Below are 54,772 nucleotides of genomic sequence, written 5' to 3' on the forward strand. Positions count from 1 at the left end.
AGTTCTTTGGTTGAAACCCCAGTAATAAAAGACAGATTAACAAGAGAAAAACAAAAAGAGGTTTATTAACATGTATACCTCGTGTATACCTAGAGAAAATAGAAAAATACCTAGAGATACCCAGAAAAAAATTAGCAACTCCCTGAGGTGGCTTAGAACTCAGGCTTAAATACCACCTTAATAAGGAAAGGGGATGGAAGATGAAGGCCTCTTGGGGTAGAGTAAAAGGTTTTTAGGAAAGATGAACGGGCCCTTAGGAGAACAGTTTGGAGATTTGACAATTTGACAAAACTTGTCAGGGTGTGGCGTCCACTTCCACTCTTGAAACTCCCAGGGAGGGGACTTAACGGCAATTGAGCTTCTTTTGGAGGGTCTGTCTTTAGAAATGTAAGGGAGTTCGGAGAAATCTTCTCCCCACATTTACTGTTTTTCAAGTGCCAACAGCTCAAAATAACCAAAACAGCAAAGCAGCATCTGTGGAGTGGCATGTCCTGTACTCCTACATACATATTTTGGGGCGTATTCTGCTATCCTCCCCTAGAATGCAAAGCCCATGACTGCAGAGAATTTATTTTGTGCCATGAGCAAGCCCGGCATATACTAGGTAGTCAGTGTTAAACGTTTACCTTTCCTATAATGTATACCCATATTCCTTGTATAATTAGAACTTTAATTTCAAAAGACTAAAATCCCGGATTACTGAAATTCTTAGGTATAAACTCAGCATCCAAAAGAAAACAAAAAAAAATGTGTGCAAGGAGCGTAAATGCCCTTGGATGGCTAACGCGGAGCACGGGCGCCAGCTGCTTATCCAGGGCTCCCAAGTTTCTCCCGCCGACACTAACAACTAACAACACTAGCACGTTCCGAAGCACCAGCTACAAGCGCTCGGACAGGCCTGCGGACAGGACGAGTGGGAAACCTGGGGCCCCAGGTGGCGTGATGCAGCCCGAAGTGCGGAACCGCGCCCAACAGGAACGGCCTGGCCAGGGTGCGGGAGCGGGCGCTGGGCACTCCCGCCCGCGTCTCTATGGTAGGAGCGGAAAAACCGGAAGTAGCCGCGAGAGGGGCGGGGCAGGGGCGGGGCCTCCGGCACCTCCTCCGCTGGGAGTCGAGGAGAGATGGCGGCCGCCGACGGCGTCGGGGAGGCTGCGCAGGGCGGGGAGCCAGGTCAGCCGGAGCCGCCGCCGCCCCAGCCGCATCCCCCGCCGCCCCAGCTGCCGCAAGAAGAGGCGGCGGCGTCCCCTATGGACGACGGGTTCCTGAGCCTGGACTCGCCCACCTATGTCCTGTACAGGTAACGCACACGGTATGGTCGCGGCGCGGGAGACCCTCCCCCGCGCGCGGCGCTGCACGGGGCGCGGCTGCGGCAGAAGCTCGCGCGTCCTCGCCGTCCGGCAGCCGGGAGCGGCGGGGTGGGGCCCGCGCTGTCACCGCTCTGGGCGGTGGAGTTTCCGGGCCCCACAGCGCTGGCCTGCTATAGTCCGAATGCCAAAGGGCTTGGGTGCAGTCGGACCGCAAAGAAGGTCCAGATTGGCTCACTTAAGAAACGGGGCTTCCCGTGGTTTGTTCTGCGGAAACGGAGAGAGCTAGCTTAAGATCTCTGGGGACCGGGACGTTTTCATTAGGCGTTTTCTTTCAGTGTTTTTAGCGCCCAGCGTCAGCCAGGCACCGAGTTAGGCTGTAAGGATGAGACTATGAGGATTCAACTCCGTTACGCATCCCCTCGTCGCCTCGCGCTTAGTGCAAGCCATGTGCAGTGTCGGGTACTGCTGTAACTTTCTCGCCTTTCCTCCCCATCTTTGCCACCACCCAGTCCCGTCCCCGTTAGTTCTTTGCTTTCTATTGGTCATGCTGGTTCCCCAGCTGCATTTTGAACCTGCAGAGACGACTGAGAAGTCCTTACTTTTCTCATGTCTTACTTTTTCTTCTATAGTTCTAGGTAAACCCATTAGATGGCTGGTTTGCGTAGGTTGTTTATGAATTGAGTGAAAGCCACTATGCAGATTTCGTTCTTGGAGTTTACAGTGTTGGTGATTTCAGTTGGTTGAGGTGGCCCCGTAGCCCTCAGACCTCCTCTCTGAACTGTGAAATACTCCGCTTCTTCCCTTGACTGTGTCCGATTTCCCTGTGTCTAAAGGACAGCGGTACCATTCTCATGCCACTCCCCATCTAGGTCTCACACCTCGGGTAATTGTTTCCCCTGGATTTCTCCTTGTATAATGGGCACAATTTTAGGATTTGTCTAGATACCACAGAATTTTTGCTGTCAATAGCTGATGAGTACAGAGAACTGAAAAATGGGTAATAGGGAAAGAATGTAAGTAAAAGAGTGGTTAACGAAAATTTGGTCACACTGAGCAGTTTACACAGCAGTGTCTATAGGCACCCAGTGTTGCCACTGTAATTTATTTTAGCATTGATAATGAGTAGTATTCATTGAATACTTACTATATACATTTATTATATGCTACATTTATAACATATAGCATATATATTTAAGCATACAGTAATACTATATAGTACATTTAGTGTATTTCCTGTATAATATTGTATATGCTAACTGTGTGTGTTAGGGTATATATAGTATAATAGTGTATATATAGTATAATACTATGTATTATATGCTTACTATTATGCATATTTTAAGAGCTTAACATATTATCTCACTTAAACCTCCAAGTAGCCTTCTAAGGTTGGTTGGTAATAGTATCATCTCCATTTTATAAATGAAGAAATTGAGGCCCAGAGAGGTTAAGTAACTTCCTCAGGGTCACACAGCTAGTTAAGTGGTAGAGCCAGTGTTCCACAGATTCCAGACTCTACTGACCACCTGGACCACCTTTCAGTGTACAGTAAAATGATAGTGATTACTTTTACTTTTAAATATCACTTCTACTTATTCAGAGTATTCAAATAAAAATTGTTATTCAAATTTTTTTAAACTATTGACTGATTCCAAAGAGCCTTATTAGACCAATGAATTAGATTGATTTCTAATTTAAAACTATTATGTACTTGCTAGAAAAACCTGCTTTTGCATTTATGTAAAAACTTTAAATTTGAAAGCTATTGATTTATTAACTTTAATTGGAAAATTATTCATTTTATTTTTCTTAAAAGTTTAATATGTAAAACAAAGTGGCAACACTTGGTCCTGAAGAATCCAACCATAGTTACATTATTTGTAAGTTAAAGTGTAATTGTTGCCTTTTTAAAAAAACATCAGATTTCTTTTTTTCCTTACAGGCTTGAATATAATCACTGAAAAATATATGTATTTTCAGGGACAGAGCAGAATGGGCTGATATAGATCCAGTGCCGCAGAATGATGGCCCCAATCCAGTGGTCCAGATCATTTATAGTGAAAAATGTAAGTTTATTTTTTATTAGGGAAAGGTCTGTAAGTCAAACTTAGTAGCAAAGTTGAAATTCACAACTATGTGACTAGATAGATGACAGATTTTTGTCTAATAAAGATCTAAATGACTTAAGCTAATCTTGTGGGGTTTTGTAATTTATTTTCATGATTAAAAGTTTCATTTTGTCCAAAGAGTGGACGTATTTTAAGTTTAAATAATGAATGTTACATTATAATACATCGTAACCACTGTGTGATTGTGCTTTTCATTTAGTGTTTAATCTGCACATGAGATACAACAGAAATGATTTACTGTTTTATTTAGAATAAACTTTGGTTGTTGAAACATGAGCATTTTGAAATATATTTTAGCTGTGAAATGTTAGGCACAGCTGGAATATATTACTGATAGTGAGTGGATTATTTTCTTTGACAAAGTATTCTTTCATAATGAATGTGAAATGCTTTGTAAATTGAAGGCCATACAAATGTTAATTGATAGTTGTTCTTCTAGGAAAGGGTAAACAAAATGGAATGCTAGTTTTGTAGTTTTATGTAGTTTTATGTAGTTTTATGTATATATATATTTCTTTCAGTTAAGGCTCTGTTATCCAAGATCATTCCTCTTTTACAAAAAGCGATTATTATTTTTTCTGATTATGAGATAATGTCAAGAATGTAAAGAAAGTGGGCTTCCCTGGTGACACAGTGGTTGAGAGTCCGCCTGCCGATGCAGGAGACACGGGTTCGTGCCCCGGTCCGGGAAGATCCCACATGCCGTGGAGCAGCTGGGCCCGTGAGCCATGGCCGCTGAGCCTGCACATCTGGAGCCTGTGCTCCGCAACAGGAGAGGCCGCAACAGTGAGAGGCCCACGTACTGCAAAAATTAAATTAATTAATTTAAAAAAATATATATATATATCATATTGCAAACCACAAAGGAAAAGAGAGAAATAATGACCCATTGATCAAAAATTGATAAATGATTATATCAGAATTTTAAATTTGTGCAACAGAAGACACCATGAATAAGTTAAAAAGCAAACAGCAGTGTGGGAGAAGATGTATAAACAGAGGATCGATATTCAGAACCTTATAAGGAATTCCTATGAAAGGTTAAAGAAACAGGGAAACTAATCAAAAAATAGACAAAGGGTACGAACTTGTAGTTCATAGAAGAAAAAATTTTGTTAGCCATTAAATAGGGGGAAAATCCATTATCATTAGGAATGAAAGATAATTTTAAACTGTTTTATGATATTAGATATTGAGACATACGAACAGATCCATGCTTTTCAGATGGTAGTTTTCATATGTTTAGCCATTTTAGAAAGCAGTTTTGCATGTATATTTAGTAAAACTAGAAAATGCTCATATCTTACAACTTTGAAGTGCTGCTTCGCATGATACATTCTGGGTTCATTCTGGCTTATGGCATCAGACGACATGTACTAGGAGGCTGAGAGCACAGACTTCAGAGCCAGACCATCTAGTTCAGATTCTAACTGCACCACTTTACTGACTCTGTAACCTTGGACAAGTTATTTAACCTCTCATTATCTCTGTCTCCTCCTGTGTAAAATGAGGACGATAGTAGTAACTACTTTATAGGGTGAGAGAGTTATACACGTGAAATAAGAGAACAGTGGCTGACTTACAGTAAGCACAGTGTGTGATAGCTGTCACAATTCACAGCATTTTTTGAAAGAACAAAATATTGGAAACCAGCTATATATTTGTGTTTTGGAGAATAGATAAATGTATCGTTGTCATACAGTTGTGTGCTATATAACCAATAAGAGGATCTAGATCTGTTATAATAGGGACAGATCGCAGAAACAGTGTTGAGTGGAAAAGAGGCACATAAGTTTTAGACACTTTGAGTATGACAGTATATTAAATTTGTAATTTTTAATTAAAAGGCTTTTAATATCAAAAAATCTAATGAATATAAAATTCTATTTATATAATCCCAAATTTATTGATGACCCTAAATTATATAGGTTCATATAGCCCTAAGACTGAGTATCCTAGTCCCACTTATAGAAATCTGTTCTGCAAAAAAATAGCATTGGCATGTAAATTATGCCAGGCCCACTGTATGGAAAAGTGAAACAAGAATGATGTAGATGTGTATACACAGGCATGGAAGGACATATCACTGAGGGGGAAATGCCAAAATGAAAAGCGGAATGAAAATGTTATGCCAACTTCATTAAAAAACAAGAGCAAGATTACATTTATTTGCTTAGAAAAATGTCTGGAGAGACATATCAAGTGGTAACAGCCATTACCACTGATACAGATCCACTGCACTGGGGAGTAGCACTGGAGTACGGGAAACTTCGTGTACTTTTATATTGTTTGCAGGGTTTACAAAGAGCATGTATTTATTTATTTTCTTTTTTTTTTAATACCCAAAAGAGTTTTATTTTAAACATTTACCAAATTTAACTTGTGCTAACTTCTGATACATAGACATATGTATCTACATAACTGTATATACATGTGTACATAAATACATATGTAATTCACATCTATGGTAATATTTTGAGCTTTACCTATGAAATTAATTTCAGTTTGGGTCAAATATTTCATCTTTTGCAAGAAACCTAACTTGTTCATGAAAATCTTGAATCCATCCGAGGTAAGGACTAGAATCCCGGGTAGGACTGGGATATGGGAGTGGGGTGGTCAGACATGCCACTAGCCCATACAGGGTGTGTTGGTGAAAATTTGAAAAAGGAGCCACATCGTCTGGGCAGACATGGCCATGCACCAATAAACTCGGCTTGGTGAGTAGGGCAGGATTTCAGCTCCCATTCCCTGCCTCAGCTGGATGCCTTGCACTGGGTGCAACCTGCATGTAGGTGGCAGTCCTAGAGGGATGGCTCAGTGGCGGTGCAAGCAGAAGATGGTGATCTGGCCACCCTTGTACAGCTCCATTCCTCGCTAGACTGATTTAATTTGTCTGGAGGAGTTTGGTCGGGTAGGGATCTTTTCTTCTCACCACTTCTGATGATTTAGCTGAAGAAGGAGATCTCCCCGATGGAAGAAGTCCATTTTTCAGGTTCAAGTGTGCAGATGGCCATGCAGCCTCCAAGTGGGCTTTCGTGGTTTAATCTTAGGAAATAGCCCAATGTTGATTCTTGAGTCCTAAAAAAAATATGCTGTTGATCTGGTTGTAGATGAGCTTTGCAATTTCCCTTTTCTCTCAGTGCCTCAGCTCGGCCGCCTCATGCCAGCGGTCGTACGGAGGGGCTGCGTGAGGAGAGAGGAGTGGGCGGGGAGCCACCAGGCTGCTCCCCAGTCCCAAGCGGGCTGGCTGGGGGACCAGGGCCATGCACACCCCCACCCGGATGGCGCAGCCAAGCGGGCGCGTGGTGTTCCGCGCCCTCCAGGCTGACTCCCAGAACATGTATTTCTTTTTAATTAAAAATATTTGGGAGGACTTCCCTGGTGGTGCAGTGGTTAAGAATCCACCTTGCCAATGCAGGGGACATGGGTTCAAGCCCTGATCTGGGAAGATCACACATGCCACGGAGCAACTAAGCCTGTGCGCCACAACTACTGAGCCCGCGCTCTAAAGCCCGCGAGCCACAACTACGGAAGCCCGTGTGCCCTAGGGCCCATGCTCTGCAACAAGAGAAGCCACCGCAGTGAGAAGTCTGCGCACCACAACGAACAATAGGCCCTGCTCACCGCAACTAGAGAAAGCCCACACGCCCCAACAGAGACTCAGTGCAGCCAAAAAAAAATATTTTTTAAAGTAACACATGCTCATTGAAGAAAAATTTGAAGATGTTAACATCAAAAGAAGAGTCTAATCATCGAGAACTAACCACTGTTAACATTTGGTGTATAGCCTTCCACTCCTCGGAAAATATGTTTCCACAGAGTTAGGTTTATACTATGTATGTGTACATGTGTGAATATAAAATAATGTGTTTATACATTGTATATAGAGTTAACATGTTATAAGCATTTTGTTACACATTTTAAAGTATTTGGGAGCTTGGTTCTTAATGACCACATAATATTGCATAGTTTTTTTACCATTTATATTGTTTCTAAATTTTACTCTGGTATAAATTAAATTCAGCATTCTAAAGGTAGTATTTAAGAGTAGATGACCTTTGTATGTTCAGAAGGAGCTATAATTATTCATGCTCTCCTCTGATAATTTCATTTTTGGGGTTGTAGTTTAACGAAACCATATACATACCCATGTGTGCTTGCATGCACACACATAAATACATATGTGTGTATTGTGTATTTAATTTTTTTAATTTTTTAATGAAAAGTCATTGGATGCTTAAAGTAGTGATTTTTATAAAACAAAATTGAAAACCAGTAGTAGCAGAATGGTTAGGCAAATCAGGATAGATTGACATTGTATTCATGCATATTGACCTACTAAAAGTTTGGGAACCCTGTCAGTAACTGGAAAATTATATGCTATAAGAAAAATAGCAGGACTTTCCTGGTGGTCCAGTGATTAAGAATCCATCTTCCGATGCAGGGGATGCAGGTTCGATCCCTGGTCAGGGAACATACCCACGTGCCACGGGGCAACTAAGCCCATGCGGCACAGCTACTGAGCCCGTGCTCCACAACTGCCGAGCCCTTGCACTCTGGAGCCCACACGCCACAACTACTGAGCCCGCACGTTCTGGAGCCTAGGTGCCACAACTAGAGAGCCTGCGCACTGCAACTACTGAGCCCATGCGCTCTGGAGACCACACACCACAGTTAGAGGCTCACGTGCCACAACGAAGAGCCCGTGCACTGCAACAAAAGATCCCGCATGCAGCAGTGAAGATCCCACATGCCGCAACTAAGACCTGACACAGCCAAATACATAATAAATAAATAAAAAATTAAAAAAAATAGCATAGCATGTCCACATAAATTTTTTTTTTTTTTTTTTCGGTATGCGGGCCTCTCACTGTTGTGGCCTCCCCCGTTGCGGAGCACAGGCTCCGGACGCGCAGGCTCCGGACGCGCAGGCTCAGCGGCCATGGCTCACGGGCCCAGCCGCTCCGCGGCATATGGGATCCTCCCAGACCGGGGCGCGAACCCATATCCCCTGCATCGGCAGGCGGACTCTCAACCACTGCACCACCAGGGAGGCCCCACATAAATTTTTAATTGTGGAAAAAGAAGTAATGAGGAGTATTTAACACCTGGATTTTTTTACTAGTCTGTTTAGGACCTTAGTCTGTTCTCTGCGTTAATCTGTGTTGTGGTGTGAAGGCATTTCAGCTGCAGTGAAAGGAGCATTGTGATTAGCAGTGTGTGCTTTGGTGTCAGACTAGATTGGGGTTTAACTTGTGTCTCCAAAGGACACTGGGCCATGTGAACTTGTTAATCTCTCTTAAATCTGTTTCTCTTGTGGAAATGAGAGTAAAATAGGTTAATATTTGTAAAGGTCTATGTTCCTTCAGTTAAGCGATTGGCAAAGATCAGAGGTTTTGATACTCTGTCAGTGAGGATGTGGAAAAAAATCGGTGTATTCATACATTCTTGGAGGGACTATATATTGAACAGACCTTTCCTGAGAGGTTAATGCTCTCACTGCTGACTGTCTGTCAGCATCAACAGTGCACATAACCTTGATCCAGTAATTCCACTTGTAGGAATTCATCCTTCAGATGTACTGAATTTGCACGTGTGTGCAGAAATATACCATGATAGGACAGCGAAAGAATGAAAACAATTTAAACATTCATTTATAGGGGACGAGTTAGGTATAATTAGAGTGCCCATACAACGAAATGCTGTGCAGCTGTTTGAAAAATGTAGTAAACTTTGTCACGGGGAATGTGGTTGAAAATTATGTCATCTCATCTTGTTCCTCAAACTCGTATGTTCATAAATAAACATATATTTTTAACTAAACGAATAGCTGCTGCTCTGCACCTTACGTTTTTCACTCAACAGCCTGTCTTAGCAGCTGTTCCATTTCAGTACACAACAGAACAGTCTCGTTACTAATAGCTGCATAGGATTTTGTTGTATGGGTGTACCATGATGGACTTAACCCGTTCTTTACTCATGGAAATTTCAGTTGTTTCCAGTCTTCATTTCTTTATTTCTTATGTAAATTTCCTTGGATGCTTTGGGCACATACAAGAGTATGTTTGTAAGAAAACTTACTGGAACTGGAATTCTTAGGGCAATGAGTAGTCAGTTATTTATTTATTTATTTATTTATTTATTTATTAAAGAAACACTTTATTTTTGGCTGCATTGAGTCTTTGTTGCTGCGCGTGGGCTTTCTCTAGTTGTGGCAAGCGGGGGCTACTCTTCGTTGCGGTTCGCGGGCTTCCCATTGCAGTGGCTTCTCATGGTGTAGCACGGGCTCTAGGCCTGTGGGCTTCAGTAAGTTGTGGCTCACGGGCTCAGTAGTTGTTGCTCGCGGGCTCTAGGCGTGCAGGCTTCAGTAGTGGCACGTGGGCTCTAGAGCTCAGGCTCAGTAGTTGTGGCGCACAGGCTTAATTGCTCCGCGGCATGTGGGATCTTCCCAGACCAGGGCTCAAACCTGTGTCCCCTGCATTGGCAGGTGGATTCTTAACCACTGCACCACCAGAGAAGTCCCCAGTTTTAAATTTTTAATAGATATTGCCAAGTGGTTTTCCATAGAGATATTTACTAGTTTATACGACCTTGAGTAATGTATGAGTGAAAAAAGCAAGGCCCAGGACATTAGAGTGGGATGTGATCTCATTTGTATTAAAAAAAAAAAAAAAAAAAAGGGAGGATGGAATTAGAACATATACTTCTATGTGCATAGGATATATTTGGAAGGATACACTAGAATCACTCCACAGTTGCTTCTGGGGAGAAGGACTGGGAATTTAGTGGAATGGAAACTTAACATAAACCTTTTTGTACTGTTTGAGTTTTCTATCATTGTGTATATTACTTTTTCAGTTAAAAAAAAACTGATCAAAATAAAATGTGAGAAAAACAGCTAAGTGAATATAGTTGGATATATGCACTCTTAATTTTTCTTTAATGCATAAGGTCTCTGGGGGATCTGGAGTCTGGCATCAACCCCTGTATATGCATCCTGGCTGTGACACAAGTTTTGAGGGTGGTAGTCATAGTCATTGGATTTTCTTTCTTTTGCTTATTGTTATAAATCGTATACGTACAATAAAGTATCTCCCTCACAGAGTAAAACAACACTTTGTACTATAGTGGTTGTTTTAAACAAGAAAGACCATCCTAATGCAGTTGTGTCCTCTGTTTCTAGTTCAGGATGTTTATGATTATTTCCGGGCTGTCCTGCAGCGTGACGAGAGAAGTGAACGAGCTTTTAAACTAACCAGAGATGCTATCGAGTTAAATGCAGCCAATTACACAGTGTGGTAAGTAAGACACATTGTTAATATTCCCTGTCTGAATGTCGCAGGTTTTAGTTCGGATGACTTCTTTCTTAACGTTAATTTTTATCAAAATAACAATTCACATGTGAGCTTAAAAGTCAGAGGCTGAATGAAAAATAGCAATCTCTGCTCTATTCCTTCTCACTACAGAGTCCCACTCCCCGGAGGCAACAATTCCTAGGTGTTTTTTCTTAAAATCACCTCTATATTCTAAATCATATGCTTGATTATTTGTGATTTTTTCATTTTAGACATTACTCCTTCTATGGAAAATAGAGTTCAGTCTCCTATACTGTCTCCATCACAGTAATCAGTTCACGGTTCATGCGGACCCACATTTCATCATATATTTACATTTCCTTTAACAGATTGGCTTTTTTATTTAGTTTTGTTCTCTTTTTACCAGCAAGTTAACTGTCTCCCAGACTCTCTGCTCATGTAGAATGTCTCGTTACTGTTGAGCACAGCAGGTAACCCTTCAGTTCCTTCCTTTCTTCTCCAAGGACTTGGGCACCGGGTGTCTGGTCCATAGCTCTTTCCTGTGTTGGGTCCCTGTTTCCTAGATCCCACATCTTTCTCTTTCCTGCTTTACTCTCATTTTATAGACCAGATCCTTGAATAGAAGAAAACTCTTAGAAGGCTGTGATGGAAATTGTTACTGAGGTTTCATAAATTTAAAAGTGTCTTCAGTCTCTTCGAGCTTTAGTGATAGAATTCTAGATTGGAAATCAGTCTCCGTTAGATTTTTAAAACTGTTTTTCTGTTTCTTTCAGCCTCTATTGAGAAGATTCCCATTCCTTCGTTTTAACCTTTTCTTTAGCTTTGGGAATTTTTTTTTTTATGTTCTTTTGATAATGTCTTCTCTCTTTCCTCTGTTGACTGTCTCTGGAATGCCTTTTAGTTGCATGTTGTACTTCTGAGGTTGTCTTTTCTTACTCTCATCCGTTTTTATTTACTTTTGAGATTTCTTCAACTTTATCTTCTAACTCTTCTATCTGCACTCATTTTTTTTTTTTTTTTTTTTTCTTTTTGCGGTATGCGGGCCTCTCACTGTTGTGGCCTCTCCCGTTGCGGAGCACAGGCTCCGGATGCGCAGGCCCAGCGGCCATGGCTCACGGGCCCAGCCGCTCCGCGGCATATGGGATCCTCCCAGACCGGGGCACGAACCCGTATCCCCTGCATCGGCAGGCGGACTCTCAACCACTGCGCCACCAGGGAGGCCCATGCACTCATTTTTAATTTACAAGAGCTCTTTTTATCTTCTCTGAGTATTCTTTTTTAATAGCATCTTGTTTATTTCACGGATGGGATATGTTTTCATTTTTTCTATTTGTTTTGCTCTCTTTAATGTAAACATTTTTCTCAAATGAATGGTAATTCTTGGCTCTCCTTTCATACTTACAGTGGAAGCAGGAAAAACCTGATTTGGCATCTCTGCATGTTGCAGGACTTGTCACCTAGAGGGCTTTACCATGAAGCTAGTGTGGAGGCATGGCTGTTTTGTTTGACGTCTTCATATGTCAGTATTTCCGGGTCTTTTCTCTTGACTACTTTGTTTCTCTGAAGAAGAGCTGTCTGAGGAGTACATTTGGCTGCCACAGTTCTGGGGGTCAATTCTGGCAGGGGAAGACAGGGGTGGGGGCCATCTCAGTTATTCAGTGTATCAGCATTTTAAATTTCCATGTTTCCAGCCTTTACCTCACCCTGCCTTCTGCTGTGTCTGGTATTTCTTTCTGCTTTGGATTTTTCCAGAAAATAAAGCCACTTGTCTGCTGCCCAGGCTTTTTAGGAAAACCCTAGTCCTCCTTCTCCTGCGTGTTTTCTTTACTTTCACAAAACACACTTCACTTCTGGCGCTTCTAGTCACCGAATGTGTGTGGGATTTTTCCCCTACCAAGCAGTTCCCTGTGACACCACCTGGGTGTCCTACAGTTTAACTCAATTCTAACACTGTCTACCTGCAGGTAACGTCAGACCCCACGGGTTAAGGGCTTGGTCCCACAAGCCTGCCCCACCCCAATGCCAGTCGCACATCCTGTGCTTCTGACTGGTGGGCCATAAATCAGAGGTTCCACGATCCCCTTCTTGGGTTCAACTGATTTGCTAGAGCAGCTCACAGAACTCAGGGAAACACTTATGTTTACCAGTTTATTAAATGATATGATAAAACACACAGATGCGCAGCCAGATGAAAAGGTGCATAGGGTGACATCTGGGAGGGTCCCAAGCACTGGAGCTTCCGTTCCTGTGGGGTTGAGGTGCATCGCCCTCCTGGTACATGGATGTGTTCACCCACCTGGAAGCTCTCCAAATCCCCTACTGTTGGGATTTAATGGTGGCTTCCTCGCATGGACATGATCGATTATTAACTCCATTTCCAGCCCTTCTCCCCTGTCTGGAAGATGGGAGGTGGAGCTGAACATTCCAAGTTTCTAATCAAGGCTTGGTCTTTCTGGTGACCATGAGCCATCCAGGAGCCCAACCAGAATCACCTCAGTAGAAGAGATACCCGAGTGCTCTTATCACTCAGGAATTTACAACGGTTTTAGGAGCTCTGTGTGAGGAAAAAAAAAAAAAGAGACAGACACACACACACACACACACACCCAGGTTGGGAGATGTCACCTCTCTGCTCAGGGTTGGGGGAAGGATCTTGGCTGCTGAGGACTCTTTCTACATTTTAAAATGTTTTCAGCCCCACCCTTGACTTCCAGTTTTGGAAATACCTGATACATCTCACTTCTGAACCTTTCTTCCTCACTTGACAGGTGTTTAGCACTTTCTGGTTTTCTAAGTCAGTCAAAACGATCAGCTTACCATTTTCCATCATTTTGTTGACTCCTTCCAATTGCTGTGGTATCCCCTCATCCTTGTGGATTTATACCCTTTTTATTTCTTTACTGTCATTTTAGTAGGATTATCTAGAGCTGTTAGTGTGATCTTCCATCACTTTATGTCTCTAATATGCACATTTTTAGCTTGTAAGAAATTCCTGACTGTACACAGATCAGAGCAACTTAGAATGCATTTAAAATTTCCTAAGTTTATTTGCTGTTTTCTTAAAAACAGTATACCTGAACTTACCCATATGAACCAGGCTGCCTGTATGTGTATGTGCTCTGTGAAGCCTCATTTTCTTTAAGCTAATTATAATAGAGAAATACTATCATTTCCTCTATTTAGCATTTCATTTTAAGAGATAACTTTTAAAGTAGTTTTTTTGGGGGGCGGAGTCAAGATGGCGGTGTGGGAAGACACAAGAGTTGGTGTCTCCCCACAACTAGGGTGCTTGACAGACACTGGTGGGGGACCTCGAAGCCCAAGGAGACGGGAGGAAACCCCAAGTGAACCGGTAGGACATGGGGGGACTGAGCAGGGAGGAGAAGTGGAGGCCAGACAGGACCGGCGCCCCTGAGGGGTGGCTTAGAGGGGAGGGGTTCCTATGCCTGGAGGGACCCTCGGGGGCTCGGATCGGAGTGGGGAGAGTGCCCAGCATTTGCCCTACTCGCTGGAGCCTGGGAAGCCTGCTGGGCTCCCAGGCCGGGTGCCCTGCCCTCCAAAGCCCCGTCCAGGATGCGTGGGTCCTGGAGGCATGGGAGGGAGGCCAGGGGAGAGGAGGAGAGGCAGCAGGAGGGGCCCTCCAGGACGGGAGGAGCAGAAGAGGAGCAGAGGGCGTTTGCCCTGCCCACTTGGGCCCAGGAAGCCAGCTGGGCTCCCAGGCCGGGTCCCCCATCCTCTACCAGAGGCAGACCTGGGCCCCTTCTGCTCTATTGAGCCTAAGCCCCACCCCCCCACACACACACCCCAGGGCCTTTTCCAGCCATGTGAGTCCTAAGCATAGACCCCGCCCACTACCCAAACCTCGCCCTTGCTTAGGCCCCGCCCTCCACAGCCAAGACCTTTTCTACCTTTTTTTTTTTTTCCTTCTGCTCTTGTTTTTTTTTTTTCCCTTCTGCTCTTGTTTACTATTGTGATTCTGTTTTACCTTACGGTTGTTTCATGTATATTTTTATTTTTATATTCTTTCTAACATATCTGTTAGTTTCCTAGTCTAATTTTATTTTTTACTCTTTCTTCTTCTTCTTCTTCTTATTTTTTTTTTTTTGCTGCTCTGTGCAGCTTGCAAAATCTTGGCACATGAGCCAGGGGTAGGACCGAAGCTCCTGCGGTAGGAGTTCCGAGTCTGAACCACTGGACTAACAGAGCACCTCAGACCCCAGGGAATATTCATCGCAGTGAGGTCTCCCAGAGGTCCTCATCTCGGCACCAAGACCCAGCCCTACCCAACAGCCAACAAACTCCAGTGTTGGACGCCTCAGGCCAAACAACAAGTAAGACAGGAACACAATCCCACCCATCCAAAAAAAAAAAAAATGAGACTGCAAAATATATGTCACAGATGAAGGGGCAAGGTAAAAACATACAAGACCAAATAAATGAAGAGAAAATGGGCAATCTACCTGAAAAAGAATTCACAGTAATGATAGTAAAGATGATTCAGACTCTCGGAAATAAAATGGAGGCACTGATTGAGAAAATACAAGAAATGTTTAACAAAGATCTAGAAAAACTAAAGAACAAACAGAGATGAACAACACAACTGAAATGAAAAATACACTAGAAGGAATCAATAACAGAGTAACTGTGGCAGAAGAACGAATAAGTGAGCTGGAAGATAAAATGGTCGAAATAACTGCCGAGGAACAGAATAAAGAAAAAAGAATGAAAAGAATAGAAGACAATCTCAGATAGCTCTGGGACAACACTAAACGCACCAACATTCAAATTATAGGGGTCCCAGAAGAAGAAGAGAAAAAGAAGGGGTCTGAGAAAATATTTGAAGAGATTATAGTGGAAAACTTCCCTAACGTGGGAAAGGAAAGTCACCTAAGTCCAGGAAGCACAGAGAGTCCCATACAGGATAAACCCTAGGAGAAACACACCAAGACATACTAAAACTAACCAAAATTAAATACAAAGAAAAAATATTAAAAGCAGCAAGGGAAAAACAAAAAATAACATACAATGGAATCCCCAAAACGTTAACAGCTTTTTTTTCAGCACAGACTCTGCAAGCCAGAAGGGAGTGGCAAGGTATACTTGAAGTAATGAAAGACAAAAACCTACAACCAAGACTGGTCTGCCCAGCAATGATCTTATTCAGGTTTGATGGAGAAATTAAAAGCTTTTCAGACAAGCAAAAGCTAAGAGAATTCAGCACCACTAAACCAGCTTTACAATAAATGCTAAAGAAACTTATCTAGGCGGGAAACACAAGAGAAGAAAAAGACCTACAAAAACAAACCCAAAACAATTAAGAAAATGGTAATAGGAATATACATATCGATAATAACCTTGAATGTAAATGGATTAAATGCCCCAACCAAAAGACACAGACTGGCTGAATAGATACAAAAACAAGATCCATATATATGCTGTCTACAAGAGATGCACTTCAGATGTAGGGACACATACAGGCGGAAAGTGAGGGAATGGAAAAACATACTGCATGCAAATGGAAATCAAAAGAAAGCTGCAGTAACAATACTCGTATCAGATAAAATAGACTTGAAAATAAAGACTGTTACAAGAGATAAGGAAGGACACTACATGATGATCAAGGGGTCAATCCAAGAAGAAGATATAACAATTATAAATGTTTATGCACCCAACATAGGAGCACCTCAATACATAAGGCAAATGCTAACAACCAGGAAAGGAGAAATCGACAGTAACACAATAATAGTAGGGGACTTTAACAACCCACTTACCCAATGGACAGATCATCCAAACAGAAAATAAACACAAGCTTTAAATGACACAATAGACCAGATAGATTTAATTGATATTTATAGAACATTCCACCCAAAAGTGGCAGAATACACTTTTTTTCAGGTGCACACAGAACATTCTCCAGGATAGGTCACATCATGGGTCACAAATCAAGCCTCGGAAAATTTAAGAAAATTGAAATCATATCAAGCATATTTTCTGACCACAATGCTATGAGATTGGAAATCAGTTATAGGAAAAAGACTAAAAAACACAAATACATGGAGGCTAAACAGTGCACTACTAAATAACAAAGAGATCACTGAAGAAATCAAAGAAGAAATAAAAAAATACATAGAAACAAATGACAACAGAAACACAACCGAAAATCTATGGGATGCAGCAAAAACAGTTCTAAGAGGGAAGTTTATAGCAATTCAATCTCACCTCAAGAAACAAGAAAAGTCTCAAACAATCTAACCCTACACCTAAAGGAAGTAGAGAAAGAAGAACAAAGAAAACCCAAAGTCAGTAGAAGGAAAGAAATCATAAATATCAGAGCAGAAATAAATGAAATAGGACGAAGAAAACAATAGCAAAGATCAATAAAACTAAAAGCTAGTTCTTTGAGAAAATAAACAAAATTGATAAACCTTTAGCCAGACTCATCAAAAAAAAAAGGGAGGGTATGCAAATCAATAAAATTAGAAATGAAGAAGAAGAAATCACAACTGACACCACAGAAATACAAAGGATTATAAGAGACTACTACAAACAACTATATGCCAGAAAAATGGACAACCATGAAGAAATGGACAAATTCTTGGAAAGGTACAATTTTCCAAGACAGAACTAGGAAGAATTAGAAAATATAAACAGACCTATCATAAGTAATGAAATTCAAACTAATTAAAAGTCTTCCAACAAACAAAAGTCCAGGGCCAGATGGCTTCACAGGTGAATTCTATCAAACATTTAGAGAAGAGCTAACACCCATCCTTCTCAAACTCTTCCAAAAAATTACAGAGGGAGGAACACTCGCAAATTCATTCTACGAAGCCACCATCACCCTGATACGAAAACCAGAAAAAGATATCACACAAAAAATTATAGACCAATATCACTGATGAACATAGCTACAAAGATCCTCAACAAAATACTTAACAAACAGGATCCAACAACATATTAAAAGGATCATACACCATGATCTAGTGGGGTTTATCCCAGGGATGCAAGGATTCTTCAGTATATGCAAATCAATCAATGTGATACACCATATTAACAAATTACAGAATAAAAAGCATATGATCATCTCAATCGATGCAGAAAAAGCTTTTGACAAAATTCAACACCCATTTATAAAAACTCTCCAGAAAATGGGCAAACCCATTTTCTGGAAATAATCCCATTTACCATTGCAACAAAAAGAATAAAATACCTAGGAATAAACCTACCTAAGGGGGCAAAATACTTCTACTCAGAAAACTATAAAGCACTGATGAAAGAAATCAAAGATGATGTAAACAGATGGAGAAATATGCCATGTTCTTGGATTGGAAGAATCAATATTGTGAAAATGGCTATACTACCCAAGGCAATCTACAGATTCAGTGCAATCCCTATCAAACTATCAATGTCATTCTTCAGAGAATTAGTGCAAAAATTTTTACAATTTGTATGGAAACACAAAAGACCCGGAATAGCCGAAGCAATCTTGAGAAAGAAAATCAGAGCTGTAAGAATCAGGCTCCCCGACTTCAAACTATACTACAAAGCTAGAGTAATCAAGACAATATGGTACTGGCACAAAAACAGAAATATAGGTCAGTGGAACAGGATAGAAAGCCCAGAGATAAACCCATGCACTTGTAGTCAACCTAATCTATGACAAAGGAGGCAAGAACATACAATGAAGAAAAGACAGCCTCTTCAATAAGTGGTGCTGTGAAAACTGGACAGCTATATGTAAAAGAATGAAATCAGAACACTCCCTAACACCAAACACAAAAATAAACTCAAAATGGATTAAAGACCTAAATGTAAGACCAGACACTATAAAACTCTTAGAGGAAAACATAGGAAAAACACTCTTTGACATAAAACACAGCAAGATCTTTTTTGTCCCACCCCCTAGAGTAATGAAGATAAAAATAAACAAATGGGACCTAATTAAAGTTAAAAGCTTTTGCACAGCAAAGGAAATCTAATCAAGATGAAAAGACAACCCTCAGAATGGGAGAAAATATTTGCAAGTGAAACAATGAACAAAGGATTAATCTACAAAATATCAAACAGCTCATGGAGCTCAATATCGAAAAACAAACAACCCAATTAAAAACTGCGTGGAAGACTTAAATAGACATTTCACCAAAGAAGACATACAGATGGCCAAGAGGCATATGAAAAGATGCTTAACATCACTAATTATTAGCAAAGTGCAAATCAAAACTACAGTGAGGTATCACCTCACACCAGTCAGAATGGCTATTAACAAAAAATCTAGAAACAGTAAATGCTGGAAAGGGTGTGGTGAAAGGGAATCCTCTTGCACTGTTGGTGGGAAGGTAAATTGATACAACCACTATGGAGAACAGTATAGAAGTTCCTTAAAAAACTAAAAATAGAACTACCATATGATCCAGCAATCCCACTATTGGGCATATACCCTGAGAAAACCATTATTCAGAAAGAGACATGTAACACAGTGTTCATTGCAGCACTATTTAGAATAGCCAGGACATGGAAGCAACCTAAATGTTCATCAACAGATGAATGGATAAAGATGTGGCACATATATACAATGGAATAGTACTCAGCCATAAAAAGAAACGAAATTAAGTTATTTGTAGTGAGGTGGATGGATCTAGAGTCTGTCATACAAAGTGAAGTAAGTCAAAGAGAAAAACAAATACCGTATGCTAATACATATATATGGAATAAAAAAAATGGTACTGCTGAACCTAGTGGCAGGGCAGGAATAAAATCGTAAACATAGAAATGGACTTGAGGACACGGGGTGGTCGGGAAACTGGGGCAAAGTGAGAGTAGCATCGACATGTACACTACCAAATGTAAAATAGATAGCTAGTGGGAAGCAGCCGCATAGCACAGGGAGATCAGCTTGGTGCTTTGTGACCACCTAGAGGGGTGGGATGGGGAGGGTGGGAGGGAGGCTCACGAAGGAGGGGATATAAGGATATATGTATACATATGGCTGATTCGCTTTGTTATACTGCAGAAACGAACACAGTATTGTGAAGCAATTATGCTCCAATAAAGATGTATTAAAAATTATTTTTAAGTTTTTTGTCTCATTATGTATTGAGTTGGAATATTTTGAAATTTTGAAGTAAAAATAGACTAGAACTAATCATGTCTTTAGGGAAAAGGTTTTTTAATGATTTGACTTCACCTGTGAAGAAATTAAAGAGAAACTTGTTTCATTTATAAGTAGCATTTTTATGGTGGTTCTAAAAGTAAAATATATGATAATGTTTGTAATGAAATTAATTTATTATATGAGTAATGTATCTAAATGAACAGGTTATACCATATGGGGAAAGAGATGTTTTTGATTCTTGTGTAATAGAACACTAGTAACCAGAGTATTACCTGGAAATAATCATTTGTTGGTTGTCTTTTCTTCTGTCTCACATTTGCTGCCTTTCACTATTTTGCTTCAAAATGCTTGATTCTTCCATTTATCAGATAGTTGTATGAGTTTGGACAACCACAAGCAGTTAAGTTGCTAAATGATTGGTTATATAGAATACCTACCAAAAATGTGTCTATGTTGCTGTCTTGTGACCTCATTTGATACTGTGGCTGGGCAATTTATGTGGAGTAATGAGACTTTGGATGCTTGATGTTTGCTGTAGGCATTTTCGGAGAGTTCTCTTAAAGTCACTCCAAAAGGATCTACATGAGGAAATGAACTACATCACGGCAATAATTGAGGAACAGCCCAAAAACTATCAAGTTTGGTAAGATGAAAATAGGAAGGAAATAAGTCACTATGCTAATAGTACCTGCCAATGGGTGACAAAGCCATAGGGAATTGTTTGTTTCTTTATAATTACAGTGCTTGCATTGGAGCTAATGTCACCAGTCTTAACAGTGTTGTTGGGAGTAACTGAGGTAACTTTATGTTTAGTGCTTGAAGTGGTGCTTGACCCATAGTTAACACTCAAATGTTTGCTGCCGTAATTATTTCAGACTTCGATATTAGCACGTGATAGTACTAGAGTCAAGAAAATATGAGTGAAAAATCTGAAAAAATGTTTCTATTCAGTGTGTTATAAAATGACTCTCTGGTGTTTCATCTTTTATTCATTTGTTTATTAAAAATTTTTTATTGGGCTTCCCTGGTGGCGCAGTGGTTGAGAGTCCGCCTGCCGATGCAGGGGACACAGGTTTGTACCCTGGTCCGGGAAGATCCCACATGCCACGGAGCGGCTGGGCCCGTGAGCCATGGCTGCTGAGCCTGCGCGTCTGGAGCCTGTGGTCCACAACGGGAGAGGCCACAACAGTGAGAGGCCCACGAACCCCCCCCAAAAAAATTTTTATTGATGTTGGGGGTACAAAGATGAATGAGACACCTTCTAAAGGGAAAAAGCAAATAATAAAACCAGTCATTTTACAGAGCAGTGTGAAGAATATAATGGTAGGGTTTTTTACAGTGTGTATTTGTTCTAAAAATTAAGCCCCTAACTTAGCTTAGACAAGAGGATGGGGGAGCAGGACAAGGTGGGGGAAAAGAGAACTTATGGAACAGGAGGACAGAGAACAAATAGGAAAGAAAGAAAGAGTCCGGACAGTGCCCAGCATTCAGTGAGCCCCCCATGAATGGTAGAGACTGTGGTGATGGAGGTGGCGGTCAAGGAGGAGGAGGAGGAGGAGACGAGGTGGCGTTGCCGTGGTCGTGGTGAAGGAGAAGCAGCAGTGTGGTGTCCGTCAAGAGCTGTCTCCACTTCTGTGCCACTGACTGCCTGCTCTTCATGCAGGGCTTGCCTCCATTTGATGTTTGATGTTTTTCCAGTGTAATGACTGGCACACACACCACCCTGTCTTTATGCCTGAGATTTAAGGATGATTTCTGAGAAGAAAGACTGCTGAGGCAAAGAGAATATTCTGGGGAGAAGAGACATGAAAGAGCTTGGTGCACTCCGGGAACTGCATGTAATTCATGTGATTAGAGTACATTTGGGGGCCCTAGGACGAGATCATAAAGGGCCTTATGAACATTGGTAAGGGTTTGGGGATTGATCTTAGCTACAGTGGAGAGCTCCTGACATTTTAATTAAGGAAGTAGTATGATTAGATTTGCGTCTTAGGAGCTTTACCCTGACAGCAGGGTGGAGGATAGCGGAACAGGCTCACAGTTCTGGCGGGCCATGGTAGTGCGGGAGCCAGAGGAGAGTGTGGTAGGGTATGGGAGAAAGAAGGGTAGATGTGAGAGAGGTTTTGGAGGCAGAAGCAACAGGCTTTGAAGTTAAACTTATCAAGGGAGTGACAGAGAAGAATGATGTCTATATTTTTGGCTTGACCATTGGGTGAATGGTGGTGCTGACCACTTGGGGAATTTTGGGAAACAAAGCAGCACATTTTGGGGAAAGAAGGGCGGATTCAGTACTAGACAAGTAGAATTTGATGTGCTTATGGAAAACCTGTGTAAGGGTGTCCAGTTGTCCAGTAAGTGACTGAAAAATGCTTCTCTGGAGAGGCCGTCACAGCTCTGGATGAGGACGCTCAGGGAGAATTAGAGAAGGTTGGGGAGAGAACACTGGTGAGCATCAGCGTCTGAGAGGCAGAGAGGTGGTCCAGGACGACTGAGGAGGGAAACCAGAAGCCAGCGTCCTCAGAAACCAAGAGAAGGGAGAGCTTCAGGGAGAAAGGGGTGGGTGGCAGTATCAGCTACTGCTGAGAGGTCGAGGGGAGCGGGGGCTAGAGCTGACCCGTGGGATTATTAAGTGGGCGCTTGCCAGTGACTGGTCTGGGCACGAGCAGTCCTCCCACCAGGGGCGGGGCGGGGCAGGGCAGGGGTGGGAAGAGGAAATGAGCCCCGGAGCAGGGCTTGAATCGCTGTTGAGAAAGAAGATGGAGCAAGCAGCTGGTCACGGCTGTGTCTTTGGGTTTTGTTTTTCCAACGTGGCAAAGACTTCATGGTGTGGGGAGAATTACTAGAAAGAGAGAAGGTGAGAATTCTGGAGAAAAGGGGGCTAGAGTAAGGGCTTGCTTGGAGTTGGGAAGAGATCCAACACGTAGGTTAGCCTTAGGAGAAGGAACAGCTCCCCAGCTGTGGACACATGTGGAGAGTGAACTGCTCTCTGGCCCAGTTGGCTAATAATCATCTGCATGATCAAATACGGTCGTTAAGGAGTACAAACCATAAGTAGATACTTAATTTTCAAAGAATTAGAACATAATAGATCTGACAGTGAGTAACTGGCAAAGCATGGAAGTGCTAGCTGTTGTGGATTTCCATTTGTAGACTTTTAAACAACTACCTCTGTAGCTTCTTTCTTTGTAAGTGTATGATGGTTGCATTCCTGAGAAATTGCCTTATGAAAGAGTTGTTTTAGTGACAAAAGTGATTAGCTACAGAGTTTCAGTCCCTCATTTAAAAGACATCGACCCTTCGGAATTAAGGTGCTTTTACATAAATATTTGGAGGTTATAGCTCCAGAAGGGAGTTCCCTGGTGGTCTAGTGGTTAGGATTCGGCACTTCCACTGCCGTGGCCCAGGTTCAATACCTGGTCGGGGAACTGAGATCCCACAAGCTGTGTGTTGCGGCCAAAAAAAAAAAAAAAGTCCAGAAAAGTACTTGAAGAGATACATAAACTATGTACCATTTTATCTTAAAAACAAATCCAGACATCACAAGTATTCTCAGCATTTGATTACATCTAGTTTTTGCTGAAGAGAAGTAGCTTCCTTTTCTGGACACTGCAGATTCTGTCATTAACACATTGTCACCTATCGTTTTGAAAAAAAAATACAAAGACACCCAGAGCGGGCTTCCCTGGTGGCTCAGTGGATAAGAATCCACCTGCCAATGCAGGAGACATGGGTTCGAGCCCTGCTCCGGGAAGATCCCACATGCCGCGGAGCAGCTAAGCCTGTGCACCACAGCTGCTGAACCTGCGCTCTAGAGCCTGCATGCCACAACTACTGAGCCCACGTGCTGCAACTACTGAAGCCCACATGCCTAGAGCCCGTGCTCCGCAACAAGAGAAGCCACTGCAATGAGAAGCCCGCGCACTGCGATGAAGAGTAGCCCCCACTTGCCGCCACTAGAGAAAGCCCATGTGCAGCAATGAAGACCCAACACAGCCAAAAATAAAATTTTAAAAATTTAAAAAGAAAAAAAGAAACCCAGAGCAGCTGCTGTTGGAAACTTAGCAGTTTTTAATTACGGTACATTTTAAATTGCCCACTCCACTAGTTGCTATTGTAACTAGTATAGTACAAGTAATGCAAATCCTGTATGCCAGGTCACTTTTTATTAAATTCACTATGAAAATTTACGCTGTAAGATCAAACCCCTGTATTTAATTTAATACTCTTTAAATCATAGAACATCAGAGAGAGCCTCTTACTATTTTGTTCTGAGAAGTCATTTTGACACACTGGAGGACCTAATTCTTAAGTTTTTCCTGAATTATAGAATTTACCAGTAACCTGGAAAAATAAATTATTACTGTGCTCACTGACTTGGAAGACTTATTAAATTATTTGGAAACCGTTCCCTCTAGGATCTTCCTCTTGGTAGTATCTTGCCTTCTTAATATTCTCTAAGATGAATTTTTAGATTTTCCATGCATGTAGAATAGGTCACCCATTAAGCATTAAATCTTTCCCCTTTCCCCCATCATCCCTGCTCACTTTTAGTGTAATGAATACTAATGGGTTTTTTTAAAAAACAGTTTCACTGGGCTTCCCTGGTGGCGCAGTAGTTGAGAGTCCGCCTGCCGATGCAGGGGACATGGGTTCGTGCCCCGGTCCGGGAAGATCCCACGTGCCGCGGAGCGGCTGGGCCCGTGAGCCATGGCCGCTGAGCCTGCGCGTCCAGAGCCTGCGCTCCGCAACGGGAGAGGCCACAACAGTGAGAGGCCCGCGTACCGCAAAAAAAAAAAAAACAAAAAACAAAAAAAAACAGCTTCACTGAGATATAATTCACATATCATGCTATTTACCCATCTAAGGGGTATATATGTGCAGCCATCACCACAGTGAATTTTAGAACATTTTCACTAATAGATTTTTTATAAATATTGCAGCTAAAGAAAATTATAAAAATAGAACCCAATAGAGAACTCTTAGAAGTATTTTCCTGGTACAGAAACTCCTCTTTGGCAAGTAGCTATGACAAGTTGCAAGTTTGTCAAGAGAAGAAGTGAATTCCATTCTGCCCACAAACTGGTAGAATAAGAAGTTGCTTGAATGGTGGCACTTAGGACTTAAGGAAAGCTGGCAGCATGCTGATAACCAGAGGGGCTTCCATACTTCATAAAATAGTATCACATTTCCCATAATCTCATTGTGACATCTGGGCATGTTGAAAAATTCTTTCACAGGGTATTGTGGTTGTCAAGAGATAACTGTACTTTCAGATTTAGCTTGAGATAAACCTTCTTTAAGCTCTTATTATCCGGTTTCATTTTACGTGCAAATCACTGTTTTATGTTTCTCAGCTGTTACTTAGTGTTCTGAAATTTTTTCTCTTAGTGTTTATTCTGTAGTACCTTTTCTTTCTAGTAGAGTCTTGAGAATTAGAGATAAATTGCTGTTTCTTGAGTGTCCCTCCACATCACCTAACCCATGCAGCAGATACTTTCATTTTGGGGTAAAATTAACACGAAACTTCTTCTCTCGACTTTAGGCATCATAGGCGAGTGCTAGTGGAATGGCTGAGAGACCCATCTCAGGAGCTTGAGTTTATTGCTGATATTCTTAATCAGGATGCAAAGAATTATCACGCCTGGCAACATCGACAATGGGTTATTCAGGTATTGCCTTTCTTGTGTTTTACAGATTTTTATTTTTTTAACTGAATTAAATAATTTAATTACTATTAAATTGTAGTATACTTAAACTGAAACACATGTATAGATCATTACAAACAATATATAATGATTAAGAATTATTCAGATACTTAATTAAATCTGACATCCTTCATATTGGTTAACCTTTATAATCTCTTTGGATATGTTGGTGAGTAACTCACATTAAAGAAGAATAATAGTGACTTTTAAAATACTTTTTGGATTGAATTTGTGTCACGTATTTGCTAGCAAATTGAATAGAAAAAGTAGTTGTAAATTTTTAATACAGCTGTGTTATTTTAATTAACAAGGACATATATTACATATTAAGGTTTTACATGCATAAACTTTGAAATATGATTTTACAGTAACTGTTGTATATTTTATTTCTGCCCACTTGTTAAAATTTTATGCTAAGTCCTGAATAGAAGAAAACAGTTATGGGACTTCCCTGGCAGTCCACTGGTTAAGATTTCGCCTTACAATGCAGGGGGTGCAAGTTCGATCCTGTTCAGGGAGCTAAGATCCCCCATACCTTGGGGCCAAAAATCAAAACATAAAACAGAAGCAATATTGTAACAAATTCAGTGACGACTTTTAAAAATTGGTCCACATCAAAAAAATCTTTAAAAAAAAAAAGAAAAGAAAATAGTTATAACTCCCACTCTGGGCATTTTTATTTATTCCAGCAAACAATTGTAGTGTTGTGTCCAGTGAATTTTTTCCAGGAATTGCTACTTTCTGAACTGTTCATTATACCAAGAGTATTTCACCAAAAAATTTATTGCTTAAAAATTTAAACTTTTCCAAATTTGATTAAAGGAATACATTTTGTAAAGACATTTAGTATTTTTATTTTTTTATGAAATTCTAGTTTTTTGCTAGTATCAAATAAGCAATATATCTCCATTAGCTTTTTCATAGTTAATGTCCCCAACTTTTGCAGCATTTGTACATTTTGACCTTTTATTCCTTTTTCAAATTGTCTTTGTTGGTTCTCTCCATAATTTTTTAAATTAAAACAGCTTTGTAATGTAAAAATTTATATCTAAATCCAATTGTATATTTATCTACATGTATTTTAGCATTTTTGAATACTTCCCTTTTACTTAATATATGTAATAATGTCAAATCACATCAAATTAATATACAGTAGTACAGTTAATCATTGTCTTATTACTGAGTTTGGTTTTTTTATTCCACATTTTTACCGTAAACAATGCATAAGCATTTAGTTAGATATACTTTCTTTTTTTTTTCTTTTGATTTAATTCTTTAGTTCTTGGGTCAAAGTTAAAACACGCTGCTTGGTATCTAAATTGTTTTCCACAAGATGCTACTGAATGACAGCCACTCTGGGTGCTCACCATCACTTCCTAATTTTTCCTTCCTCATCGCCATTCCTCTGTCTTTGATGACTTTTCTTTCCCTGCCATTTCCTTGACCTTCAGCATCCCTCTCCTCCAAATATGTGATGAGTCCATGTCTTCAGTTCTACCTGCTTAGCTTTGCTGAAGTTTTATTTATTTATTTTTGTTGTTAATAAATGATAGGACATTTCTAATTGGATGTTTTATTTTGTATTTTCTTTTAGGAATTTAAACTTTGGGATAATGAGCTGCAGTATGTAGACCAGCTTCTCAAAGAGGATGTGAGAAATAACTCTGTCTGGAACCAAAGATACTTTGTAATTTCTAACACTACGGGCTACAATGATCGTGCTGTATTGGAGAGAGAAGTCCAGTTAGTAATCTTCACTTGTTCACTCATCAAAAGAATATTTGTGTGCCTACCACGTCTCATGTTACTACTGAGATACAGGGCATAAAGGCGTTGGGATACAGCCAAGATCAAGATTGCCCCAATCCTACCCTCATGGAATAGGACAGAATACTTAGGTGAAACCTATAATGATAAATTTACGAATAATATAGTGTATAGCAGCAGTCCCCAAGCTTTTTGGCACCAGGGACTGGTTTCGTGGAAGACAGTTCTTTCACGGACCGGGGGTGGGGTGGGGCCGTGGCGGGAATGGTTCAGGTGGTAATGTGAGCGATGGGGAGTGGTCCACTGCCTGGGGGTTGGGGGCCCCTGGTGTGTAGTAAACCTTTACTTTGTAGTGCCTTAAGTTTCTTAAAATACTGTTGCTACTGTAGATTGAGAAGAACTCAGATTTCATAGTGTCTAGGAAGCTTTATTTTAAAACTATCTCATTAAATTTTAGATAACAGTCCCCAGAGTGCAGGGTTTGGGCCAATGAGTCTTTGTGGTCCTGTGCATTACAGGATGTGTGGCTCCATTCTCAGCGTTTATGCCCTATATCTCAGTAGTAAACCCCTCCCCAGCCCAAATCGCCCCCAGTTGAAAACTGCTCTAGCATACAAAATGCTGTTACAAGATCTAGAAATTTCTGAATTGGCATGAATTTCTATATTCTGTCCCTAAACCTCTTTTCTGACTTTGTCTAATTTGTCTCAGTGTCTTGTGTGAAATTTGAATATGTTTATTGTCTTTATAGCCTGATGAGATTATAGTCATACTTTAATTATAAAAGTTGTTTCAACAGCTCCTAGGAAGAGCTGATTTTATGGTACATCTGCCTCTCATCTCCCTTGCCCTTCTGCGTGGATCAGGGCAGTTGGCTCTAATTTTATCTGTTCTATATATAGGGTTCTGGTGATTTAAATTTTAAAAAAGCACACACACGCAGTCTCCCAATCTAGTGTCCTATATTAACTCTCTTCTCCAGGCTTCTTTTTTTATAATATTCATAATTTTGGTAATGCTGAATGAGTTTATTATTACTTTCTGTGAAAAAAATGCCGTTAAAACAGCACTGCAACAAAACTAAGATTACTAAACTTTAGTCAGTCACTAACTCATTTGAGCAAGCATATAGTGAAGCAAAGTTCTGTACTTCCCTTGGAATTTTTTGTAACTGGATCTAAGTTACAATTAATAATCTGGTTAAGGGGAAGAGAAAAGTAGGGAGCGTCCATTTGGAATGGAATCACATCATAGTTTGCAGGTACTCTTGTTTTGGAATATAAGAAATACGCAGTTGTTGGTTTCTTGTTTTTATTCTTTGTCTATATAATCTCCATGCTTGTCTATTTTTTATTATAGCTTCCAAGATTATTTAGTTCTTTTTCAATGAGTCATGATTCTTCTGGCATAAGTAGATCTTAGACATTTTCCCCAAGATTGCTTCAGCAAAAAAAGGACAGTCTCCTTGTTGTGGCTGACATTTCCTTCAGAGGGAAAGCCTAAGTGAAAGGAAGTCTCCAACATAAACTTCTTTTCCATTTGTGAACTGAGCCTTCGTATTACTTTGTAAATAAGAATTGACCATTGCAGCCACGAGGGAGTCTCTAATTCAGATATAACCCAGGGAGGTACTAAGTCCACCAGCAGAGATCAGTGAAAGCTCATGTCCAGGTTGTGCCCCCATCATAGGAAGACTGCTTCTCATTAGTGCACTGCTCTTGCAGAGTTACACACATGTTTATTTGTGTTCTTTTTCTTACAGGTACACTCTGGAAATGATCAAACTAGTACCACATAATGAAAGTGCATGGAACTATTTGAAAGGGTAAGAGGTGGTTTTTGCTTTTTTTTTTTTATCCTGCTAACATGAGTCATCGTGGAATATGTTCCATAATCAGATTCCAAAAGGACACTAAAGAATTTTCCATTTTTCTGGATCTAAGAGCAGAAGTGTAACAGCGTTACGACAACACCCAGGAACAGTACCTCCTACCCTTTCCTTAACCTCCCAGGCACATACCAGCACAGTTTTTAGAATAGTCCATGAGTCGACAGTGACACAATTTTAACTGCATTGATGAATCCTGGGGTCTTTATGTCACAGAACGGAATACACACACCAGTTTCTGTTCAGCTCAGGATCACGGGAAGATAAGACAAATCACTTACAAACAGATTGCACAGACGCATAGCCACCCTTTCTGTTGTCATTTCCGGAGATCACCTGTTACAAGTCTCACTGCTTAAATCAGCAAGGTTTCTCTTGCCACTGACATCACCCGGCTCCTTGTCAAACTTAAGGGTCTCCAAGGAAACAGGCCCAGAGAGCACAAAGCATGGAGCTGTCACATTTGGAGATCTGTCAGAGGTTGGGGCCTATAATATCTGGAGAGCTAAAGGGATGAATAACCATCTCAAGACACAGAAATGTCTCTCCTGTTTTTTTCCTTCACTTTTAATTTTAAGAAAATGGAGTTTTTTCCCTTTAATTTTATATGTTGCAGTTTGACTTACAAATGATTATGTTTAAACTTCATTATTCTTTTTAGCTAATTTTACCCAGCTCTTAATTATGCATGATAAAGCTCACATTTAATTTAAAAATTTCATTTCATTTCAACCTCATTCAAAATGTTTCCTTTTCTTGCTTATATTACAGGGGTCATTTTTTCTTGATCTTTCTACTATTTTTGTTCTTCCTTCTAAAAATCGGGAATAATTTTTTTTTAGGATTTTGCAGGATCGTGGTCTTTCCAAGTATCCCAACCTGTTAAATCAATTACTTGATTTACAACCAAGTCACAGTTCCCCCTACCTAATTGCCTTTCTCGTGGACATCTATGAAGACATGCTAGAAAACCAATGTGACAACAAGGAGGACATTCTTAATAAAGCATTAGAGGTAAGCTGGCAGGACTCAGCGATTTCTTCTTGGAATCTCAAAGCTGGGTCTGCCCAGCGACACGAGTATTCACGCCCCTTTCAACACAGCCACTCAGAATTCCGTGCAGGGCTATTCTGCTGTTTAGGGTGACACCCATATCACTAGTGCACATAGTATGTGACTCTAGTGGTGTATCTCATTTGATCACGACCTGAATGAAACTGTACTAGTCCAAATGCATTTGCCCTAGGGATTGAATTACACATTTCCTTTAATGAATTTTTGTTGTTCATTTTCAGTTATGTGAAATCCTAGCTAAAGAAAAGGACACTATAAGAAAGGAATATTGGAGATATATTGGAAGATCCCTTCAAAGCAAACACAGCACAGAAAGTGACCCACCTACAAATGTACAGCAATAACACCATCTAGAAGAACTTGATGGGATGCTTTTATTTTTCTAAGAGACTCTAACGCAGGAGTTAAAAACCAGAGCGATCATCCCCTTTGCCTGTGGTGTGAAACGTACATTACACGGGCACTGCTTTTTAACATGAATCCAGTGTGATGCTCCTGGGGTGCTGCTGCTGTTCAGACTGGTTCTGAGTGATTTGATTCTTGTTAAGCAGAGTGATTCAGGGGAGGGAGGAGAAACAGGAAGTCCCCAGAGGAACTTGGTAGCCTTTCAGCATTCACTGTAACCCCGTAGCAGCAACTGCCCTAAACAGTGTATGTGTCAGGATTTGCAGCGTTAATGTTTGCAGGCAACGCGTATGTAAAGGACATGAGTCACTTACATTTCAGTTCAGAAAGCAGGGAGTGCAGTTGTTCCATTAGAGCTGCTCTGCCATACTCACAGTACCTTGCTATCACTGTAACCAACTAATGCCAAAAGAATGGTTTTGTAATAAAATTATAGCTGTATCCTAAAACAATGCCATAGTGGTTTGACTTTTTTTTTTTTTTCTTTGCTGTACGCGGGCCTCTCACTGCTGTGGCCTCTCCCGTTGTGGAACACAGGCTCCGGACGCACAGGCTCAGCGGCCATGGCTTATGGGCCCAGCCGCTCCGCGGCATGTGGGATCTTCCCGGACCGGGGCACGAACCCGTGTCCCCTGCATCGGCAGGCGGACTCCCAACCACTGTGCCACCAGGGAAGCCCCTGACTTTTTAAATAGCATTTAACTATATACAGGGGACATTGTCTCCGCTTAGAAAAGCAATTGAGGAAGGATATATTGCTATAAAACTGAAGAAACCAGAAACATGACTATGTTAAAGGAAATGTAATTAAAATGTGAAGTGGTCGGTTCTTGACTACAAGCAACAAAATTCACGCAAGGTGGTTTAAAACTCACAGGGTTTATTGAGGTATATAGGTAGCTCACAGAACAATTACCCGATCTTCTGAAATATGTCCCAAAACCCCACTGCAGAACTGGAGCATCCCATTGCGGTTGCCTGTGCCGGGATCAGGAACTGCTGAACAATTACCCGATCTTCTGAAATATGTCCCAAAACCCCACTGCAGAACTGGAGCATCCCATTGCGGTTGCCTGTGCCGGGATCAGGAACTGCTGAACAATTACCCGATCTTCTGAAATATGTCCCAAAACCCCACTGCAGAACTGGAGCATCCCATTGCGGTTGCCTGTGCCGGGATCAGGAACTGCTGAACAATTACCCGATCTTCTGAAATATGTCCCAAAACCCCACTGCAGAACTGGAGCATCCCACTGCGGTTGCCTGTGCCGGGATCAGGAACTGCTGAACAATTACCCGATCTTCTGAAATATGTCCCAAAACCCCACTGCAGAACTGGAGCATCCCACTGCGGTTGCCTGTGCCGGGATCAGGAACTGCTGAACAATTACCCGATCTTCTGAAATATGTCCCAAAACCCCACTGCAGAACTGGAGCATCCCATTGCGGTTGCCTGTGCCGGGATCAGGAACTGCTGAGTGAGGCCGCCAGCTCCATGTCCACCTCCACCACCTTCCACGCAGGCTCACCTGCTTCCCTTCCCACAGGACGTGGCTCCAAAGTAAAGGCTCACTTTAGTGCATCTGATTGGAAAGAACCTAAAGGACATTGAACACCCTTAACTGCAAAAAGGAATCTGGGAAATGTAGTTTATAGCTTTCCAGCCTCCACGCTTCAGGAAGACATGCTAGAAAGGAGTTGAAGGTTGAACAAGCGAGTGTCTGTGTACCTGCACGTAATTAAATCTCACCTTATCAATAAAGAATTTTTTTTCAGTGTTCAAAGCACCAGACTATAACTAAAGAAATTATATAGAGTAGAATAGGGAATTCCCTGTCAGTCCAGTGGTTAGGACTCAGCCCTGTCACTCAGGGGCCTGGGTTCAATCCCTGATCAAGGAACTAAGATCCTGCAAGCTGCATGGTGCAGCAAAAAAACAAACAAACAAACAACAAAAAAAAACAGTTATCTCAAGAATTCAGAAAATAACGATATATATTTTTAAATATTTATTTATTTATTTGGCTGCACCACATCTTAATTGAAGCATGTGGGACCTTTAGTTGCAGCATGTGGGATCCTCAGTTGCAGCATGTGAACTCTTAGTCGTGGCATGTGGGATATAGTTTCCTGACCAGGAATCGAACATGGGCCCTCTGAATTAGGAGCACAGAGTCTTAGCCACTGGACCACCAGGGAATTTCCACAATATTTTTTTTAAACAAACTTTTTTTTTTTTCTGGCCATGCTGCACAGCTTGTGGGAACTCCCAATAACAGTATTTTAATAATTCCTGGAGAAACTACCGTATGACCCAGCAATCCCACTCCTAGGCATATATCCAGAGAAAATCATAACTCAAAAAGACACATGCACCCCAATGTTCACTGCAGCACTATTTACTATAGCCAAGACATGGAAGCAACCTAAATGTCCACCAACAGAGGAATGGATAAAGAAGATGTGGCACATATATACAATGGAATATTACTCAGCCATGAAAAGGAACGAAATAGTGCCATTTGCAGAGACGTGGATGGACCTAGAGACTGTCATACAGAGTGAAGTAAGTCAGAAAGAGAAAAACATCGTATAATATCGCTTATCACATATATGTGGAATCTAGAAAAATGGTACAGATGAACTTATTTGCAAAGCAGAAATAGACACACAGATGTAGAGAACAAACATGGATACCAAGGGGGAATGGGTGGGGTGGGATGAATTGGGAGTTGGGATTGACATATACACTACTATGTATAAAATAGGTAACTAATGAGAACCTACTGTATAGCACAGGGAACTCTACTCAGTGCTCTGTGGTGACCTAAAAGGGAAGGAAATCTAAAAAAGAGGGGATATATGTATATGTATAACTGATTCACTTTGCTGTACAGCAGAAACTAACACAACATTGTAAAGCAACTGTACACCAATAAATTAAAAAATAAACACTAATTAAAAGACCGGTCTGATTAAAAACAAACAAAAAAAACACAAAATAACTAGGATAATGGTGAAAAAAAATTCCTTGAGAAAATATACTTTGTGGGTATTTAACATTTTACATGTCAGTTTTTGTTTTTAGACTCCAAAAATCTCCGAATTTATATTTGAAATTTTCATAACGTGTCATCCCTATGTAGACAATTTCAAAGGTGTCATGAAAAAAAATTGTACAGAAAAGTTTTCATAAGATGGCATTTACTCTCAGAAACTACCTCGTCAGTGTCCCCAAACTGATTAGATTCAGGGCTGCTGAGTCAACAAAGCTCGTAAGAGACTGTTTAATAAAAAGCATAATGGCAGTTTACTAATTTACACTGAGAAATGTAACAGGCGGACCAAGCAATTGCATCAGCCTAGCCACTTAGCATTTTCTGCCTGAAGTTTAACTAGGTGGCAATTCATTTATCAAAAGGTTGCTTAGTGAGTATGGAATCAGGTGAGGAGGCCCCATGATTCAAGTGTATAATGACTTATTTTGATGATCCTAATGAGGGCCATCTCCTGATGGGCAGCTGAATACAGAGACCTGGCAGTGCACTTTTTTCATTGGACTAACAATTAAAATGTGGTCTGTGGAGGGGCTGTTAGCTCAAAATTATTTATCCAATAATACTTTCACTGTGTTGCTATCTGCACTGCTGGTACATAAACAGCGGGTAAAACTGCTGGTGCCTTAGCACAAATCAAGGCAGTGGTACTGAGTACTCATTGTTTTCTTCACTGCCATGCATTCACTGAACAATGTACTTGATGAATCAGTAATTATATATTTTATTCACAGTACTCACGGTCTTTTCAGTATTTTGTGTGACTGAATGGAAGTACGCCTAAACTTTTTGGTTGTCTTGAAGAAAAGCATTTGTGCAATTCTGTAAGTTGTGGCCCAAACAGGCCACGGCCACTCTTCTTGGAATGCCATTTGTATTTGAACAACTGAGTGTTTGTTGCCAATCATAAAATTTGAGCTTTTGAGGGAAAATTTTAATCTACCACAGTCAGCTTGACAGCTTCCCGCTACCTTCTGATGAAATCAAAGTGATGATATTAATGAATTATTAATTCATTATTAATTATCAAATCAATAATGAATAGTTAAATGTATCCACCATTGGTGGATCCATATAGCTCAATAGACCAATATTTTCCAAATGACCCATCTATGATATTATTATGAATGCATAAACAATCCATTCACATTACCAGATGTAACAGAACACAAAAAGTACATTGATAGAGTTGCAGATTCCACACTGCAACTAACCTTTGAGAAACCACCACTTGTCGAATTTTGGTCTAGTATTGGAGAATATCCACAACTTCTTAAAAGACTCCTAAAATACTCCCTTTCTGACTATATATCTGTGTGTATGAGTGGATTTTCTTCTTGTACTTCAACCGAAAACACCATATTCCAACAGATTGAATACAGAAGCAGATAGGAGAATCTGGAAATCTTCTATTAAGTCAGATGAAAGAGATCTGCAAAAATGTAAAACTGCCATTTTCCTGGTTGGTTTTTTGGAAAATATAAGGTTCATAAAATGTTATTTTTGTTAACATGTAATGGGTTTATTGCTTTATTAATGAATTAACAAAATTTTAAAATCTCAAATATAGCAAATAGCACTAGCTTGGTCCCACATAAAGGAAATCTGGAGCTAGAGAAGAGAGTAAGACACTACTATCTCTGCCCTCACGGATCCCAATTTTGAGAGAGACCAACAGTACGCTACTCCCCTCAGTACCCTGAAAATGTTTATTAGCTTGTTGAAGAAGTACTATTTAGGAACACAGAAGCAGGAGGGATTATCTTCCTGATGGGGTCAGGAAGGGTTCACAAAGGAGGACAAATTTCGTTACTTACATCCGTTAGTGAGGCCCTCAGCTCCATTCTGTAATTGGTTATATCCCAGATATTAACTTATAAATTAGGAAGAGAGTCCAGAAGGTTTCTCTCTGGAAGTTTGTTATAAAAAGCAATGTTTTTCAAAAGAAAAAAATGTTTTTCAAAATTGGGTTGTAACCCATTAATGGGCAAGTCAGTGTGTATCGACAAGCTTTAAAAACAAAAAAGTATATATAATAGAACTTTCAACTTCACTGAATTCTCTCACATTTTATTTCTTTCCTTCTACTTGATTTGGTTCACTCTAGCTTTTTTGCCTAGCAATTATTGTGATATAATCCACAAGTAACACTGTGTAAGCTTAAGACATACAGTATGATGATTTGATACATATTGTGAAATGACTACCACGTTAAGATTCATGACCAGATCCTTCACCTCACACTTGCGTGTGTGTGTGATCTCTCTTAGCAAATTTCTAGTATATAGTACATGCTCTAATTTTTTAAGGTGGAAGCTTAGATTGATCCAAGCTTAGATGATGATTTTTTCCCCAATATAAGCATTTAATGCTATACATTCTATTTTTATTCAGCTCAAAATATTTTCTAATTTCCCTTCTTAAGACATCCTCTTTCAGTCAGGGATTATTTAGAAGTGTATCATTTAATTGCCAAGTGATCGGAGATTTTCCTGTTACTCTCTATTATTATTATTTTTTAGTGGTTACTCTAGGAATTATATAATACGTATTCAACTTTTTACAGCCTATTTATATCAATATTTTATCACTTCAATTGGAATGTAGAAACCTTACCACGGTATAGGTCTCCTCACCCCCACCATTTATGCTCTAGCTGTCTTATATATTACCTATACTTACATTGAAAACCCCATCAGACAATTTTTTTGCATTCAACCACCAAACATATTTTAAAGAACTCAAGAAGAGTAGTCTATTACATTTACCGAGAGATTTACTATTTTTGTTACTTTTCTTTCATTCCTGATGTTCCAAGTTTCCTTCTCGTATAATTTCCCTTTTGCCTGAAGACATTTCTTTCAGCAGTTCTTTTAGATTAGTTCTGCTGGTTGCAAATTCTGTTTAGTTTTCCTCAGCTGAGAAGGTCTTTATTTCATCTTCATTCCTGAACGATGTTTTCGCTGGATACAGAATTCTGAGTTTACAATTCTTTCAGCACTTGAGAAATGTCACTTCCTGTCATTAGAATGGTCGTTCACCTACATGTCATCTCTCTCTGGCTGCTTGCAAAATTTTTGTCTTTAGTAATTTGATTTTGATGTGTCTGGCCACGGATGTCTTTGGATTTACCCTATTTGCTCAGCTTCTTGAATCTGTAGGTGTCACCAAACTTGGGATATCTTCAGCCATTACTTCTTCAAATATTTTTTCAGCCCTTTCTCTTCTGTGGGATTCTCAATGCGAGAATGTTAGACCTTTTGTTCTTGTCCCGCAGGTGTCTTTTGTTCTTTTTTCTTTCTTTCTTTTTCCTTTTTTTTCTCTGTTGGTCAGATTAGATCATTTCTATTAATCTGTCTTCAGAGTCACTGACTTTTTTTCTCTTGTCATCTGCATTCTACTATTGAACCAATCCAATGAGTTTTTTCTTTTGGTTATTATATTTCTCAGTTCTAGACATGGGCATTGGAAGGGCTGCAGCCTGTGAATTATTGTGAAGCGATGGGGAGTTACCCGAAACCCACTGGTAAGTTGAAACACCAGATGTGGATGGCTGTGGCTCACGACAGGAACTGAAGACACTGAGAGATGCTGAGGTGCGTGCGTGTGTATTGTGCGTTCCTACGCAGCGCGGCTCAGCTGGGTGCATTTTTCCGCATTCACCTAGTGTTCTTCCAGGATGAAGTTACGCATAAACAAACGTGGACGTCTAGCACGGGCACCCCCGGGGGCCTGTAAAAGCACAGAGCGCTGGCCCCAGCCCCGGGTCTGGGATGGAGCCCAGAATTCGCACTCCTGACAAGTTCCCTGGAGCCGTGAAGCGTCGGCACCTGGTCTGAGGACCGCCCTTTGGAAGCACGGCCTTGCGCTGAGCGGGAGCTTTCTGCAGCGTTTAGATCGTACAGATCCTCTCCGCACCGGCACCCGCGCCCGGCTGCGCGTCCGGACTAAACACGTCACTGCCCTCACGCGCTGGCAGAGAAGCAGCCGCCACAGGAGCCGGCCGGGTGCGCCGGGGCTGCTTCCGGGTGCGCTCCGACTCTGGCTTTGCGTTCCGGCGACCGACCTCCGGGTGCGCGGCGGCGGGAGGACGACACCAGGGCGCACCCTCGCGCTGCTCCTGCTGGGTGCGCTTCCGCCCGCGCAGGCGCAGGAGGCCAGGTGCCAGACCGGGAGCCGGGACTGCAGGTAGGGGCGGTGGGGACCGCAGGTAGGGGCGGCGGGCCGGGGGAGGGGGCGGCGGGCGGGCGGGCGCACAGGTAGCTGGGCCGCGTCCTGCCCGGCACCCGAGCTGGACTTGAGCCGACGGACACGCCGCCGGGACAGGCTTCATCTCCTGCCTCTGTTGGTGCCGCGCTGCCACCGCTTCCAGGTCTGGAATCGTCTGCTGCCCCTTTTTAAAAAGCAGCGTTTAGCCGTGTTCTTTGGTGTTGTCTCCTCCACCCTTGCTTGACCTTTACTATAGAACCTTAAGGCTAAGCAGGCATCCGGAATATTTAAAATGATTAATGTACCTGTGCTTTGTTGGCAAAATGGGATTCTAACCAAAATTGTATGGGCGGGGGGGGGCACTAATTCATTTCTTCTCTGGTTGTGTAAAATATTCTGTAGCTGGTAAAAACCAATTTTGTTCCATTGCTTTTCGTTCTTTTTAAATTAAGCTGTGAGTGTATAGCAGCGTGAACCACTTTTTTCCTGTTGCCAGTTTTTTCTTATCATTGTCAGAAATCCTTTGTATCTAAACAGTGCCTGAATTTCTCCTACCCACCTGGACCTTCAATCGTTATTTCTTAATTTGTAGAAGCTTTCAGTGTCGTTTTGCTTATTTCTGGGCGAGAACATTTCCTCAGCCATACAGCCTCTTCCCTAGCTCTGGGCAACATACTACAGAAATATGCCTTTAAAAGAAAAAGGAGGGGACTTCCCTGGTCCAGTAGTAGAGAATCCTCCTTACAATGAAGGGGACGCGGGTTCAATCCCTGGTCAGGGAACTAAGATCCCACATGCCGCGGAGCAACTAAGCCCGCACACCACAGCTGGAGAGCCTTCTTGCCGCAAAGGGCAAAGCCCACACGCCCTGGAGCCTGGGCACCACAACTAGAAAGACGCCCGCGGCCGCAACGAAAGATCCTGCATACCACAACTAAGACCCGATGCAGCCAAAAACAAATTAAGTAAATAATAAATCTTAAAAAAAAAAAAGACCATCAGGTGATGGAGTGGGTGAATGACTTCTTTAAGAAGTGGGTGGGACTTCCCTGGTGGTACTGTGGTTAAAAATCTGCCTGCCAATGCAGGGGACACAGGTTCGAGCCCTGGTCCGGGAAGATCCCACATGCCGTGGAGTAACTAAGCCCACGTGCCACAACTACTGAGCCCCTGCTCCGCAACAAGGGAAGCCACCGCAATGAGAAGCCCGTGCACTGCAACGAAGAGTAGCCCCCGCTCGCCGCAACTAGAGAAAGCCCGCGCGCAGCAACGAAAACCCAACGCAGCCAAAAATAAATAAGGTAAATAAAATGATTTTTTAAAAAAGACCCTATGTAAACCTTCCACATGCACACAGGAAGTGTGTGCAAACCTGAATCACCAGCTGCGGTATAGTCAATCCAAAAGAGCAAAGTAGAGCGTCATGTATCTGCTTCGATAAACCTCAAAAACATAATGCTGGGCTTTTAAAAAAGCAAGTCCTAAGAGGACTTTGTGTCCTGCATCCCCGATACAGAGGGATTCTACGCCATTTTATATGAGGGACTTGAGCATCCGCAGATGTTGGTATTCGCAGGGGGTCCTGGAACCAATCCCCTGCGGTTACTGAGGGACGAACAGTGAAACACTGCTTGTATTAACACAAAGTTTGAAAACACGCATGTATTATGTGTTGTTATTTATGGGCACATACTCATGTGGTGAGAATAAAAAGCATGCCTGGAAATTATTAAACTTCAGCTTGCACCCCCACATCACGTGTGTTAACAGATGTCTGGGCTCCACCTCAGAGTTTCTGGTGCAGTAGGTGTGGGGCAAGGACTCAAGAACCTGCATTTCTCAGAAGTTCCAGGTGGTGCTGCGGCAGGTACAGGGACCACAGTTTGAGAACTACTGACATACCAACTTGAGGATGGGGACTACTTCTTGGGATGGAGCAGAATAGGACTGCGAGGAGTACCTGGCTTTGACCATGTTTGTAATATGTTATTTCTTTAAGAAGGGGATGCAGTATTACTTGACAGAGCTGCATGGTTTCTCGTGATCTTACGTTTTAACTTCCTTTATGCTTGAAACATTTCAGGAGAGAAGAAAGATCCTAGCTGGTAAGGAAAATGGATTGGAAAAGAGAAAGCAGTGGGAGAGGGCGTAGGAAAGCATTGCAGAAGCCTAGGAAGGTGATACTTAGACCAGGGCGGGGGAACGGGGTGGGGGGGGTCGGGTGTGAGCAGATTTGGGAGCTTTATGGGGACAAGTGACTGTCGGTGGTGACTGGTTGGTCTAGTGGCTACGGGGAGGGAGGAATCAAGTCACCTCGTTGTGTGCCCGTCACAGAGGGGAACCCTGTGGAGTGGGCATGCTGGCGACCGGAGAGACAGAATTTAGGTACGGATGTTGCAGACCTTGAGGGGCCAGCTGAGCGAAGTGTAGGAGAAAGAGCCAGGCCACAGAAGAGACCTGAAACGATCGGCGTGTACACAGCCTCCAGAGCCACGTGCGGGGACGAGACCGTGTGGAAGGCGTGGAATGGAAGGGGGGGCCCACGACATCCAGAGGGATGCCGTCACCTAAGGCGGGCTGGCTGGCTGCTCCCCGCCACCCATTCTTGTACAGCCTGTGAGCTGAGGATGCTTTTCACTTTTTGGTATGTTGGGGGGAAAATCACAAGAACACGTGGCATGTGAAATTCGAATCTCAACTTCCATGAACAGTTTTGTTGGGGCACAGTCATGCTCGCTCACTTGTGTAGCTTGGCCTGGCTGCTGCTGACAGCGAGATGAAATAACTGACAGTTACCTGGTCGCTCGGCACCACTGCTTCTCACCCCGCACGTCACAGCACCGTGGCCACTAGATGCCCGCTTCTGCCCCTAAACCTGAACGTTTACTGTCTGATCCTTCACGGAAAAAAGTTCTCTGGCCCCTGACCTCAGGTCTAAGTTGACACACTCTTGGTCACTTTAAATGCTACAGAGGAGAGATGGCCTGGTTTTGCCCATTTCTTTAAGGTCACCTTCTAAGAATCAGGCGTCGGTGGAAGAAGCTCAAGAGACCGTGAGGCCTGAGTGGTGAACGTCGTCATCATGTCCACAGGAGTCCTGGAAGATGCCCGGAGGGAGGGAGGTGGAGAGAAACATGTGGGCCCGGAATCTCAATGAGGAAGGTGAGCAGACAACCCCCTGCAGCATTGCTGGGCATTGCCGACAGGAGTCAGCTGGTGGGCGAGCACGTGGCATCGTCTCGAGAAAGGAGCTGTGAAATGAGGCTGGAGCAGTCGAGTAGAGCCAGCGTCTCTCGAGCACCTCGTCATGACAGCAGGGATGAGCAAAGCGGCGTGTTCTCTTCTCATTAGGAAGAGCACACTGACCCGTAGAAGAGTCCCTTACTTCTGAAATTCCCTGCTCAGCAGAAGAGTGTCGCTCCTGACCCTTCACCTGCAGCCTTGTCACTGGAAGCATACGGGTGTCACTCACTCAGAGTGTGAACACTGAAAACAGCAGATTTGAGGGGAAGAGTTGAGTTTGGGAAGTTTTTTTTTTTTTTTTAAAAGGTTTCCCTTTTCTCTCTTTTTTTCTTTTTAGATGTTGGGGGTAGGAGTTTATTAATTAATTAATTTAGTTTTTCTGTGTGAGGGCTTTCTCTAGTTGTGGCAAGCAGGGGCCACTCTTCATCGCGGCGCGCGGGCCTCTCACTATCGCGGCCTCTCTTGTTGCGGAGCACAGGCTCCAGATGCGCAGGCTCAGTAGTTGTGGCTCACGGGCCTAGTTCCTCCACGGCATGTGGGATCCTCCCAGACCAGGGCTCGAACCCGTGTCCCCTGCATTAGCAGGCAGATTCTCAACCACTGAGCCACCAGGGAAGCCCAGGCAGTAATTTTATATATATATATATATATATATATATTTTTTTTTTTTTTTCTTTTTGCGGTATGTGGGCCTCTCACTGTTGTGGCCTCTCCCGTTGCAGAGCACAGGCTCCGGATGCGCAGGCCCAGCGGCCATGGCTCACGGGCCCAGCCGCTCCGCGGCATATGGGATCCTCCCAGACCGGGGCACGAACCCGTATCCCCTGCATCGGCAGGCGGACTCTTAACCACTGCGCCACCAGGGAGGCCCAGTAATTTTATATTTTAATGTTGAGATTCTATATATACATAAAAATACATACCACGTCTTCTTTATCCATTCCTCTGTCGATGGACACTTAGGTTGCTTCCATGTCTATTTATATGGTAAATAGAGCTGCAGTCAGCATTGGGGTGCATGTAACTTTTCGAATTAGTGGGGTTTTTTCCCTGGATATATACCTGCAAGTGGGATTGCTGGATCATATGGTAGTTCTAACTTTAGTTTTTTGAGGGGCCTTCACACTGTTCTCCACAGTGGCTGCACCAACTTACATTCCCACCAACAGTGCAGGAGGGTTCCCTTTTCTCCACACCCTCTCCAGCATTTATTATCTCTTGTCTTTTTGATGATGGCCATTCTGACAAGTGTGAGGTGATACCTCATTATGGTTTTAATTTACATTTCTCTGATGATTAGCAATGCTGAGCATCTTTTCATATGTTGGCCATTCATATTGTCTTTGGAAAAATGTCTGTTCAGGTTTTCTGATCACTCAGCCATAAGAAAGAATGAAATTCTGCTATTTGTAACAACATGCATGGACCTAGAGAGTATTATGCTTAGTGAAATAAGTCAGAGAAAGACTAATACCGTAGGATGTCACTTATATGTGGAATCTAAAAATAAAACCAACAAATGTATATAGCAAAACAGAAACAGATATAGAGAACAAACCAGTGGTTACCAGTGGGGAGAGGGAAGAGAGGGGACAAGATAGATGTATGGGATTAAGAGTTACAAACTCCTATGCGTAGAATAGGTAAGCAACAAGGATAATTGTACGGCACAGGGAATACAGCCATTGTTTTGTAATACAGTAAGTCCCCTACATATGAACCTTCAAGTTGCGAGCTTTCAAAGGTGCGAACCTACCTTCCATCAACGTCAGGCGTGAGTGAAATGGCAGCTTGCCCTCCGTCTCCTATTGCTGACGACCCTTCACCTCTACCATCTCCCACCTCCTCTCCCTCCTCCAGTCAGTAACTCTTCTTGCCTGTTCACTCGATGCCAGCCCCTGTGTGCCGGCTGTTGTACTGGACTACTGTACTTTTTAAGGTAGTGTACTGTGAGATTAAAAATGTTTTATTTGTTGTGCTTGTTTTTTTATGTATTATTTGTGTGAAAAGTAGTATAAACCTATTACAGTACAGTGCTATATAGCCAATTGTGTTAGTTTGGTACCTAGGCTAACTTTGTTGGAGTTAACGAACACGCTCTTGGAACGGAACTCGTTCGTAGGTAGTGGACTTGCTGTAGCTTTAGATGGAATATAATCTAGAAAAATATTGAATCACTATGTTGTACACCTGAAACTAATACAATTTTGTAAATCAACTAAAATTCAATTAAAAACTTAGGTTGAGATGTAATTTACAGGCTATCGATTTGCTATTTTAAACTGTACAGTTAGTGATTTTTAGTATATTCACAAGGTTGTGCAACCGTCACCACTAATTCCAGAACATTTTCATTCAAAAATTCATCAACAGCCTCTCCCCATGTCCGCTTCCACCCAGGCCCTGGCAACCACTGATCTACTTGCTGTCTCTGGACTTCCCTGTTCTGGAGTTTTGTATGAATGGAATCATATGCTATTTCCCTTAGTTAATTTTCCTGAGAATAATGTTTTCAATGCATGTTGCAGCACGTATTAGTGCTTTATTCGTTTTAATGGCTGAATACTATGTCACTGTGTGGACACGTCATGTTCTGTTTATCCAGGCATCATCTGATGGACATTTAGGTTGCTTTCACTATTTGGCTGTTAGGAATAATGCTGCTGTGAACATTCATGTACAAGTGTTTGCATGAATGTATGTTTTCAGTTCTCTTGGGTAGATACCGAGTGGTAGATTTGGCGGAAACTCGGTGTTTAACCTTTGAGGACTTCCAGACTGTTTGCCACAGTGGCAACTCCATTTTACATTGTCACCAGCAGTGTATGAGGGTTTCCCGTCCACGCTTGTTACCGCCTGGCTTTATGATTATAGCCATCCTAGCGGGTGTGAGGTGGGATCTCGTCGTTTTGGTGTGCGTTTCCCTGGTGACTATTAAAGTTGAGCATCTTTTCATGTGCCTGTTGGCCATCTGTATATCTTCTTTGAGGAAATGTCTGTTCAAGTCCTTTGCCTTTTTTTTTTTTTTTTTTTTTTTTTTGCGGTACGCGGGCCTCTCACTGTCGTGGCCTCTCCCGTTGCGGAGCACAGGCTCCGGACGCGCAGGCTCAGCGGCCATGGCTCACGGGCCCAGCCGCTCCGCGGCACGTGGGATCTTCCCGGACCGGGGCACGAACCCGTGTCCCCTGCATCGGCAGGCAGACTCTCTACCACTGCGCCACCAGGGAAGCCCCTTTGCCCATTTTTAAATTGAGTTATTTGTCTTTTTATTGTGGAGGAGAAATACTGTTTTTGAGTTGTCCACTAGACTCCAAGCAGAGGTGTCAGGAAAGCAGGTGTGGAGTTCTGGGGAGGCTGGGATTGGGCTTCACACCTGGAGCTCAGCGGATGGGCATGGAGATCTCCCCACCCCGGGAACGAGGGCTGGGGCCAGGTCCCAGCCCACAGGTGGTTTCCTGGGAGCCGAGTGCAGAGCATTTTCAGGAGGAGGGAGGGAGTGGTCAGCCAGGCCACGTGCTGCCGAGGGGCCAGGCCTGCACGTTGGCTGTTGAGCTTTGGCACAGGGTCTGTGCCGTCGCTGGTGTCCCGTGTGCCCCAGTGCTGTGGTTAAGCTGGCGCACCGTGGTACAGCCACATCGCTTGTCGGGGTCGTGATGCTCCCTGCGGGTGGCAACCAGCGTCCGCCCCAGGCACCCTGAGTGTCCCGCTCCCGATGTCCAGGTCCCTCCCCACCCTCCGCCGAGGCAACCGGGTGGTAGCGCCTGCCTCCGCCCCGGGCCTCGCACCTGCTCCCGGGCTCCCCCATTGGATGGCGAGCGCCCCTGCCTCACGGTGGCTGCTCACCTGCGCGCCCGCCCGTCTCACCCCCGTCGTGTCGCCCAGCGTTCTCATCAGCGCTCGTTCTGGATTCCCACTGGGGCCTCCCACCCTGGGGCACCTTTCACACCTTTGCTTCTTAAAGACATCGGGGGGCTTTTGAGTACCTTGCAAGGAACATCCCAACCCCTCAGAGTCCCAGCTGCACCCCGACCCCAGCTTCTCTCCTGTCCACCTCCTGCCCCAGCCCCACTGGACTAACAAAGCCACACTTTGCTTTCATCTTACTAACTGTTCAGTGCGTATCTACTCAGCGCAGACAGCTGCAGGGAGACGGAGACAAAGTCAGACCCAAGAGTCCCTTCTGCTTGAAGCTGTAATAGAAAGCGGCGACTCTGGGAGGAGGTGGCGTCGACCGTTTGGTACAAGGCTGCTCTCAGACCCTCTGTGATCCTCACGGTGACCCTGAGGCCCGGGAGGCTGTGTCACCCTCATTCCTTCCTGAAATCAGATGGACCGTGACTACTCCCTGTTTCCCTGCCTGTTTTAGGAGCTCGCAGAAGCCCGCGCCATGGAGACGAGGCCCCAGGAGGGCAGGAAGGGGCCCCCGCCCAGGGATGCGCCCCCGCTAGTGGGACTGCTGCTGTCCATGGCGCTCATGAACGCCCTCCTCTACCTCTGCCTCGACCGGCTCTTTATCTCGCCCCGGCGCTCCACGGGGGACCCCACGCGCTGTCCCTACGGCCACTTCCGGATGGGGCCGACGAGCAACTGCTCCCCGTGGCTGTCCTGCGAGCAGCTGAGGACAGAAGTGAGGCAGATGAAGCGCGTCGGGGAAGGAGCCGTGAAGAGAGTGAGTCCCTGGCTCACCCCCCGGGGAGCGAGTGGCCCAGCGGGAGCGGGGCTGGCGTCGTGTGCCGGGAGCCCCGAGCCCAGCCACCAGTCCCTCCAGCCGGGACATTATCCTAGTAGAGGGAGGCGGAGGAAGGAAGCGGCTAGATGCACCAAGGAGTACGCTGCTTCGTTGTTGACAGTAATAGAAAGCTAGAAGTAATAACTACAGGGCAGTGGTTAAGTTATGGTCCAACCACTTGTAGAATATTCTACAGCCAGTAAGTGTAGCTAGGAACCCTGTCCGGCAACATTGAAAAGCTCTCATTACGATAAGTAGAAAAGCAAAATAGAAAATTGTGCAATACGCTGTTTTCATCTGCAAGATTATATACGTAGAAAAATATTAAAATGTTAGAAAGTGTGTTATGGTGAAGGAAGATTTCTTATTTTTCAAACTCTATGGTGGTATTATATTGATTAAAAAATTCTTATTTTAAAAAGAGAAAGCAAAGGGGCGAATTCAGTTCTCACGTAGAAGCTGCCAGAGCCCCGTCTCATGGGCTGCACTTCCGCAGTGGTTGCACTGAGACAGGGTGACTCCAGAAGCCAGTGAAGGGTGTTGAACAGGACAGACCCTCTGTGAGGATGCAGCGAGGGACGGCAGGGCTGCAGCTGGATAGAAGCTGCGTCCCTGAATGGGGAACGGATTCACCTCGAAGGAGGGAGTCAGAGGGGAGAAGGGAGGGGAATTAACGTGAGGTGAAACCATGAAGCCAGGTGATGGGAAGGTAACGGGTTTATTCAGATTCGCCCGCTCACTGTAGTGGGTGCTGGGGGTGTAGCAGTGGACAGAGCAAAGGCCCTTGAAGCCGGCTGGGGAGTCAGACAGTCAAGAAGACAAGAAACAGGCGCGTAGGAAGCTGTGTTAGTGACGCGCTCTGAGCCAGTGGGGCAAGGAGAGAGCCGCAGGCTTGTTATTACTCCAGGTGGTCAGAATGGTGTGGGTATTTGGGGACAATGATCCAGCAAGAAAGATGGGGACCAGCAGACGCCCCTGGGTGGAATGGGCCTGGTTGTCCCAGGACCAGAGGCACGATGCGAGGAAGGCATCAGAGGTGAGGGTCCCCCGGGGCTGCTGGCCTCGGGCACCACTGCAGCGCGAGTGGAGGGGAGGACTGCTGGCCTGTGTGCAGAACAGACCCGGCCGGGCTCGTGGGGAGCTTGGTGACAGGTGGCTACAGCTCGACACGAGTGTCAGCACTGGACACGACAAGAAATCGGTGAGTTCTGGTTGTATCTTAAAGGCGGGGGCTGTAGGACGTCCCAGTACACTGGACGTGGGGTGTAAGGGAGGGGATGACGGAGGCGCCCGGCTGGGGCAGCAGGGAGGACAGGGTCTGCGTCACCTGCCTAGGGAGGCCCTGTGTGTGTGTGAGGTGACCATCCTGAGCCGTTTAGGTGGCCAGGCGGGGACACGGGCAGTTGGGTGTACGAGTCTGGCCCTCGGGGGCGGGGATGTAGATTTGGGGGGTGTTGACAGCATTGGGCTAAGAAGTCACCAGGGAGGGGAGTCGTAGAGGACTCAAGCCAGTCAATTTCTGTCCCCTTCGGGGAGGGACCCTGAGGGCTGCCCACTTGCTTCCACGCTGTCGTGCTCGCTCAGAACATTTTTGGAATTTTAAAAGTTTTTTTATTTATTTTATTTTATTTATTTATTTATTTATTTTGCGGTACGCGGGCCTTTCACTGTTGTGGCCCCTCCCGTTGTGGAGCACAGGCTCTGGACGCACAGGCTCAGCGGCCATGGCTCACGGGCCCAGCTGCTCCACGGCATGTGGGATCTTCCCGGACCGGGGCACGAACCCGTGTCCCCTGCATCGGCAGGCGGACTCTCAACCACTGCACCACCAGGGAAGCCCCAGGATTTTTATATTGGAGTCAGAGATCAAATACAGTGCTGGTGCAGATCTATGGAGAGAATAAAATGTTCTGTATAAAAATAAATAAAATATATATTCATGAAACTTACAGTGACTGTAGCAGCCGGAGAAATATGGCTTCTTAATAGAAATTATCCGTAGTGAAATTTCTCAAATTCGGGTTTTTGAGAAGGTCTTGAAAGATTTCTCTTTTGAATAAACGGTCAACAGCAGTTAGAGGGTTTTTCCATTAAGGAACCTCCCTTCTCAGGCCCAAAATAAATCTTCACAGTCCTGTAGACCACCTCCATTTGAAATAATAGTTTTTAGTTCTTTTAAAAAATGTTTTAAAATATAAAAGTAATATATATTCATTCTGGAAAAGTTATACCAAAAGGTATGAAGGGAAAAAAAAGCATATAAAGAGAACAGCAAAAATCCTTCGATTTCTATGTAATTTTGCCTTGTTTTATGCAGTTAGAACAATGGTATAAAAACACTTTGTATCCTTTTCATTTGTAACGTGACTTTTATCTGTGAAAACCCTATTAGGGTCTGCATTTTGCTGAGCCCTGTAACCTTCCTTGAGTGGTCCTGCATAACGGACTGCTCCCCGATTTTTGATGGATGAATAGCTTCCAGTTATGCTTTTATAAATAATGCCAGATTTTTATTCTTAGAGCTTTTTAGGTATTTCAGATTGTTGCCTTAGATAGATTGTAGATTTTAATGTTAAAGCCTCTTGATAAACATGCCCCAAGTTGCTTTCGTGACCTTTATTTTAACAATGAAGAAGAGGAAGCCAGAGGGACACAGCCCACGGGGTCAGGAGCCACCTGGTGCCGTGGAGTCCTGACATGGGTCCTGTTTTCTCTTCTGCAACCTTCCGCCTTCCCTTTGGGGGCTCGAGCAGAAGATCAGTGGTTCTTATTTCTTTTTTTTTAAAATACCACTTTATTTATTTATCTGTTTATTTACCTATGTATGTATGCATGTATGTATCTATCTATCTATCTATGTATCTAAGCCGCACAGCTCACGGATCTTAGTTCCCTGACCAGGGATTGAACCCCGGGCCCATGACAGTGAAAGCGCAGAGTCCTAACCACTGGACCGCCAGGGAATTCCCCTGTGGTTCTTCTTTGCCAGCTGATAGAAATGGGAATCCAAGGCTGTGCAGTACAGCGGCTCCTCTGCCAGCTGTGTGCCAGGACAGCAGGTCCAGTGTGTGCCACTTCAGCTCCTGCTGTTACAGCTGAAGTCACAGAAAACCATGGACCATGTGAAATTGTGTTCCTTACGTAGAGTCGTTCCTGTTTGTGGTTTGCTCTGACACCTTTTAAAGCGAATGGTGGCGTTGTGTGTGATGGGCTGGCTGGGCTCCGTCCCTGTGTGGGGTTTTCCAGCTCTCCACTCACTCCTTTTCCAGCCTTCTCCCGCCCTGCCCCGCCCCGCCCCGCCCCGCCCCGCCCCCGCTTCGCGCTGCCCTGCTTTGGTCTGTCTGCTACTCCCTGCCTTTGTTCGTGCCGTCCCCTCTCCCGGGAGCGCCCCCCCCCCCCCCCCATTCTCCACAGCTGGCCTGCGAGCCCTGTCATCCCGCAGACCAGCTTCCAGGACATTCCCGCGGGCTCTCCGGACAGCCCTCAGCACCCAGACCAGCTGCCCGGCCTCCTCCGCGCTGGGCTTTCGCGCGTTTGCCTCGCCCAGCGTCTGGTCCTGCTTATGAGCAGGTCTTTGGAACAGTCTGTGCCTCGCTAATGTCTGTGTCCTCTGCACCATGTCTGACACTGGGAGGCATTTGCCGTGTTGCTTCCCAGCTCACCAGCTGACAAGGGTTCTGAGTTGACGTTCTCTGTGGCTGTGTTCCAGGTGTTTCTATCTGAGTGGAAGGAACGCAAGGTGGCTCTGTCGCGGCTCACCAGGCTGGAGGTAAGAGACGACTTCCTGCACGGGCTGCGGATGCTCAAGTCGTTGCAGAGTGAGCACGTTGTCACGCTGCTGGGCTACTGTGAGGACGACAACAGCATCCTCACCGAGTACCACCCCTTAGGCTCCCTGAGCAGCCTGGAGGCGACGCTGAACCTCTCCAAGTACCGGAGCACGAACACATGGCAGCACAGGCTGCAGCTGGCCCTGGGCTACGTGGCCATCATCGACTTCCTGCACCGCAGCCCCCTGGGCACGCTGGTCATGTGCGACTCCAGCGACCTGCCCAAGACGCTGTCCCAGTACCTGCTGACCGCCAACTTCAGCATTGTGCTCAACGACCTGGACGCCCTGCCCCTGGTGAACCGCAGCACCGGGGCCCTGGTGAAGTGCGGCCACCGGGAGCTTCGTGGGGACTTCGTGGCCCCAGAGCAGCTGTGGCCCTACGGAGAGGATGTGCCTTTTCACGACGACCTCATGCCCACGTATGACGAGAAGATCGACATCTGGAAGATTCCAGACGTCTCCAGTTTCCTTCTGGGACACGTAGAAGGGAGCGACATGGTCCGATTCCACTTGTTTGAGATTCACAAGGCGTGTAAGAGCCAGACGCCTGCAGAGAGACCCACCGCTCAGGAGGTCCTGGACACTTACCAGAAGGTTTTGAATCTACTCAGAGACACCGCGACGTCTCAGACAAGAGAGATGCTGTAAAGACCGGTGCAGTCGGTGAGGTATGGGAGTCAAGGATCGGATGGAAGAGTTACAGTGGTTCCGCTCTCATGGTGAGGTTTTTGCTGCTTTGACCCGTGGTTCTTCCATCCGCGTGCACACGTGAGCGGCTCCCTATCCTGGCCGCCTGGCAGAAGTTACTAAGCCAGAGCAAACCAGCCTTGATGGGAGCCTGGCTTCGGGCAAAGGTGCAGAGAAGCAGCGAGTCTGGCCAGTATCTGAAGGAAGTAAGAAAAATGGAGCCACAAAGAGGCTTCCCTAACACCTGAACGTGTAAGCTTGTAAGAAATGTGTGTAGAGAGGTTTTTAAATTGCAGCGTACGGAAGAAACAAGCAGTAGTACTCGCTTTTTTAGGTGAGTATTTGCAGTGTATTTCACTGGTACTGATGAGGCATCTCTACCATTTCAAAAGATTGCTCTGTGAAGCTCCTGTGCCATTCCCTTCCCAACGAGCTTGCACGCTCTTTGAAATTTTGAATGGATAAGGAACATTTAAAATACCAAATATGATGGAGATGATGTTACTGCCTTGGACGGTGCTTGTGAAATTCCTATTTACCTTCCAGCTGGATTTTCTGTGTCCAAAATTAATTATTGTGAACATTTTATATCAACAGTGTCTGTCACTCATCACTGGACGGCGTCAAGCCCTTCCACTTGAGTCGCATGATTGAATCCTTCAAATAGCTCTTTCCGTGGTCACCGTCACCCTTGTTTGCAGGGGATGGTGGATTTGGTGCATAGTCATCATCACCAGTAAGGGGGTTAGAGCTGACACTGAGGGGCAAAGACGCTGTGCAGCCGACTGCCTGCCCCTGGCTTGCACAGGCCGCACAGTCACTGGAGTCACAGGGAGCTGGGCCCCGACCCACAGGTTCTGACTCAGTCTGTCTGGGTGGAGTCCGAGAGTGCTTGACTGTCAGGGAGGGCAACCCAGACAGTAGGATAGGGAGTATTGTCAGTATTATCCCTATTCTACTGCCTGTGGTTGATCGGGTCCTGTGGGTCCTATGGTTCGTCAGAGAATACGCTTGCCCAGAGTATATTAACTGCTACTTTTTGTTATAAAAGTGCTGCCAGAACCCACTAGGATGGCTGTAATCAGAAGGATGGACAATAACAAGTGTTGGTGAGGATGTAGAGAACTGGAACCATCATACACTGCTGGTGGGAATGTCAAGTGTTCCAGCTGCTTTGGAAAACAGTCTGGCAGTTCCTTAAAAAGTTAAAAATAGAATTACCATGACCCAGCAGTTCCACTCCCCAGTATTTACCTGACAGAATTGAAAACATGGCCATAAAAGAACTTGTACATGAATGTTCATAGCAGCATTATTCGTGATAGACAAAAGATGAAAATAACCCAAATGTCCATCCACTGGTGAATAGATAAAGAAAGCAAAGAAGGGGGCTTCCCTGGTGGCGCAGTGGCAGAGAGTCTGCCTGCTAATGCAGGGGACACGGGTTCGAGCCCTGGTCTGGGAGGATCCCACATGCCGTGGAGCGGCTAGGCCCGTGAGCCACAGCTACTGAGGCTGCACGTCTGGACCCTGTGCTCCGCAACGGGAGAGGTCGCGATAGTGAGAGGCCCGCGCACCGCGATGAAGAGTGGCCCCCACTTGCCACAACTGGAGAAAGCCCTCGCACAGAAACGAAGAGCCAACGCACCAAAAATAAATAAATAAAAATTAAAAAAAAAAAAAAAAAAAAAGAAAGCAAAGAAAATGTGGTCCATCCGTTCAATGAGGTGTCGTTCAGCCATAAAAAGGAATGAAGTACTGATACACGTTCCGACATGGATGAATATGCTAAGTGAAAGAAGCTGTCACAAAAGACCACATTTGTATGATTTAATTTTATGAAATGTCCAGAATCGACAAACCCATAGACATAGAAAGTAAATTAGTAGTTTCTAGAGGCTGGCAGGGTTGAAGAATGGGGAGTGCTTACTTATGGGTACAGGGTTTCTTTGGGGGTGATGAAAATGTCCGGAAATTATGCAGTGGTGATGGTTGCACAACTCTGACTATACTAAGTAACACTGAATTGTACAAAAAGGGAGAATTCTATGGTATGTGAATTATATCTCAATAAAGCTGGAAACCCCCCCTCTTATGGCCCTTTTCACTTGACGTAGTACTTACTGTGTGGAGCTGCTGATTTGAAATTACCCTATTCGTGTTGTCATTCTGGTTTGAGGGTTTTCTTGGTTTGGGGACTTTGCATTGGGAGCAAACCTTTGTTTCAAATGAATTTGTTTTTAAATATTGATGATAGAGCTAAAATGAACAGCATGGTGTAGGGGAGGGGACGCTGTCAGGATCAGAAGACCTGAGTTATAGTCCCAGCTCTGCCTGTGACTCATGTGTGGCCTCAGACAAACCCATTTCTAAATGAGACGGTTGGTGAGAGGCATGTCCAACTTCTGCTCTACCTCTGAGTTCTCCCTGATGCTTCATCATGCCCGTGCCAGACACCAAACTGGCCCTGGCCCTTCAGGTTCCATCTTCAGTACCAACAGAACTGCAAAATCGTAAGAGGAACGTACATTCTCACTAAAACCTACGTGAGTTCATTGCCCACATCTTCAGCAAAAGTATAATCAGGAGAAGAGGCAGATGAGGTGAGCCATTCTCAAAGCACAGCCCATGATTTAGTGGTCTCTCTACTAACCTTATTCCAAGTATTTTTCTCTTTAAATCACCATGGGGACATCACTGGGGGTCCAGTGGTTAAGACTCTGCACTTCCACTGCAAGGGGCAAGGGTTTGATCCCTGGTCAGGGAACTAAGATCCCGCATGCCACGTGGTGTGGCCAAAAAAAAGAAAAAAAATCATCACTACCATGTGGTTTATAGTGTGCTTTCTTTTTATCTCATGTGATGCTACAAACACTCCAAGCTTCGGAGAGCCTCCAGGGATTGTAAATCGTTGAGCAGAGACAGGACACATGAGTGTTCTTAAAACGAGGGACATGAGGTGGGAGTGGGGTCGAAAGCTTACCTCATGCAGTATGTGTTAAAAAGGTCCTCTATGTATCCACCCTCCCCCCATTATTTTAAAAATAAATGTCGCTCACTTTCAGTAATCACTATTCTCATATGACTTTTAATCATTTAACACAGGGGTCCCCAACCCTGGGGCAGAGACCAGTACCAGCCCGTGGCCTGTTAGGAACCGGGCCACACAGCAGGAGGTGAGCGGCGTGCAAGCGAAGCTCCATCTGTATTTACAGCCACTCCCCATTGCTCGCATTATCGCCTGAGATCCACCTCCTGTCAGATCAACGGAGGCATTAGATTCTCATAGGAGCGCAAACCCTACTGTGAACTGTGCATGCGAGGGATCTAGGTTGTATTCTCCTTATGAGAATCTAATGCCTGATGATCTGAGGAGGAGCTGAGGTGGTGATGCCAGTGCTGGGGAGCAGCTGCAAATACAGATTATCATTAGCAGAGAGGTTTGACTGCCCAGAGACCATCATAAATCAATTGCTTGCAGACTCATACCAAAACCCTGAGTGATTGGCAAGTGAAAACTACGCTGCTTTTGGTGGCAGGCTTTATAGTGGCAAGTGAGTTGATGGTACTTCAGTCGTACAGCTGCATCTGATGGCAGGCTTTAAGTCAGAATCCAACACTTATTTTAGTCCGCGTGTGGCCCGCCCATTATTTCATTTACCACTTCCATCTGTGCCTCTTTCCTGCACTGCACACTTGTCTCAGTCACAGCTTTGGTAAGCCCACAGGCTAACCCTAGCCAAAATGAGTAAAAAACAAACATCGCTGGAGAGCTTCTTTGAAAAGGTGGAAAGACCCAATGATGAGACAACAGAAGACTCTAAGACTGCCAACAAAAAGAAAGCTGCATTTAGAAGAAGATACCAAGAGTCCTACTTAAAATACGGGTTCATTGCAACAGGTGATTCACATTCTCCAAGCCTGCTTTGTATAATATGTGGTGATCGGCTATCCAACGAAAGCAAGAAACCTTCAAAACAGCTTCACCACATGGAGACCAAGCACCCTGCATTAAAAGACAAGCCTTTGGGGGCCTCCCTGGTGGCGCAGTGGTTAAGAGTCCGCCTGCCGATGCAGGGGATACGGGTTCGTGCCCCGGTCTGGGAGGATCCCATATGCCGCGGAGCGGCTGGGCCCGTGAGCCATGGCCGCTGGGCCTGCGCATCCGGAGCCTGTGCTCCGCAACGGGAGAGGCCACAACAGTGAGAGGCCCACATACCGCAAAAAGAAAAAAAAAAAAAAAAAAGACAAGCCTTTGGGGTTTTTCAAAAGAAAAAATACAGGGCTTCCTTGGTGGCGCAGTGGTTGAG

At 43.8% G+C, this 54,772-nt stretch overlaps 2 protein-coding genes and 1 non-coding gene across 10 annotated transcripts; all 3 read left to right on the plus strand.

Annotated features, from left to right (window-relative positions):
• The first annotated feature begins 1,095 nt into the window (after positions 1–1,095).
• FNTA (farnesyltransferase, CAAX box, alpha) lies at positions 1,096–31,158 on the plus strand. Its single transcript, XM_060085924.1, has 9 exons — positions 1,096–1,297; positions 3,288–3,373; positions 10,623–10,737; positions 20,406–20,510; positions 25,410–25,536; positions 27,167–27,315; positions 29,102–29,164; positions 30,070–30,241; positions 30,523–31,158. Exons 1-9 carry the CDS (start codon positions 1,122–1,124, stop codon positions 30,643–30,645), a joined length of 1,116 nt encoding a protein of 371 aa, XP_059941907.1. The 5' UTR covers positions 1,096–1,121; the 3' UTR covers positions 30,646–31,158.
• On the plus strand, positions 23,221–23,292 carry TRNAG-UCC (transfer RNA glycine (anticodon UCC)). Its single transcript has one exon. It is a non-coding gene; the product is annotated as a tRNA-Gly (tRNA).
• A 6,572-nt stretch (positions 31,159–37,730) lies between the features above and the next one.
• Positions 37,731–53,512, plus strand: POMK (protein O-mannose kinase). Of its 8 annotated transcripts, none has more exons than XM_060085778.1 (5): positions 37,731–37,950; positions 39,060–39,272; positions 40,979–41,133; positions 45,581–45,883; positions 49,653–53,512. In XM_060085778.1, exons 3-5 carry the CDS (start codon positions 41,125–41,127, stop codon positions 50,421–50,423), a joined length of 1,083 nt encoding a protein of 360 aa, XP_059941761.1. In that variant the 5' UTR covers positions 37,731–37,950; positions 39,060–39,272; positions 40,979–41,124; the 3' UTR covers positions 50,424–53,512. The 8 variants fall into 8 exon arrangements, with proteins under 8 accessions (XP_059941761.1, XP_059941768.1, XP_059941767.1 ...); XM_060085779.1 differs by lacking the exon at positions 37,731–37,950 and adding an exon at positions 38,112–38,134; XM_060085785.1 differs by lacking the exon at positions 40,979–41,133.
• Positions 53,513–54,772: the final 1,260 nt, after the last annotated feature.

Source organism: Mesoplodon densirostris, chromosome 20, assembly GCF_025265405.1.
Source record: "Mesoplodon densirostris isolate mMesDen1 chromosome 20, mMesDen1 primary haplotype, whole genome shotgun sequence".
Lineage (NCBI taxonomy): Eukaryota > Metazoa > Chordata > Mammalia > Artiodactyla > Ziphiidae > Mesoplodon > Mesoplodon densirostris.

What these genes read in the sequence shown, in the direction of transcription:
- POMK (XM_060085778.1), top strand. An exon ending in GGGAAGGAGCCGTGAAGAGA is followed by an intron (nt 45,884 to 49,652) that starts GTGAGTCCCTGG and finishes GCTGTGTTCCAG; the next exon opens with GTGTTTCTATCTGAGTGGAA.
- FNTA (XM_060085924.1), top strand. Translation starts at nt 1,122, where the DNA reads ATGGCGGCCGCCGACGGCGTCGGGGAGGCTGCGCAGGGCGGGGAGCCA. An exon ending in GCAGCCAATTACACAGTGTG is followed by an intron (nt 10,738 to 20,405) that starts GTAAGTAAGACA and finishes TGTTTGCTGTAG; the next exon opens with GCATTTTCGGAGAGTTCTCT. An exon ending in CCCAAAAACTATCAAGTTTG is followed by an intron (nt 20,511 to 25,409) that starts GTAAGATGAAAA and finishes TCTCGACTTTAG; the next exon opens with GCATCATAGGCGAGTGCTAG.